General features: G+C 45.0%; 3 protein-coding genes across 3 annotated transcripts in view; 2 read left to right on the plus strand and 1 right to left on the minus strand.

The window, feature by feature from the left end:
- Tectb (tectorin beta) overlaps window positions 1-38 on the plus strand; it is a 15131-nt gene extending 15093 nt beyond the window's left edge. Inside the window, exon 10 of the mRNA XM_036176940.1 lies at window positions 1-38. This exon is cut by the window's left edge and continues 12 nt beyond it. Within this exon, the coding sequence (XP_036032833.1) occupies window positions 1-38 (38 nt within the window).
- Window positions 39-4282: 4244 nt separating this feature from the next.
- On the minus strand, window positions 4283-49246 carry LOC118575959 (guanylate cyclase 2G-like). The gene is made up of 21 exons (XM_036176317.1): window positions 48863-49246; window positions 46061-46409; window positions 43678-43787; window positions 38568-38753; window positions 37259-37400; window positions 35997-36132; window positions 34868-34980; window positions 34061-34230; window positions 32396-32533; window positions 30158-30241; window positions 29412-29516; window positions 28737-28808; window positions 21656-21824; window positions 19735-19890; window positions 15079-15256; window positions 12480-12620; window positions 10926-11118; window positions 8742-8916; window positions 7829-7927; window positions 5677-5768; window positions 4283-4455 (listed from the first exon to the last, which is right to left on the minus strand). The coding sequence occupies exons 1-21, from the start codon at window positions 49244-49246 to the stop codon at window positions 4348-4350; spliced, it is 3300 nt and encodes a 1099-aa protein (XP_036032210.1). The 3' UTR covers window positions 4283-4347.
- Window positions 49247-63963: 14717 nt separating this feature from the next.
- The window catches only part of Acsl5 (acyl-CoA synthetase long chain family member 5), a 45666-nt gene continuing 37724 nt past the window's right edge, over window positions 63964-71905 (plus strand). The window contains exon 1 of the mRNA XM_036189121.1: window positions 63964-64512. The gene's annotated coding sequence lies outside the window, so the exon portion shown is untranslated. The remainder of the gene's footprint in view (window positions 64513-71905) is intronic.

The raw sequence follows: 71905 nt of genomic DNA on the forward strand, positions 1-71905 counted from the left end.
ACCTCATCCTGATGTTGGGGATCTGCGCTGTGTTATAAGAGAGAGCTGGGCAGCTGCAGCAACTCTCTTCAAGGCCACCCTGAACTATGACACACTGCCAAAAAGAACAAATAGAAGACTTCACTGCCGGGGAGCAGAGAATAGCGCTTTGCCAAATATGTGTTCCCCATGATTATTTTGTGTGTGAATTTGGTGATCCACTGCCGTCAGAGTCACACTTCCCCTTATTCTTTCCTCTGGTCATAAGGTCCTGCCAATCCCCCTCTATGAAGGTGGGGAGGAGTCTTCTCTCCTCTACTCAAATTAGGGTAGCATTTAAAAGCTACTTTCATCATAAAAGGATTCACACATTCATCATATACAGCTTAGCATTTGGAAGCAAAGACAGACCATAACCACAAAAAAAAAAAAAAAAAAAAACAATGCCAAATACAGAATCCACAGGGATAGAAAACTTTACCCAGCAGGTACTGTCATTGAGACAGTACAATTCTAAGGACCAGAATTGAGCTCATAGGCAGGAGATTCCAATCTTCAAGTGACAATGTGGAAATCCAAGTTAAATAAAATATATTTGTTCAACTTTTTGTAATAGACAAGAAGTGGGTTTCTGAGAGCCTCTAGTACTAATTTTTTTATTATAGGGTTTCTTAAATAGATATAAACATTAGGTAGGTATCATAATGCCTTACCCTTATAACTGATTATATTTCTCTGTAATCAAAAGTAAATAGGAAATAGACTATGGAAGGAGTAAAATTCATCCTAATTTCACATAATAATGTGGCATTGCCTACATGGAATGCATTTTCACGACAATGGAAAGAATGTACCTGGGTCCAGGTTCTCTGAGATTCGAGAGCCAATCCTCCCACAGAGATCATGATGCTCAATGGACTTATGAGCCTCATTTGCTCTAGGAAGTGTTTCTGTCTGGAATGGCCTAATGCATTCCACCTTCCCTGAAAACACTCAAGCCTGTGTCTGCTTCCAGCTTGTTCACATAGGATTGTGAGAACTGAACCAATAAAACATCAGAAACATAATGCAAATATAGCCAATGACAGCACACTCTCAAAACTGGAAACCCCTGTGGTCTAGAACATGCCAATGTCAGTGATTCACACTTGTCAACAAGGAACAAACTGAGCAAACCAAACCTGCCAGAGCCTCAGCTGTGGGGTGACAGGATAGGCCAAGTTCACATTTTTTTCTTTGTCAAGTACAAACATTTGAGATCATGTGACAGTTTGTCCTCTGTATTTAATGCCCTTAAGAGGTTTTGAGGTCTGCAGTTTGCTGATCTTTTTACAACTTGCATAAATGAACTTAGAAATTAAACCAGTTAATCTTGTTTGTTTAGCCATAGGCTGGGGTACAATGGTTCCATGCAGTCTAAGCGTGGTATCTAGCTGGTGCTCCAATCAGTTTGGAATCTCTTCCTAAAGTTAGAGTTAATTGTAATCCAGAAATATAAAAAACATGATTTATTTGGTTCTAGTCAGAAACTCTTATATAGCACATATATAGCCAAGTTTATGTAATTGGCTGTCAGGATAAAACAATGTTTAATTTTCTCACCATGATTTATGATCTTGTATCTCTACCTGGTGCTATGGACTAAATAAAATGCCTGGAATAGATAACCTATGACTACAGTTTACATGTTCATGTATTATGATAGAAGCCAATCCCACAACCTTTCCAAGGGCTTCTAGACTTCATAGAATCCAAATATTCCACAAACTTTTGATTACTTGTACTTCAAACACTCCTGGAGTTTAAAGATCAAGAGGAAAGGAGGTAAAACCATCTTGCATGACTAACATTAGAGAGTGGGAGGATCACCTGGGTCATCCCTGCCTGTGAAACTCTAGTTCTCTTAGCTTTAACTGGTAGCCCCAACACGTGTTTGGTTACCCTTCCTGCCTTAGGACTTCTTTATGAGGGATTAAGAGAAAGGGCCTTCATTGTAATGTCTGCCGTAAATTCTAACTCATACTAAACACAAAACAGATATCCAGAGGGAAAAAAAATACAAATTCCCTTAGGTATTCTTAGTACACAACACACACACACACACACACACACACACACACACACACACACACACACCACTAGATACAGATTTGTGAAAACTGCTCTTATAAAAGTTCCTAACTATGATATCTATATTCATTCCCTTTCTGTCTCGCTCCCTCCCTCTCTTCTCTCCCCATGTGTATATACACACATATATCTAGTATGTGGGTGTGTGCATATGAATATAGGTATGCATGTGGGTGTCTGTGTTTGTATATGTATGTGTGTTTTGTGTGCGTGCACAGGTCTGGATATCAAATGTTTGTGTAATAATATTAAAGGAAGACAGATTTAACAAAGTATTCTATGAATATGACTAGGTAAGTAGATGGACTAGAAGCAAATGTACATCACTGATACAAAAGCAAAGATGGAACAAGAGACAATTACCTTATTCAACCCCATCTCTGGAACTGAATAGCATTTCTAATGCCCTTTTACTATAACAATATTAGATTATTTGGTTACTTCATTTTTTGTTTATAGCTCTACTAGTCTCTACTGTTGCATTACCTGTGTTAAAATTGTCTCCTTCCAACTAAACTGTAAGATAAAGATGAAAGTTTCATAAACTCTTATATTCCCAGCATGACAGCTAACAGAATAAAAACTTAACAGATGGTCCTTGAGTTCGTGAAATTCTCAGATGGATGGATGGGGAATGGGCAGGTGGATAGATATCAGATGGGTAGACAGATAGATAGTTTAGTAGGTGGATGGATGGACGGATATATGGAAAGATGCATAGATGGATGGATGGATGGATGGATGGATGGATGGATGGATGGATGGATGATTGAAAAGGGCATGGCCTATCAATCTAAGAACTACACAAGGGATTTTGGTTTGTTTTCTTTCATGATGGAGCAAAGTGTTTAGGATCCATGCTACTCACAGGGAAGAAGGTAGGAAGCCTGAGAAGATGCACTCTGGTCCATTGTCTGCATGCTGGATGAGAAGGGAAAACTCCCTAGCGTAAATGCCTTCTGCCTCCCCTCCTCCTAAGTAGCAGTCTAAGACATCAGCCCTTGATGCCAAGGGCTTTGGGGGTAGCAGAGCCTCTCGTCAGAACTCTACCCAGGAGAGGGCATCTCTGAAGGGTCAGAGAAATCAGCCATGAACCTCTGAGAAGAAACCAAGTTGAGCAGATGGGAATGCTGGAGCGGAGTGGGGAGGTGGGGGAGTGAAATGGGCTGATACCAGGAAGGCTTTTCTTGGTTATGAAGAAAGGCAAGCATTTTTGTAAATATGGGCATGAAAGCGCCCCAATAAATCAAAAAGTAGTTTGTTTCCTAATACAGTACTCAAAAACATAGCCACAGAACACACCAGCAACAGAGAAAATATAACTGCTCTCACTTCTTCATTCTTGGGAACTTTAACAGAAAAAAGTTCTCAAAAGTAGCATTTCATCTGAACATTCCTGTACTACCTAGCAACCACGTGGGCTAGGGAGATACAAGGTGCCAAGAAATAAGTGTCGTAAGAAACAGTAGGTCCAGAGATCCATTAAAATAATCCCCAAACAATTCAACACAGAACTTAATTTTTTGTGCAAAAGGGAAAATAGTTAGCACAGGATCAGATAGACTCATCTTCCTCAGCTGGATTTGTTAAACTATACTCTTTGTGCATAAATGAGTGGAAAATTCCAGTTAAAATTCACGTCTTGGTTTCCAGAGATGTTGCTTGGTCCAGAGATGTTGTTTGGTGTGTAGGAAAAACAGGCAATAACAGGATATTATCCATTGCACTCACAGAGTTGAGAACCAGGCCATTTAGTTCGCAGTGAGTCTTCCTCTGTAACCACCTGGCACAAGCTTCAGGACCTAGGTGCTCATGTGGAATTGTTTCTGTCTTGAGCTCATGCTGAGGGGGAGGAGGGACTCCTAGTTCCTTCTAAGCTGCTTAGCTGCCTTGCGAGAGAAAGGTCGAGTGCATTTTTTGCCCAGGCTTTATCTTTCTCTTTCCCTCTTCTAGGAGGAAACAGATTTTAGGCAGATTCATGAGTCTCTGTGGCCGGCCATCCCAGGAAGTGAGTACTCTCTACCCACCTCTTCCAAGTGCACACTAGGCGGCAGTCTGGGAGCAAAGTTAGAAGCAGGAAGGGCTTCCAGTCAGACAGTGCCCCCTAGTGGGAGATGGATTCAGTGCCCAGAACTACACCTCTTCAGAGGGATGGATAATGAATGGATGCATTTCCCCCAAAAGGATCCCACGGACATTCGTGGGGCTCTACAAATATCTTGAAAGAACATACCCACCTCACAAGATCTCTGGACCTTTAGCTTCTTCCTCCTCAGTAAACTCGGGGAGCGGGATAGTGAAGCCATCTTTGCCTTTCAACCAGAAGGTCGTCTGTTCTCCCTTGCCCTGTGGGAAGCAAGAAGGGTCTGGTGAGCAGCTGGCATGGAGGATGCCTGGCTGGGTCTGCCTCGCTGGGCTAGAGAACAGGAACCACCCCTTTGAAAGAAATAACCTCTTTGTATATAAAATCCTGGTGGCTACATGGACAGTCAGTCATGTTCTTCTGTGGAAAGGCCTGCAAAGAATAAACTCCAGTGCCCTCCTCCCCAATCTTAAAAATATAATTTGAATTCTTAGTGTGACTTGGGTGCCAAGGAAAGCACCTCACATACGTGTGTACATAAAATCCTCATGCTCAGCATTACCACCATGCCGGTTTTCCACATGTACAACCAAGTCCTCCAATCACCAATCAGGAGGGGACAACATCCCAAGAAGGCACTACAGAACTGCTGGCAGAAGGTCTCCTGTCTACCTGCTGGAGGGATACAGTGCCCTGGCAGAGGGAGCTGATGTTGCTCACTTCTCTCTCACTTCCCAATGCCCCTACCTCTGGCAGTACTGGGGAATGAACCTAGGTCCTCAGACATGCTAGGCAGCTACAGCCCATGCATGCCCTTACCTTTTCACTTCCTTTTCTTGGTTTCCATCCCTACTCAAACAGCCAGTGTCATGGTGACCACCACTGCTGCTATGTGCACATCTCCAAGATGATAGTGAGAACATCTCCAGAGGAGCAGCTGTTCTCCTCCCCTCCCTCACCCCAGGAAAGGGAAATCTGAAGGAGGTGATGAGGATGTGTCATCCAATCATTTGGAAACAGGCCGCAATGAAGAAGACAGAAAAAACAGTAAGAGCGTTTTGTATTGCATAGAGAAGAGGTCCTAGTATCTCTGAGGCCAACCAATAGATTTCTGTCTCCTCTGTCTGGACATGTTGGTCCCAGGGGAAGGGACACAGAAGGAAAGAGGGTTGTGTTCACTTTGTGTGATTTTGTGTGAGGGACTTCACTGGAGTGTTCAAGTGTAAGCTGAAAGACTATTTGGTAGCAGAAAAGGCATCCCTCAGAAGTGACAACTAAGGTATTTTCTATCGGAAATCTATATATGACCACTCAGGGGTCTGAGTCATCTCCTCAGGAGACAGATCCAGCAGTTACCAAAGCCTTCTGAGAGCCCTCGCAAATCTCTTTGCATCTCTCCATAGAGATTCCCTCATCTCCCCCAATTCTTTGACATGTCCATCAAGGGCACAAACTGGGAAAATGAAACACAGTCATGGCCTTACCTTGACTGCAATGGTGCCTCTCTTTTGCAGATGATACCCTCCTGCTGCTAGAAGAGCCCCTGCGGTGCTCTGAGAAACATGGATCCGGAGAGCTGCCAGAAACCACCATTGCCTGGTTAACATCGAGTCAACAGAGGAATCGGTGCGTGAAGGCTTCTGGAGAGGGACCAGCCTTACTCTCGTTCTTTGTTCTCCAGAGCTCCCCATGAAACAAAACATGCAGCTGAGCATCATAATCCCAGTCCATGGGAAGCAGAGACAGGGGATCTGGAGTTCAAGACCAGTCTTGACTACATCATGAGCCTGGGATGAAATAAGACACTTTACGAATTGATAGGTAAGTTAGGAAGGTAGGTAGGTAGGTGTAGGTAGATGATAGATAGATAGATACATAGATAGATACATAGATACATAGATAGATCATATGATCATACATACATACATACATACATACATACATACATACATACATACATACGCAGATAGATGAATGTAAAGCACAAATAATACCCAGTGTCTGGGACACATAGGTTGGGATGTGTCCCCACCCATGCATTGGATACTGATGGATGCTTGTCAGCATTTAGTTTAGGAACACAGAACTAACTCGTTCTGCAAGTTGACCGTCCCCATGAATGGAGGATCCCTGGGTTTCTCAAACTCCTGGGATGAACTGAAGACATACTACTGAATATGTTACCGTAACCGAAGGTGCACACAGAAACAGTTTGGGAGCCTGCCTAAGTAGCCGGCTTCTGCCTTTACTCCAGCCCTTTCCTCACAAGCTGATGGGTTTAATCTGTGTTTTCACGTGGGTTGATTAACTTGGACAATGAAATAACTGTGTGTGTTTATACATTGTGAGAAATCAGTACTTTCAAAATAATGGAGACCTAAATTCTTTGAAACTTTAACCACTGAGGAATTTTTTCCATGTTTCAACAGAAAAATAGCACACACACACACACACACACACACACACACACACACACACCATGTATCTCAAGTAATTGCTGATTCAATAAAGTTACTAAAAAACACACATGAAAACACACATGAATATGGTGCTTCATGGAGTTCTGGTCATAGATTTCCTCCACACCACCAGGAACATACTCTACCCCAAAGATGGAACCACACTACTCACAGGCCAGTCTGCCCACTATTCGTGTTTGCAAATAAAGTTTTCTGGAACAGGGTCTTGGTATACATTTACATTTTCTAAAGCTACTTTTGAACTACTGCACAGAGTTAAGTAGCTACAACTGAGCCAGCGCTGGTGCTGCACACCTTTAATCCAGCACTCAGGAGGCAGAGACAGGTGGATCTCTGTGAGTTCGAGGCCAGCCTGGTCTACAGAATGAGTTCCAGGACAGCCTCCAAAGCTACAGAGAAACCCTATCTTGAAACCACACCCCCCCCAAAAAAAGTAGTTGCAACAGACACTGATGGCCCCTAAAATAAAATATTTACTGTTTAGCCCTACAAAAAAAACCTTGTAATTTGTGCTTTGTTCTTATACGCTTTCACTGTGTGTAGTTTGCTAAGAACGGCAGAAGAGGCTGAAGGGATAGCTTAGAGGGTAAAGTGCTCACTATGCAAGCAGAAGGACCTGAGTTTGGATCCCCAGCACCCATGGAAGAGTTGGGCATGGTTCATGTCTATAACTCCAATGTTGGGGGATAGAGACCAGTGAATTCCAAGAGCTCACTGACCACCCAGCCTAGTCAATGAGTGAACTTCAGCCTCAGTAAGAAACCCTGTCCCAAAAGGTAAGGTGGACAGTAGAGAAAATACCTGATATCTGTCCTCACATGCGCACACACACACACACACACACACACACACACACACACACACACACACAGAGAGAGAGAGAGAGAGAGAGAGAAAGAGAGAGAGAGAGAGAGAGACAGGGAGAGATTTAAAAGGAGGAAGGCATATGTGTTTATGTAGCTCCACTGGGCACACGGGAAAATGTTGTCTACACAGCTGGTGGCTCAGGTTGTCTCCTGGGAATAATGATCTTCTCTTCCAGATGGAAAACAAGAGACGAAATGCAAATGAATTTCTAAAAATACCCACTGGTTAAAGATAGAGGACTTGGGGGACAGGGATAGCATGCTTGCAGAGCTTGGCAAATGATACCCACGTAAACTGCTGCTTTCCATTCTAGATGCCATGTTCACAGTGTCTCCAAACAGACAGTATCTGGGCATGGTGATTCCCACCACACCGGCTACCACAGGACCTAAGGAGGGAACAATAGAAGGGTCTAATTGCCTGCATTTCCCAAGGCTGGGCTCCACACAGGCCATCAAGTCCATAGAGGAAATTAATGCAATAAATATTTATCTGAGTACCCTTTTGTAGCAATGCTTGACAACATATATTGTAGAGTGCCTTAAAGCCTGTACAGGTTGCTTACACTTCTTGTAGAAATCAACAGTCGAACCTTAACCACATTATTTATGAACTGCAGATGTAAACGAAGTCCACAGCAGTATGAACTTGAGGAAATAATTCTGACTGGAAATCAGGCTTGTTTTTAGTTGGATAGTGGGACCATGGCTGCATAATTCGGGGGAGGACTCATGCAGAAGGAAAATGTGAAGCATTTGCTCAAAGGGGTATCAAGACATGTGTCTGCCTGTATCTTCAGGGAGGTTGAGGCAGAAAGATCACAAATTTGAGGCCAACTGCAACTGTGACTCCCAACTACAAGACTCCCTCAATTTTTTTAAGTAATAAAAGAATATTAAACCAAGTAGGGGTCACTCATCTGCAAGTCACAAACCCATGAGTTTGACAAAAAGAGAAGGTACCAAAGGGATGTGGAAGGGAAGCATAAGGGAAATGGAGTCCCGCATGGCTCCCTTGCTCTGCCTGCCCATTTTTTAAACATCTCAGACTTTCTGCATATTCTTATTCTCATAAATCAGTTCAACTAATTGGAAATATATGTGCATTCTGTGGTCCCCTGGTACATTTAATGACGGTGTTTCTAAAAGCCTCAGGCATGGACATGGTCTTTCAGGGACTGTCTGCCACCTGCCATAGTCTACCTGTGTGGAGGCCTATCCGGAGCTTGAGTCTCTCCTCAGGCATGTGCCCAATCTGAAAGTGGGCGGTGGCACTGAGCAAATGCAAGGACATGGTGGCAATCTCAGCTGCATGTTGAGCTCCATTGCGGATGGGAAGCCCGCTGGCCACCATGTACGCATCTCCGATTGTCTCAACCTGGAAATGACACGAAGAAATGCTCTTAGTTTTCCACGAGGGAGGCCCTAGATAATGAGCTGACGGGTTTAGACAAGACCACCATGTTCCCAGCCCCTCTCCTGAGGCCCCACACTCCAAAGCTCCACTCTTTCATTGGTCTCCACTCCACCTGGGTCCAGCTTTTCTTCTGGTGTGTGTTCTTGCCCTGGCTCCTCCACAGACCGTTTCTTCTCCTCATAGACTCTGCTTGCATCTCTAGACCTGATGACCTGGTGCCATATTTCCCTAGCTCAATGTCAGAACCAATCAGACAAGCATCCACGTACAAATTGGGTAAATCCTCAAGGGTCAAGTGCATCTCTCAAGTAGAGTTCATTATTAGCCAACCCGAAATGTCCTCGCACCACACAAGGACTTAGAAACACTTACATACCATTCAAAATGCACTCACTTATACACACATTTGGATCACTAATCTATGCTCCTCTCCACCAGACCTAATAAAACCAGAGTCCAGAGTCTTCATTGGCATGGAAGTAACTGAAGACTAGAAGCTCAGGGCTTCAGCCTTTTGCAGACATAGTTGTATCCAGTAGAACCCAAAGAAGGTGTGGAAGGCCACTATATTAGTCAGATAGTAGAAAAACTTCTGCCTGTGGGAACACTTCTCTCCTTGTGACCCCAAAATTATAAAAATCAACATGTCTAACCCTGTTGTAGGCCACTTTCTCCCTCCTGAGAACAACCTTCACAAACACAAACCAGATGTTATAGCCATCCATGCCAAGTGCTCTGGTAGAGAGGGAGCTAGGAGGAAAATTCCAGGGGATACCACCCTAGGCAGAGCAGGAGTGAGGATCAGCTCTCAAGGGCTCTCTGTTCCATCGTCATTTGTGGGGAATACTAGGGGATGCCCAGTTGGTATTTGTCACTTCGGGATATGGCCACAGTGTCCCCCAAACCTTGTCTGTCCCAGGACATGGGTAGATGTAGAGGAGGAGTTCTGGAGTCATGGGCAGGGTGGTACTGGTGTGGCTGCCTAGCGGGTACATAGAGGCATAGACACAGAGCACTCTTCTAAACCGTGATCTGACCCTCCCCAGAAAGAGGTCTAATAACCCACAGAGCAGCATCAGCACCACTATGCACACAAAGTCACACCACTGCTGCTTTGCTGTCCTCCTCCATCTCTTTCTGGGGAACCATGTTTAGATGCCCCCTTGAGTGGCACCATGCAGGTCATAGCTACCATCTGCCCTTTAGCTGCAGCCTGGCAGACTAAATTTGAAGAGTCTGTCTTCACCCTGGATTTCTAAGGATTATACCAACAGAAGGAAGATTCGTAGAGGATCTAAAGGTAGTGGCTATAAGATCCCCAGGAACTGAAGGACACATGTTCAGTACTGGCCAATGCCTCTTTACAAACATGTTTACTGTGAAATTAAAATAATGGGTGAAGATACAGAGTATTGGTAGCAATGGTGTGTGTTTGTGTGTGTGTGTGTGTGTGTGTGTGTGTGTGTGTGTGTGTGAGTGAGAGAGAGAGAGAGAGAGAGAGAGAGAGAGAGAGAGAGAGAGTTATTTCATGTAGATAGAAGCAAGAGGAAATCTCAACTATCATTTTTTAGGTACTGCCCACCTTGGATTTTGAGACACCAAGGTCTTTCATTGGCCTGGAACTCACCAATTAAGATGGTTGGCCAGTGATTCAGCAATCTACCTGACTCAGTCTCCCCAGTGCTGAATACTTTGTACCATGAAGCCCTGCTTATTTTTATGTGGGTCCTGGGGATCAAATTCAAGTCTTCCAGATTGCAAGACACCCACTTTAGTGACTGAATCATCTGCTGGCCCCACACAGTGACTCTGGACAAGCATGTACAACTGGGACTGATCAAGCCCCTTCCCAAGAAGACAACAGAAACAAAATGTCGAGTCTCTGCCATGAATTAAGATGAACTGAGATGTGGTCTGTCCTCAGTCAGCCCGAGACAATAGATAAGGAGTCTGCACAGGTCACAGCTCACCTTGTACACATCATGTGTTTGTATTGTGTGGTCAAACAAACTGTACAGGTCATTGAGGAGTTTCACCACTTGCAAGGGGGAGCTGAGAGAGCACAGTTTTGTGAATCCCACAATGTCAGAGAAAAATATGGTGACAGACTCAAAATGTTCTGGTTCCACAGACTTTCCAGCCATGAGCTGCTCGCCAACGAAGCTGCAGAGAAAGAACAGTGCTTAGCAAACTCATGCGTGTTTGCACTCCCATGGCTCTGGGCAAAGCCAACCTTCTACAGACCTTTTAGCTCTGGTGGGCCAGCTTTTCACTTATTAAATTCACCATCTAGAGGGAGTCTTGTGACATGCATTTATTCACTTGCATTTTCTCTAGAGAGATATTTTAAGTGGTGGTTATAAATTGTAAGAGAGAGTGGAGGTCAGGGACAAGGCACATACATGGCTTCATTAAAAACATTTTCTCACTGAAAATATCTATTTCTGTCTATTGAATACGGAGTTTGATGGTAGAGACTTAGTGTCTGCATGTGGAAGTGAATGTAATCACCCACCAATCCACAAACCAATACTTTTACTTCAACCAACTATTCTCTTATTATGAGTGCATTCAAATCCCCTATGCTCTAGACCAGTAGTTCTCAACCTTCCTAATGCTGCAACCCTTGAATACAGCTACTTATGTTGTGGTAACCCCAACCATACAATTATTTTCTTTGCTACTTCGTAACCACAATTTTGTTACTGTTATGAATAATAACGTAAATATTTTTGGAGATAGCAGTTTGCCAAGAGGGTCACAACTCACAGGTTGAAAACCACTGCTCTAGACAGATATGATGGACCATGCCTTTAATCCCAGCACTTGGGAGGCAGAGGCAGGTGGATCTCTGTGAGTTCAAAAACAGCCTTATCTACACAGTTCCAAGGCAGCCAGAGCTACATATTGGGACCCTATCTCAAAATAAATATTCCCCACTCCCACCTTTTGCCTGACATTCAAGTGTACAAGAATTTTGACAGCAAATGATTTTCCCAGTGTTCAGAGAATGCACAGACGAAAACAGAACAAAGTCAAAGTAATTAATGAATTTGATGCTCCAGGCACTTATTGAACTAAGCAAAGATTTCACAGGCACGTGCGAGCAGGTGTGTTGCATTAGTGGTTAGACATGAAGCTAGACTGCCATCTAGTGACTGTGTCCTACTGCCTTCCACATAGACCACACAGTAGCTTCCATTCCTGTGGACTGGGGAGGTTTGCCTATACTTTCATTAATAAGAAGGGCTAACTTGCCAACTTTTGCATGCATACACAACTCTCTCTCTCTCTCTCTCTCTCTCTCTCTCTCTCTCTCTCTCTCTCTCTCTCTCTCTCTCCCTCCCTCCCTCCCTCCCTCCCTCCTTCCCTGCCCACCCCACTACCCAGAACTTCTTCCCCTGCTTGGTCCCCTTTTACAAAGCTTAATATTCTCTTAGAAAAAGAACAGAGGAACTGCTAAGACAGCGAATTTCTTCTTCCTCGGGCTGTTTTTGGCCTGCCCCACCACTGCTCCTGAATACCTTGGCAACATGGTGGACAGGAGTTTCTCAACCTTCCTCTTCTCTGTCACCAGCTGGCAGGTCCGTTCTTCCACCACTTCCTCCAGATGATTGGCATACATTTCCAGCTTGCCCATCATGCTATCCAAGATGCTCACACGGCTTTGAAAGGATGCAGGTGTTAGCACCCTTTTCCAGGAGCCCTAGGACCACAGTGGAGACACAACTCCCAGACGCATATATCCCGGGAAATACTTCCTGCCCTTCTTGCTCTGGAAGGACTGCCCGTGGCAGCAGTGAATTGACAATGTTGGCAAAGCCTCACAGGAAGACTGTACTGTGCCCGGCCCTGAGCCTCAGTTTACTCATCTGAAAAATGTACCTGGAATGTGGTTTTCTGGGGATTCCAGGAGCTAATGTTTATAAAATGCCTAGGAGGTGAATCTGACAGCCAGCAGACATTCCAGGAGTAAATGTGTGTGAAATGCCTAGAGGAGAATCTTGTGGCCAGCTGACAATCAGCAGCCTTTGATGGCTCTTCCTCACTTCCCAGCATGTCCCATGCCACAGTTACAACAAAGTGAAAAAGTACAGATTGCAGAATGTGGCAGTTCTCAGATTGCTCAACATGGATCGTGTCTAGACTCCCTTTCAGCATGCCCCTAAGAGATCACCTAACTCTCTCGCCTTTCAGATGAGAAGACTAAGACTCAGGTAGGAAATAAGTTTGTCTTACTGTTGGGACCATAAGACAAATAATACATATTTTGAAACATCATATTTTATACAATTAATATCAATATTTCATATAGCAATTAAAATAATATAAAAATTAGAAACTAAAAATCCCATTGTAACCTGAAAAAGAACACAGGCTGTTATGTTAAAGATGCCAAGTTAAATGGGAAAATTAGAAGTAGACACTTTCAGGCCAGAGCTCTTTCTGCCTCCTCAAGCTACCTCTGGGGAATTAAACTTTCAACATATTAAAAATTATACCATCAAGCCTGGGGTGGGGTGGTGATATTTTATTTGTGCTCTAATAAATAAAGCTTGCATGGAGATCAGAGGAAAAAGCTAGCCACTATATTTAACATAGACATCAGGCACACACCCTTAACTCCAGCATTCAGGAGGCAGAGATTCATCTGGATCTCTGAGTTCAAGGCCACACTGGGAACAAAGCTAAGCATAGTGGCATACGCCTTTAATCCCACCAGTAGTTAACCATAGAGGTCTGGAGGTCTGTACAGACAGACAGGAAGTGATAGAGCTGGGCACAAAGAGCAAAATGATGTAGCTGGGTGGAAAGAGGATGTAAGACGGCAGGGCACAGAAAGGGATATAGGCGTGGGTATACAGGAAGTAGCTCTCTCTGGAGACTGACAAGTTGGTGAGGTGAGGTGAGGTTGGCTATGGCTTGTTCTGTTTCTCTGATCTTTCATCATTCATCCCAATATCTAGCTCCAGGTTTTTTATTAATAAAATTGTTTATCAATTTGTCTTACAGGGTGGTGGCATATACCTTTAATCTCAGAACTGGGGAGGCAAATACAGGCAAGCTTCTGTGAGTCCAAGACCAGCTTGGTCTATGTGGCGAGTTCCAAGACAGGCAGGACTACACAGTAAGAACTTAATCTCAAAATAAAATTTTTAAAAAAGAGAGAAAGAGAGAGGGGGGGGGGAGAAAGAAAGGAAGGAAGGAAGAAGGAGGGAGGGAGGGAGGGAGGGAGGGAGGGAGGGAGGGAGGGAGAAAGGATACTATCATGGTGCTGAAGAGGTGGCTCAGTGGTTAATAGCACTTTCTGCTCTTGCAGAGGACCCAGGTTCCCAGTACCCAAAAGGCAGCTTACAACTGCCTCTAACTCCAGTTCCAGGAAATTGAACACCAATCTCTGGCATCCACTGATGCTTACAGTCACTTGGTTCACATAAATTAAGAACACACACACACAAACACATAAATAAATACTTTTTTAGAAGTGATACCATCAGCCTAATATTTAGGAAGCTGCTATTGAAAAACGGATTTGAGAGGCAAGCTTAACCCAAAGTCAATTGCCAATTATAAGACTGGCAGTTAGCTCATTGGCATCCCCTTGCCTAGACACACAAGGCCCGGGATTTGATCCTTGGCTCTGTGGAATAACACAAATGAGTGATAATCTAAAGTTGGGGAATGATTTTTATCCTGTAGTCCAACCACAAATATTAGTTATGATCCTTGGAAAACAGTTGAAAAGGATACTAAGACAGTGTCCAAACTCCCTGGGAAAGAGAGCCTTAACTGATTAGAGATGTCTGAAAAGGTCCAGTGGGCAGTGACATTATTCATGTCTGATTCATGTTCACAAAGCAAGTGAAGACTCTGTTACTGCACTTTAACCAGCATGTAGAACATACTTTGTGTACTGTGGACATGAAATGGATACATGAAGAGGGGTCAAGGGGGATGAGTAAGAGGCAGGAAAGGAGGGGGAAGGAGGAGGGGGGAGGGAAGGAAAGGAAGAGAAGGGAAGGACAAACAGAAGATCTACCTGGAAGTTATCAAAGCTGTGGATATTTTTCAGTTCCCATTGGCTGAAAGACTAGAAGGAAGAACCTATTGCAGTTGACTCACCCACTGGGACTGGCTTCTTGTAACGTCTTCTTGATGGAAGGGAAGGTGGGCCTTTGCTCGGGAGACTCATCCCAGCAGGCCCTCACCAGGGCGACAATCTTTTCATCACCTTTATCCCCCAACAGAGATGGTCGAAGTGGAACTGGTGCTCTGGGGTCTTTGATGCGGCTGATGATTTCTGAAATCAGTTGAGGCTTGGATAAACATAAGCTACAAAGCTTTGCCACTCAACATAGGCCTGTCTAAATGGTGATGGGACCCACCAATTTGAAAACAAAGTTTAAAATAAACAACATATTTGAATTCCAGGACAATCTAGATATGTGCATAAGAGTTCTAGATTCTTCTAGAAAATTAAACAGTCGAATGGAAATGTAGGCCACCCTGACACATCAGTTTCCAAACCAAGGCTTTTGAAAGTAGCACTTCTCTGGCTGACCTCCCAAGTGGAGAGGCACTTGACGCCCAGCTCTCCAAAGTGTGCTCCATACAATTTTATATCCTCTGCTTCATGTAAGCGATTGTAATGAATAAATGCTACTGTCTTCCTGACAGTCCAGTGTTGCAAATCTGCTTCCTTTCTCTTCTCCATTGGCTCCCACCAACACTTGCCAAGGATTCCATCCCCGCCTCTTAAGAAGGAAATATTTTGAGAACAATGCATACATATTTTAATATAAGAATTATTTACCCAGCAGCAGCAGAAGTGAACACTGAGTGCATGCTGCTCAGCAGAAGGAGCTGGTAGGAAAAGGGTGTGTATGCATGTGATCTGTTAATCAAGTCTAGAAAAGCAAAATCATAGTCTGGAGGCAACTGTGAGTTTTGGAGGGGGTTGCAGAAGTTGTAGGGAGGTAAATGAGGAGGGGGTTCCATATCCTCTTTGACATTGTAATGGTGGCCACATGGGCATTGAATATCTGGTAACACCTAGGGAAGTTCAGAGTATAGTTAAGTTTAAGGAATGAAAACACTGCTTTTTAAAATTATCAGCCAGGATATGAGAAACGCTGGGGGTAGGCCCAGGCCATAAGAACAGGATTTAACTGCTGTGTGTGTGATTTTGCTGAAGTAGGGTGGGGAAAGGTGTGGACCCACATGATGTCTGAAATTAAAAGCAAAAGGAGCTATTCACAATTCTTCCACCCATAGCTATGCTCTAGTTGCTTCTTATGAGGTCCAGTTAACAAGTTTAAAACACTGAACAATAAGTAGACAGACAGCAGATGGCAGAAGCCAGGTTCACACTGTTGGAGATGGAGGTCCCAGATAAGCAATGGAGACTGGAGCGAAGAGCAGTGGTGATGAGATCAAGGTGGCCATATCATTATGAATTCACGCTTAGCTTATATAGATGCAGATTGTGTATTGTGTCTTGTATGTGTACCTATGGGTTTCTGCACACATCTACACTCCCACCTCCTGAAGAGGGCTGGAAGTCACAATGCTCCAGGAGTAAACAGCATCCTTACTGCCCAGGTAACACCATCTAAAGAAAGAAGCCAGGGCTGCTTGGAGAAGGATCTGTTTCTCATACTGAGAAGGGAATGTGTAGTACAGAATGGGGAGGGGGGAGAGGCGGGGGAGTGCAGCACTGAGCAGGGGGTGTAGTGCTGAACAGGGAGGTATGTATTACTATGCAGAGGGTATGTAACATTGAGTAGGGGTGTATGTAGCATTGAGCAGGGGTATATAGCATTGAGCAGGGGTGTGTGGCATTGAGCAGGGGTGTGTGTAGCATTGAGCAGGGGTGTGTGTAGCATTGAGCAGGGGCTGTTTAACACTGAGCAGGAGGGCATAGTGATGAACAGGGAGGTATGTATTACTGAGCAGGGGGTGTGTAGTACTGAACAGGGGTGTAAGACTGAGCAGGGGGTGTGTGGTACTGAGCAGGGGTGTGTGGTACTGAGCAGGGGTGTGTAGTACTGAGCAGGGGTGTGTAGTACTGAGTAGGGGGTGTAGCACTGAGCAGGAGGTGTGTAGTACTGAGCAGGAGGTGTGTAATACTGAGCAGGGGTGTAGGGGTGTGTAGTACTGAGCAGCGGTGTGTAGTACTGAGCAGGAGGTGTGTAGTACTGAGCAGGGGTATGTAGTACTGAGTAGGGGGTGTAGTACTGAGCAGGAGGTGTGTAGTACTGAGCTGGGGTGTGTGGTACTGAGCTGGGGTGTGAAGACAAACCTAGAGAATCTTTAGTTCTGGGAAGCAGGAAAGCCCTGAAAAGTGAAATAAAGCACAAAGTGGCTGTGTATCCAAGAGACCATGCCACTGACTGAAACTGGACAGCCAGAAATGGAACCATTTGAGCCACAATAAGCAGAAAATTTCCATGAGTCTGTACTGACAGATATTAACAACTGAAGGAACAAATAAACGGAATCAAGTAGATCGATCCATTACAGAGAATTCTATACAACAGCTATAGTAATTCTGGATTTCATACAGCCTATACGTACTGACTTCTTTCCAGTATGGAAGGATGAAATCAAGAAGAGCTCTATCAACAGTCAGGTAGTCAAAGTCAACATCAGCTTTGACAGCTGTGTTCATAATTACATCATTGAGAATTTGCAATGTCACAAAAATGACAATTTATTTTAAAAAATGACATTCGGCAAGCTTCCCCCCAACACATATAACCCCAGAATAACCATGGGAAAAAGAAAATGTCAGATGTTCCAAATGTGAACTGATCCATACAATATCGTCCAGGGCTGGGGAGCAGGGGATGGCTCCCTGGGAAAGCATTTGCCATACAAGAAGATGGACCAGAGTTGGAATCCCAGAATCTGTGCAAATGCCTGGTGGGTGTGGTGGCCTGCCTAGAGTCCCTGTACTTGCAAAGTAGTGACAGGGGCTTTTCCAAGCAAGATAGCTGGCCTGGATAGCCAGAAAGGCAAGCTCTGGGTTCAATGAGAGATCCTGCCCTGATATGTAAGTTGGAGAGCTACAGACGGCAACCTTGGGCTTCCACACAGGAATACACATGCATGTGCATCTGAACACATGTACACTGCCACACAGACAAGCACACAGAGGTATGCACACAGATCATACACCCATCAAAAATATCTGATTAGTACTTTCCAAAAACTTCAAGGTAATAAAGGGGGTGGTGCTGGCCATGCATAAGAAGGTATCTGAACACAGTGTGGTACCTGAAACAGAACGTTGAGACAGGAGAAGCTGGGGCACTCTGAATAAAGCATGGCCTAATACAGCACAAACTGCTGGTTACAAACAATGTGTAGCTGGGTTGGTGGTGTCCTCTTGAAATCCCAGCACTGAGGAGACTGAAGCAAGATAATCACTTCAAGTTGGAGGCCAGCCTAGTCTACACAGTAAGTTCCAGGCCAGCCGGAGGGGCATAATGAGACCCTGTCTCTAACACCAAACAAAACAAAATTGTATATGAGCTATGCCTTTAAGTCTACATTTTAATACCTAAAATATATTCCCTTAAAAATGTACTTTAAGCAATTATGTTTTATAGCCCGAAGTAAAACTCAAACCTGAGGGACAGCAACGGCCTCGGGAGCCGAGATGGAGACAGTGCTGGGCTATCCACTGCCCTGGATTTAGAGTCCATCAGGCAATAAGAAAGCCTGAGAGGATGTGGGCTTGTTACCTGGCAACACACAGCCTGCTGTTTCCATTCCCATCATTTCTACAGTGTATTAACTGCTTTGAAGCAGTCGTCTTTGTCTTTGGCAAATAGGCAGGACACTGGCCTGGGATGGAGAGGTGGAGTAAATACTCTGGGCCTGTTTCCATATTTCCACAACAGATCTAGAGATTGGCTCAAAACAGAGCTTCTTAAGTTTCCAGATACTACTCTCTCTGCTGGTCCAAAGACAAGGAGGACCAAGACTGGTTTTCAAATGTGCCATAGCAGAGATGTTGATGCAAGTGCATAGTCGCAGGCATCACTGCAGACCTACTGAGCCAGAAACCTGGGCCAGAGTAGGGGAGAGCAGCAAGTCAGTGTTTTAGAAAGCTTCTAGGCTATCTCAGTACCGGGTAGAACATGAGAACCACTGGGTTGCTATGCAAATGGAACCTGGCTTATTTGTAGGGAAGCATGAGAAGCAAATAGATAGCCATTTGTCTATAATCCAATTACACAATTGTGAAGACACGGGCCCATGTGACTAGCCTGCAGTTGTTACTGTGAGGAGCATATTGACTGCCACAGAGATTTCTCCTGGTACACTCAGACCCCTGTGGCCAAGAACAGATGGGAGTGGAGTTCCAGGACTGAAGGGGGCCTCCACTTGGACTCAGCCAGTGGTGTGTACGCATTTGGCTTGGTTCCAAATTCAGGAATGCCTGGCTGACTCTTGAGCTACTACTACTCTTGGGACTGCCCTCATTTTGAGACCCTTTCATTGAGCTGGTAATTAGAAACAGGAGTCTGGTTTAAAAGAAACTGCCTACATTCACAGAAACTTCAGGCTTTGAAAGTCACTGGATAGGGTGATAGTCTAAAGACCAATCTTTTTTGTTGTTGTTCTTTCAATAATTTTGCATGCATGAGTGTGTGTGCAAAGACCTTCCAATTATTGTCACCCTTATCATCTCTTACTTCCCTCCCTCCACCCACTCCCCACACACAAGCTCCTATTCCCTTTCCCGTGAGCAGCACACTCCAGCTTTACCCTCAGGAGCCTCCTCAAGGTCATCAAAGGGTCCATGGGCTTGCTGGTGGATCAAGTCCCTCATCAGAATGGCAAAACTGTAAACATCTCCTTGTGGGGTGCCAGACCAGGGCAGCTCCTGAAGCCGCAACAGCTCTGGGGCTGTCCAGTAGAGTTCTGCAAGACAATGGGGTGCCATTTTGATGGAAGGCTACTCCCAATTCCTTCCATCCTGCAGGAGCTATAGGATGGCAGACCCTATGAGTATCTGCCTGGGAAAGCTCACACTATCCATATGAAGGACCATGGAGAAAATAACCAAGGAGGACGCTCCCAAATAAGTTCACCATAGTTTACCCAGTACCATGATACAATAGATGGTTTCCATCTACTAAATGATAAATTCATATGTAAATCAAGTAATTGGTTAAAATAAATTTCATGTAATTTTCTAAATCAGTGTATGTTTCATTTGTGTGCCTACTGCATATAGCTATACACCTGGAGTCACATAAAAATCTGAATGAAAAGGGGTCATGAAAGAAAAAATTCAAGCATGTCTGGCCAAAGAGACAGTGTATTCCTGGACTTAAGTTATCTGTAAACAGCCTGTGTGCTGACTAGTTTTATCTCACCTTGACACAGGCTAGAGTCATCTGAAAGGATTGAATCTCAATTGAGAAAATGCCTCCATAAGATTTGGCTGCAGGGCATTTTCTTCATTAGTGATTGATGATGGAGGGCCCAGTCCATTGTGGGTGAGGTCATCCCTGGGCTGATTGTCCTGGGTTTATAAGAAGGAAGGCTGAGCAAGTCATGAGGAGCAAGCCAGTAAGCAGCACTTCTCCATGGCTTCAGTATCAGCTCCTGCCTTCACGTTCCTGCCCTGTTTGAGTTCCTGTGCTGACTCCCTTTGATGATGAACAGCACTGTGGAAGTGGAAGTTGAATAAACCCTTCCCTCCCCAAGTTGCTTCCAGTTACGGTGTTTCCTCACAGCAATGGTAACCCTGACTAGGACAACCTTGCAGACTTTATCATCGACACTGAACATGGAATGAAAATGGGAAAATACAGATGACAATGGAGAAGAGCAGTGGTGGCTCCAGTGGCCCAGTTAAGGCAAGATGAAAACCCGTCTACGAACCCAGGCCTTGCACTGTAGAGTCATCCCACCCCTACGATGATTTCTTTTCTCACTCTCCATGGATGGACTGAACAACTTCACTCCATCACCTAGAAAGGAAAAACTACCCATGGGTCCCCTTCAAGGCAGCATCATGAAGCAAAGATGGACAAAACCCCTTTGACTATTTAACCTACAGCAAGTGGGTCTTGTAGCATGAATCTCAAAGAGTTCTTACTAATAAGAACAAACCTGAGGCCAGTTATTGGGGTGATTGCTGGAAGATCAGAGAAGCAGAACAAGCCACAGCTATCTCACCTTGCTAGTTCCTCAGGTGATCCTGTTTCCTCAGGCTGGAAGCTTCTAAGTCCTCATCCACATGAATCTCAGCTGAATTGTGTTGCTCCAAAGCCTGAACGCTTAATCAACCAGATGCTTAACTAACTACATGCTTTACTTTACTAGTTCCTGGTTCTCACGCCTTATATACCTTTCTCTTTCTGCCCCCCACTCCCTGGGATTAAAGGTTGGGTTTCTGGGATTAAAGGCGTGGTCACCATGCTTAGCTGTTTCTAAAGTGGCCTTGAACACACAGAGATCCACCTGGCTCTGCCTCCCCAGTGCTGGGATTAAAGGCATGCATCACCACTGTCTAACTTCTGTTATGGCTTGCTCTGACCCATTTTCTAGCCACCATTTTTGGCTTTGTTCTAGTGGCTATCTGTTCTCTGACCCCAGATATGTTTATTTTGGGGAACACACAATATTTCAGGGAACACAATACCCACCACAGGGTCTAAAATCTGCCAGTGGCTACCTGAATGGTCAGTGGTCTTCTGGTTGTAGATCCTGTGTGTGCAGCCATACTTGAACTCCCGCAACCCAAATCCCGATAGCTTCACTTGCATGCGACCATCAACCAGGCAGTTGGAAGGTTTCAAGTTGCCATGAGACCTCAGTGGGCTCCCGTGGAGGAAGAGCATGCCCTGCAAGAGTGATGGGGAGACAGGGCCAGAGGGTGCTTGCTGCTCAAAGCAGCATACAGACACACCATCTCCACGCTTGTTTTAGAACAGCCACCAGCTTTTTGACTATGAAGCCAATCCAGGCAGAAAAGGGAGAAAACTGCTTATGACTCTTCAATAAGAGACCAAGAAGGCAAATGTGGCTTAAAATTAGAATATCCTCGTGGTCAGGAAGCTGAGTTCAAATCTCAGCTCTCTCACTAGGCAGAGGGGGAAGTTACTAGTTACAAAACAAACACAATGCTTGGGCCTCAGATCTAAAAGCCTGTGTTAGCAGCAGAGTATCTATTCCTCAAGCTGAGTCTGAGTATTTAGGGCCCAGAAGCAAAAGAGTATTCAACTGGGGGAGACAGTGCTTGATGTGGAAGATACTTGTGACTCATCAAGGCAGGAAAAACATCCAGCCAGCCAGGGGAGGGAAGAGTGTTTTTCCAGAGTACTGGGGCCTTTCCATAGGCAGGGAAGGGCTCAAAAGAGCATCTGGGATTGAGACAGGAAGTATTTTAGGAAGATAGGTGGGAGGAAGGAAGAACGTTTTAAAGGAAAAAACTATCATATGTGAGACATGGTTGGTTAAATGGATCTTCGCATTTGTCTGTGATTTCCCAAGGCAGACTTGGAGCTGTGAGATGAAGGTCAAAGGGGAAGGGTCAAATGTCTTTGTCCTGTTTTCCTTACCACTGGGGAGGCACTGAAAGAGAATGTATTCAGCATTTCCAATTTCTTGTTTATGTGTTTGTGTGTTTGTTTGTTTGGTACTACTGTGAAAGCTCTGGGTATTTTCAGCCAGGATTTCTGAATTGTCCATTTTTAGAATTTTAATAGAAGCTGTCAGAAAAGTAACAACCTCAGTATGTCCAGGTACAAGGTCAGCACACAGCATGTGAACCTGTGGTGCCTGGGGTGTCCCGGGCCCCTCCCACCTGCCTCAGGAAACAGGTGTCAAAGTGAGAATAACAAAGGGCCCTATAGGATTCTGGTTTTCCTCCTAATGGTAACTGTCAGGTGTGAATACTGTGTCAGGTGTGAGTACTGTCAGGTGTGACTACAAGTCCTTTATGTAAATTAACTCACACAACACTCCTGACCGATCCTAGAGAGGAGGGTGGCGTCATCATGTCGGGCCTCTTCTTCCGGGTGAGTGAATGGAGGCAGAGAAGTTGTTACCATACCAGGCAATGCAGCAGCAGTAATGGAGGAGGCTGGACACTGAGGTCAGATTCCAACCACGACCTTGACCAGCTCCAACTCCCTCCAGCGAGGGACAACGGCTACTAGCCACAGGCTTCTGTGGAACCTCACACTGTGGGATTGATTTGTGATGGGCAACCAGACAGCAGTGAACACTCATGAGCACCTCATACTAAGCGTGCATCACACATGTCGTCATATTTAGCCTTTTCTGCGGCAGGTTACTCATTCTTTGCTCCACAATAAGAACAAAGCAGTTTTAGTGCTCACATGAGGCGGGTACAGAGCTGGTACCACCCAGGTTCCACAGCCTTCCCAGCCTAGCCACTCAGCACCACTCTGTTTCCAGTGCTCTGGTTGGTTGTTAAGGTCAGTGGGGGAAAGAGGAGGAGGGACCACATTCCTCTAACACCCTTGCACATGAGCAAACTAGATCCCATTAGGCTCAGAGCCAGCTAGGAAGGAGGGGGTGATGAGGCAGGCTGGCTCAGAGGCACTGGGTGGCATGGTAAGGAGGATCTGAAGGAGCCATTCTTAAAGGCTGGGACCCGTGAGCCTTGAGCCTCTTAGATACCATCGCAAGCGATGCTGACAGGCTGTGCGCCCCTCTTGCTCCTGCCAGAACCCTAGGGCCAATATTGCATTGGAAATGTGGCCTAACACAGACAGCAGTAGGGAAATAGCCAAGAGAGTGGATATATCACTAGCCCCACCCCACATCAGGAGATGGGGTTGCTTTACCCAGGAAGTACACTTGTTGAGATGGCGAAACTGAAGCCCTGTTCACATCAGCAGGCTAAGATCCAAGTGTGCAATCCTCTGAAAGCTGAGCCCAGTCCAGACACACAAGGCTTTCCTTTTGCCCTCGCTGGTCCAGCCCCAGGCAGTCATTTTCACGGAGGTTCTCATTCTTTGCCCCACAATAAGGAAACAGCAGTTTAAGTGCTCAGCAGAAGGCAAGGACTCTAATGGAGCCCATTACATGAGTAAAATCAACATGCTTAGGGATGGCGGGGTTCTGGGAACACAGTCCTCTTCACAGGTGGCATGCATGCTTTTGTTTTTATTTTTCTGCCTAATGAAGCAGTATGGCAATGCGTAGTGTCAGAGAACAAACAGAACTACAAGTGTGTCCATGATTCACAAGATAGATATTATGCACTTAGGCACTACCACCTGACCGTGACTAGTACTACTTGCTCTACTGGAAATTTCTGGAAGGTCCCCCAGGGCTCTTATGCCTGACTCTCGTGTTTGTGTTCACTGGTGCTTAGCAGGAAGTGTGAGAGAAAGCGCAGCTTTAAAGACAAACTATGCTCACTGTGGTATTGTGTTCCCCCAAAATATTGCATGTTCCCTGAAATAAATTTATCTGGGGTCAGAGAACAGACAGCCACTAGAACAGAGCCAGAAATGGTGCCTAGAAAACGGGTCAGAGCAAGCCATAGCAGAAGTTGGGCGGTGGTGGTGCATGCCTTTAATCCCAGCACTTGGGAGGCAGAGCCAGGTGGATCTCTGTGTGTTCAAGGCCACTTTAGAGACAGCTAAGCATGGTGACTCATGTCTTTAATCCCAGAAACCCAGCCTTTAATCCCAGGGAGTAATGCAGAAAGTAGAAAGATATATAAGACGTGAAAACCAGGCACCAGAGTTAGTTAAGCATTTAGTTAGTTAAGCATTTGGCTGGTTTAGCATTCAGGCTTTGGAGCAGCACAGTTCAGCTGAGAGCCATTGGGATGAGGATTCAGAAGCTTGCAGTCTGAGGAAACAGACCAGCTGAGAAACTGGCGAGGTGAGTAAACTGGCTTGTTCTGCTTCTCTGATCTTCCAGCGTTCACCCCAATAACTGGCCTCAGGTTTGATTTCATTAATAAGAACTTTTAAGATTCATGCTACAGCTCACTCCCAATCTGACGCTTACCAGTTGAGCTGGTGACTTCACCTGACTCGGCCTCATTCTATTTCCTATTGAAAATGGAGTAATTACTACTATGAATGGGTAATTGGAAAGATCACCATCTGACCAAAACATGATGCTAGTTACACATGTATCTTTAATTTCTCAGCAGCCATCTTAAAGAAAGCTAAATGAGTGAGAAAAATTTTAACAATACTGTGAATTTAATTTGATATTTTTTACCAAAATACAACCAACATAAAAACATCTGTGGGATTTTTTTGTTCACTAAGACCTCAAATTGCATGAGAATTTCTTTCATATTTGAGACATATCTCAAGTTGGACTACCAGTATTCACTGTTAGCACATGTACCTTGGGGTGCCATATTCAGACAGAGCAGAATTATTACACAGTATTCTTGGGAGATTTCAATAAGAGTGTATAGTTTTTAATACCCATACTAGAGTTATTAATGAGAGTACTAATAATTATGTTAGTACTAAAGATTAATATTTATTACATGTCTGTTATGGGGGAGCTGCAGAGCTAAGCACTTTATATACTTCAGCTCTCAAATCAATTTCAGAGATGGCTTTTGATATTGTCTTTATTTCTGAGTCTCAAGGTGGTGACGGTCATGTGACCAGTATGTGATAGAGTCTCTAAGCCAATTTCTTTGTCAAACAGTCCCTTGTCCTCAGACTTCATCGATGCTGCTTCTAGCTAGAAATGAAGGACCAGCTTTAAGTCTCGCCGACTTTGTTGTGTTTCCAAAGCCTTTTGCCAAGATCACCCACTGATCCTGGCTGTGGGCAGGAAATGAGCCTTGTTCCCCTATGCCTTCCATGCTCAGACTACAATCAGATCCAGAGCAAACACTCAGCCCTTTAGTTCTGCTCGTCTCTCTCCCTGCTCCCCAATATAGAGGAAATGCTGGCAAATACACACCTGGAGAAGACTTGTCTTTTATGATTGGTATGTCTTTTATGATTGGCAAATACACACCCGGAGAAGACTTGTCTTTTATGATTGGTATGTGACAGTCAAAAGTGCCCGACTGTCTGAGATTTCCTAGAGGTAGGAAGTCTCTCCAGTGGCTGCTGCTCTGCTTCTCTGACCTTTAAGGCAAGCTTTATTTGTCAGAACACAAACAAAATATCCAACGACATTGTAAAATAAACCTTTAACAGACACTTATTCAAGGTTTATGGCCATAATAACAGTAGTTTTACGGGATTGTCCTTGGAGACATAATCATGGAGAAGACTATGTTTGTCTACCTTGCTTGGCAACAAGATACCAGCTTTCCACCAGAGCCTGGGAGCCAGAGTCTCACCAGACCAACCTGGTTCCTTTGGAACAAAGGGCAGTGAAATCTTTGAGAAAGGGAAGGTCTGGAAGCCAATCAGACCAACAAGCAGTCCCCTTACAAGAAAGCATGGAGAGGAATAGATTAGCAAGGTCATTCAGTGAGTCAGTGTACCGAGCTTCAGGAAGGACAGGGCTTAGCTTCGATGCTTGGGCCCTTCCAATGCCCAGCAGGGTGTCCTCCAAGGAGCTTGTTTATTAATGAAAGCTGACTGGAGGTTGTTCTGACAGTTTCTACCATGGGTAAGTTGAAATACCTTCCTCTCTAGAATCTACTTCTATGGTGATATTTTATTTGTACTGAAATGTGATTTTATTTGTATGTTAATAAATAAAAGTGCCTGGAGGTCAGAGCTAATAGGAAGTCATTTAGCAGAAGTCTGGCAGTGGTAGCATACGCCCTTAATCCCAATCACATGACAAGCAGATCTCTGTGTGTTCAAGGATACAGCTAGCATGGACACACATGCTTTTAATCTCAATACCAACCATAGAAGACCTGGAGGGCTGTACAGACAGGCAGTGATGAGGAGGTCATGTGGTTGGGTTTACAACCAATGAGAAGGCAGAACAGAAAGTCAATAAAAAGACAGACACACAGGAAGTGGGTCTTTCTGAGGAGAAGGATGGCAGCAGCAGTGAGGGGTAAGAAGGCAGTCTTAGTCTCAGCTCTTAGCTACTGCTCTCTGACCTCTTGGGCTTTTAACTCTGCATTTGGCTCTGTGTTTCTTATTTAATAAGATCGTTACATCTACATACTTCTAGGTGCTTTTCTTTTCTTTTTTTTACACCTTATTTTATTTAAATTTTTTTTCGTTTTACATCCAACCACAGTTCCCACTCCCTCCCCTTCTGCTCCTCCTTACCCCCACTCCATCCCTCATCCACTCCTCATAGGGGCTAAGGCCTCCCTTGGGTAGGCAACACAGGCTGGCATACCAAGTTGGAGCAGGACCAAGCCCCTCCTCGCTGAATCAAGGCTGACCAAGGCATCCCACCAAAGAGAATGGACTCTAAAAAGCCTGTTCTTATACCTGGGATAAGTCCTGGTCTCTCTGCAAGGGGTCCCACAAACAGATCAAGCCACACAACTGTCACCCACATTCAGAGGGCCTAGTTTAGTCCTATGTAGGCTCCCCGGCTGTCAATCCAAATATAGCTATATCTATAGCCATGCACAAAACTCAAGTCTATATGAATCAAAGACCTCAACATAAATCCGTTACACTGAACCTGATAGAAGAGAAAGTGGAAAGTAGTCTTGAACACATGGCACAGGCTACCTCCTAAATATAACACCAGTAGCACAGACACTGAGTACAGCAATCAATAAATAGAACCTCCTGAAACTGAGAAGCTTCTGTAAGGCAAAGGACATGGTCAATAAGATAAAATGGCAACCTACAGAATGGGAAAAGATCTTTACCAAACCCCACATCTGACAGAGGGCTGATCTCCAAAATATATAAAGAACTCAAAAAACTAGACATCAAAATTCCAGGTGCTTTTCTTGGTTCTTTTAAATGGCAGAAGTGTACACAGCAAACCAAGGACAGCTACATGCTAGTCCTGCTTAAGGAGGCAGCCTCAAGTTGCTGGATCATGTCTACTGGATGTGGCACACTCTATAGCTCATCTTTTCAACTACACAACTGCCTTCCTCATCTCTCATCACCATCTGTACACCTACTATGAGTTATCTGGGCTTTTGGATCTAGCCACTCACTCTCTGTAGACTCCCCACCTCCATGGAAGAAATGGATCTCTCTCTCTCCCCTCCTCTGAATGGTCCTTGCCAGACCCTGGTGGGAACCTATATGGGAGACTGGTTCTTCCCTGATATAAAGCATAGCAGAAATCTCTAGTTCTTCATGCTACATCATGTGGTATGGGAAATGTGTGTGTGCTGTTACAGTTATTATCATTCTCCTTTCAACTACAGCCATCATAGCCCCTTGTGCCCCAAATAAAAGCTATGCTTTTCACACCCTCTCATATTTACACCTTTAGCCCACATTTTTACCTTTGTAGTGCTGATCCCCAGGTTCCTGGGAAGGACTCAAGGCTAGAGAGAAGACAGGCATATCTTTCTCAGCTCAACTTGTGGTCTGGTGATTGAATTCTCTCTGGAACCAGAAGTTCTTAGCAAAGTCTAAATGCCCTGCTCTGTCCTGTTTGGGCAAGCCTGGAATTCATTCCATCTTTGGTTTAAAGCTCTTTTCTCCCTCCATATTGACATGTGATTATAGAATGAAAAAAATCACAGAACATCTGATTGAAGTGATCAAATTTAAACCTGTAGTCATTCCATTTAAGGAGATTTAAAGAGAGCCAGCAAAGATTTAACTCAACATAGAGGAAAACTCAAAAATACTATGATATGTATTTTTTAAGTTAGTTTCTGTTGTACTCACATTGACTATGTCATATGCAAATGAGAGCTTGAATATCCAGTCCATCTCATGATTGGAGTTTCTCAAAACATCCTAGAAAACACAGTTATTCCAATATCACCCAGACTTAAGCTGACACACACTGATCATTGCTTCTGACATGGAGCAGGACAGAAGATAATGTAGTTCATGCCCTTTTGGCTGGAGCTAATGTAAGGAGGAACATGTGACATGTAAATGGAAATCTTCACAGAAGATCACATAGTCACACTCAGTGTGGAGAAAGGATACAGTCTTGAATTCTACAAACACGTCTTTTCCCTGACAGAAAACTGATGGCCATGTGCCAGAGAAGGGGTAGGATTCAAGAAGAGGGGTGACATTATAGAACGAATCAAGTTCATGCATTTTTCACCCAGAGCAAAGGAAACCAATAGTTGACGAATTCACACTACTTTGATCCTAAGAAGAAGGCTAAGATAATTCAGGACTTTCAATGAGACCAAAAAGAAACCATGCATGGATGAATGGGAGGGAGATGGATAAGGTTTCCCATTCACCATCTAATGAAGCCCAACATAAGACTTAATTTTTTTTTTTTGAGCTGAGGATCGAACCCAGGGCCTTGTGCTTGCTAGGCAAGTGCTCTACCACTGAGCTAAATCCCCAACCCCTAGACTTAATATTTTTGCCTACCTTGAGACTTCCTTTTTTGCAATACTGGGTGACAATGCAGATGTTAGGTGGTTCTGTGCAAACGCCAAAGAAGGGGACAATGTTTTCATGCTTTAATTCACACATCTGGAAATAATAGTGGTAATATCGTTATGTATGGAGAGTGCCTTGCATAGTGATCATACTGTGTGCTTTGTCCACTTTCAGTTAACTGCCAAGGCGCTAGGAGAGAAGAACTCCTTCCATTTTACAGGCGGAGGAACAGATGCCCAAAAGGAGAAGCAGCTTGATGAAGGGGATACAACCGACAAATGGCACAGCTAGGAAGTAAACCCAGGGAGTCCGGCAAACAAACCAGGGGGTTATCAAAGGCCAATCCAAGCCATGGCTAGTAATTATACCTCATCATCCCAGGCGGACCCTGCACTACTTCCCTGGTGTGGCTATTAATGCCAGCATGTGACACTGGGTCATTGGCAAAGTGTCAAACCCTCCCCATGATCCAAGTTCAAAGGGAAGCAGATGATCATCACAGACAGAGGATGAAGGGCCAAATCAAGGCCAGGAAAAGTTAAGGGGACAGGTAGAGGTAGGAGGGAGCCAGACTTCAGGTTCCTGTCTAAGGCCGAGAGTCTGAGGTCCAAGCCCCCGCCGCAGAGGAGTAGTACATCAAGCTGGAGAAACACCCTTTCGGCATTGAACCTTTGGGAGGGAGGCCACTTCTCACAGTGGGAACAGAGGGCTAGCTGGGCAGAGAGAAGCCTCACCAGCCAAACTTCCTGCAGCACAGGTGGCTTCTTCAGCCATGCTTCTGCTTCATCATCAATATAGCAGAGAGCCACGTGACTTCCCTGGAATCAGAGACAAAGTAGAAAGTTCTTTTTTTCTTTTAGTATTTTAAATGCATAGGTATTTTGCCTGCATGCATGTTGGTGCACCACATGTGTGCAGTGTCTGAGGAAAATAGAAGAGGGCATTAGATCCCCTGGGATGGGAGTTACAGGGGATTGTGAGCTGTCATGTGTGTGCTAGGAATCAAACGCAGGTTCTCTGGAAGAGCGACCAGTGTTCTTAACCACTGGTCATTTCTCTAGCCCCAAAGTGGAATGTTCTTAACTTAGGATGAGCCAGAAACATTACCACTCAGAAAAGGTTAGAAGGGGAAATGGGAAAACTGAGAAGAAAGCCCTGTATGGGAGAGAGCTCCTCATCGACCAGTCAACCCCCTTGGTAACATTGTGGTAGGTCTAGGACTCTAACTTTTCAGCAGTAAGGTCTCCTTCAACTGTCAACACAGCCCTGCAAGGTAGCTGTGGTTAGCCACGTTCTGGATAGGATTACTGATTGCTTGTCCAGGGTGGTACGTATGTAGTGATGCAGCCAGATCTGAATATCTGATTCCAAGACAACTGTCTCTTCTATGTCTCATTATCATTCAAGGAAATAGTGAGTTGACACCCTAAATCTAGAGTCAGGTGCCTAGTTCAAGCCCATTGTAACAGTTCAATTTAATTTCTCCCAGCCTCTCTTTCTTCCCCTACATGTCAGGGGACACCACCACCAAACTTTTATGTTTTGGGGAAGGATGGGATCGGTTAAAGCAACACTTGGCACATGAAGTTTCTGTGAAATGGTATATCTTACTTTTGTTACCTACTGGGTCTGCCTTTACAGTCACTCAATCTCCAAGCACAAAACCAGGCAATAATGAGGTAGGAGCTGATTAGAAGGAAGGATGTAGTCTGCAAACATGAGCGAGGGCCAGGCTCAGTCAGATCAGCTAAATATCATCCCAGGTCTGCCACATTTAAGCAACTGTGAAGGATTTCGATGGAGACAGGATTAGGAGGCAGAGGAGGGGGGACACCTGTGGGACTGAGGAAAAGGTTCTTGGAAGAAGTGAGGCCCATACTGAAACCTGAAGGATGAGAAGGTTCCAGCTGGAGTGGGGAAGACAGAGTGGACAGGACACTGCCAGAAACTGAAACCACACTTTAGAGCAATGGTCAGGGATTGCTTTGCTTGGCACTTTCTGCCTCCATTTCCCAGGACCTACTTAACTTTCCCCAAAGGGAGCTGAGCTTCCAGAGGGTGACTAAGCTTGTGCTCTGGGGCATTCCAGGCCAGCTGAGAAAGGATGAGGGAAATGATGTCTGCGCTTTAATAGCTGCCAGTTTTCCCAGCACAGTCATTAAAGTCCCGGGATAAAGAAATCCACACTCTGAGACTGTGCTACCTACTAAGTGTGCCACTAGCCACAAGGGACTATTCAAATGGTGTGTGTGTGGCTGGGCACACATATGTTATCAGAGTCAATGTTGGGTGTTCTCATCTGATGGTGTCCACCTTACTTTTGAGCTGGGTCTCTTGCTGAACCTGGAGTTCCTGGGTTCAGCTAGACTGGCTGGTTAATAAGCCTGTCTCTACCTCTCCAGCGCTGGGGTCACAGGCACATGCTGCCACTCGGTTGCTGTTTGATTTGGGTGCTGGAGATTGAAACTCAGGTCCACATGCTTACACAGTGAGAGCTTTCCTGGCTGAGTCACCTCCACAGCTCCTTAATTATTTAAATTTAATTACCTTTAACACCCAGTTCCCCTGGAGACACCAGTATTCCGTAGCTAGTGGCTACAGAAGCATTGGATATTGCCATTGCCACAGAAGGTTCTACTGGGAGTTCTAGGTCTGATTGAGTCTCTTGTGTAGCAATCACAGGGGAGCCTGTGGCAAATGCCGAATCTCAGCCTCTGTCCTGCTGACCCAAAATCTTCACTTTAGAAACATGTCTTAAGTTCTTTTTAAAGTAAGACATAGTATTGATGCATACTTTTCAATATTTTTAAAAAATTTACTGTGTTTCAGTTCTCAAAGTTAGAGAAACACCAATCTAGAAACCACTCAGGATTGCTTGGAGAATGTCCTTGTAGTCATAAAGCCTGGCCTGACCAAATTCAACTGGAGAATGGGACAGAAATCTACATTGACACTCATATGTACAGGAGTACCTGGTAAAGCCCCACGGGGGCATAAAACATCTCTTCACCCCGTTGGTTCTTGGCAAAGGAGCTACAATCTGCAGAAATATTCACAGTAGACGCATTACTAACGTTGTATCTCGACACAGGCATGCCTCGTTGGGACAACTGGAAAACAAGACACAGCCTGGTTGCTCTCAGCAGCATGGCCTAGTACCACAGGATGCTATATTTTGTAGATAAAGAGGATGAATAACAAGGTTACATAGTAATACCAGGGAAAGCCAGGCCTGAACTCTGATCTTTCTGATCCAAAATGTATCTACTTGCTGCATGCCTCACTCTTGGCCTCAGCACTACCAGGGGTAGCGTGGGCTCTAAGGCCAGACTGCCTATATTCATGCTCTAGCTGTGGTACTTAAGTAGAAGTAGGGATGGAGCTGTTTTCCTGCGTGAGGCTGGGTTACCTCTATGTTTAATGTTTCCAGCACTTCTTGACATCTTCAGAGCATAAGAGCCTAGTCCTGTTTAAAGTGAATATTAATGACACCCTAATATACAAAACCGAGCAAATCAGATTACAGCTCTGTGCGTGGAGAGGGAAGAGGAGATGCCAATACTAGGAACATCTGACTAATAGAAGCTCATCTCTTGGTTTCAGGACACCAAAATCTCCCAGACCTGGTACCGATCTTGGTACCGATCTTCCCTGCCTTCAGCATGACATGTTCTAGTATTCTGATATCCTGACACATTCTGTGTGACTTCTCTCCTTGTCACTGTTGGCAATTCATTCTTCCTAAATGGCACTTCCTCTCAGAAGCCTTCAAGTTACTCTCCATTTTGAGGCTTCCACCTCACCATGGAGACATCCTTCTGCCTTCCTCGGGGCATCCTGAAGGCATGAACTGTGCCTGACTACCCTGGATGGTAGATTGCTATGATTGTTTATGCAAATGAACTGATTGTAGCACTCATGGGCAGTTAAAGGGGTTACTGTTTTGGATAGGACCAGATGCTCCACAGGAACCCCCACAGAAGAGTTGAGCTTTAGAGGACTGCCAGTCATTTCCAAAGAGTCCAAAGCTGAGACTCAGTCACAAACGGAAGCATACATCAACCTCCCATCCCAAGGCTCAGGGAGCATTGTGGAAGAGGGGGCTGAAAGAATGTAAGGGCTGGATGAGTGGAAGGCTGACCTTGGTGAACTCACAGACACCATGGTCACAAGCCCAACACAAATTCAAGCCAGTTAAAAAATCCAACATGGAGCACAGAGGAGCTCTTGGAAGCTTTGGCTGCTGAGGAAGAAAGAGAAAGTCATTCTTGGAGTGGAGAAGGTGGCCGGCCACCTGTAGGCTCCCCATGACCCCCACACACTTTTGCATATGGACTTAGTGTTGGGGCGGCATGATGAAGTTGGGAGAGAAATGTAGATATTTTGGGAGACAGAGGGAGGGAATGGAGGCATGGATATACTGTATAGATGTATGATCTAAACAAAAATGTTTAATGTTAAAAAATTTTTGAGTTTTTGGGAGGCAGGATAGTGTCATCAGATAAATGTAGCCTAGAGACTTAACTCAGGTCTTAAGACTCTTCTGAGTACTCACTTCATCAGTGAGTCGCCCCTTGCTCTCATGAGTTCCTAGGAACAGTCCCTTTGCAAGACCTCAGGAGAGTGTGTGGCCTCACCTTGTGCTGGGGCAGAACAGTGATGCTGTCATAATGTATCTGCCACAAGGTGTTTCCATGATGGCTCTGCACTTTTCCTGTCAGCATCCATAACACCAGACCTATAATGGCAGCTACTGTGGCAAGAGCCAGAAATGTGGCTGTGAGAATCACAACAGACATGGTCATACCTGGAGGTAGAGACAATCGTTACTCAGGCCCACCTATGAACAGAGGTAAGCATGTCCCTGCCAAGCAGGTGTCTCAAAGGTTGTCCAAATGTGGCATAGGTTTGTGACATGCTGAAGCCATTCAGACTTGGCTCTGCTGGAATCCTAGCCCCACCCCCACCCTACCCCACCCCAGCTACGGTGGCAAGAATTTCATAGGTATTTTAAAGATAATCTCATAGATATAGTCACCTCATTTTTGGTGACAGAAACTTCTATAGTGAGAACACAGCAATGACTTCTGACACTTCTGTTGAACATTCTCATAGTGTTGTTCTCCAGGCACAGCCTATATAACTCAAAACCAGGCTCCTAACCAGTTATTTGGCCACATCCTCCTGCCCAGACTACTTGAAGAGAGTTCTAAGACTCAAATCTCCAGAGGTTCCTTATAGTGCTGGCTCTAATCAGGGAAGGTGGATAGTGGTGCCCCTGGGTGATACTCACGGTGTCTGAAAACACTCAGTTCCAACTAGAGGGATGCTACTTCTCACTGTCTGCAAGCACAGGACCGTCTCACACAGAAAGGCTTTCTGGCCCTAACGACACAGCTGTTGAGAGGCTGTCCCTATTACCTTCTCTGAGCTGCCATGCTCACCTGCTACAGGAGAAGGCTCAGTTTTGCAAAGTTTGTTATGAAATCCACAGCTGGTTCTGTCTTCAAAAAGGGAGCCATGGAGCCAAGAGGCATTAGTGATGTTCCTCCAGGGTCTTTAAAGCAGAAAAGACAAAGGTTCATGTTCAGTGCACTTGTTCTACTTGCCTTCACCTCATATACAACAAGAGCAACGGAGACATACATTACAAAAAAAAAAAAAAAAAAAAAACCAGAGGCTAGAGAGAGGTCTCAATGAGAGTGAAGGCCCTTGGCTGTGAAGCCTAATGATCCAGTTGAATCCCTGGAACTCTCACAATGAAAGGACAGAACCAACTCCCCCAAAGCTGTCCTTATAGCTACACATTCATGCCATGGCATGAACATGTCCCTCATGCATGCGTGCATATGAACATGTCCCTCATGCATGAATGCCCAGAGAGGAGTAAATGTAAACAAACAACAACAACGAGGCAAACAGGATCTGGTCACTAATTCAGTCCTCTGGTAGCCTGATGCATATTCATAACTAATAGGTTTTCTGTATCATGACAATAGGCATCTCAGCTGACACAGTAAGCCAGATTAAGCTGAATTAAAAAGTAAAAGAACAGATTTATTTGAGCAAAGCAACTCCTGGGTGAGCTCTCCAGCCCCAGAGATGGAGGCAGGAGAATTCACATGCCGGAACTAAAGCAGGGAGCTTATATAGCCTGTAGGCAAGGGGTGATGATTTGTCTGCCACATGCTGGCTTTGTGCCCAAGTATGGTCAAAGGCTGAGCACTTTAGGCAGCGACTTGGGCTGCTGGCAACTTCAGGGGAGGAGCTGCCATAGATACCAACAATGGGTATCTGGACTTTTTGGTGCCTTTTCTTTCTCAGAAATTCTCTGAGAGGGCCCAGTTTGAGAGAGAGGAATGGAGATTTCCAGATCAAGCAAGAGGGAGCTGGAGTTTCCAGCCGAACAATAACTATCCTGAAACACATGCATCCCACAGGCCACTGGTTGGACGTACCTTAGTGAACAGACTGTTTAGTGGGATATTCTAGACTGGATCCCAAAGCTCTGGTCCCCCCCACCCCAGCTTCTTCTTACAGCATGATCAATCTTACAGAAGTGACCACCAATACCTGATAACTTTCTGAAAACTGTCATAAAGAAGAAAAGGAAGAAAAATGGATCTGTTTCCAGATTTCTGTAGAGCATAGACTGAGTAATCCAGGTGCCTTTTCCCCTGGGAGTCCAAAAGCACAGGGCCGGTGACTCCTAGAAAGAGAGATTACTCCAGGTAAGGACAGAGTGGCACTCATGGCCAAAAACAGCAGCCTGTAGCAGCTCTGACTGGCATACCCACTCCCCACCAGACATGGACGGCAGGTTCTGCCATTTGACAGAATCTGAGCTAGGGTCAGCATGTACACTGAGGGGCAGAAGGTGGCTCAGAAGTAGAGTCACACTGGGAAGGCAGACTATCTCTTTACCTCCAAATGGGGAGGCTCATCAAGTGCTGAGGAACAAAATGAAGCATCTTGCATGCATTCAATATAAAACCACTTCCTATGAAATCAGAACATATGGTGACTGGAAGCTGAATGTCCCTAGGGCAGTAGCTGGTTGAGGATGAAAGACAGACAGCAGCCTCTCTGGTACCTGCCCATGCTGGTTACTCCCTGTAAGCATCTCCAAGACACGGCTTCCTTCTCTCTGGGCCCTTCCTTCTGACTCTGGCGGATGCCGAAGCTTTGGCAGGGTGCTCAGTTCTACCCAGCAGTTTTGCGGTCCTTGCTTGGGACATGCTAAACTCCATTTATCAAGGAGAGACTTCAGAAAAGGGAACGCCTATCCTATGCCCCAAACCAGCAGCCATGCCCTGATGTTAGGTTCCACTGCAGACAGGACACAATATTGTCATTTATGAAGTACCTACTATGTGCCTTGGTGACCACACACATCAGGTCTCAGAAAAAGAGAATCTCAGTCCTGTCACAGGGTCCCAATTCTGCCTTTCAGAGCCACGGAAGGCCGAGTTGGCATGCAACTCAGAGCTATGGGTCCTGGTGCCCCTTTCTTCCTGGAATGTTACACTGCCTTGCTGTTTAGACATGTTCTACAGGCAAGTCTCCTTGGGAGGGTATTATTAGAAGAGGCTGTGAGAAAGAGTGCCCAGGAGAAGAGGGAAAAATGCTCAGAGGCCTCTTCCCCTAGTTGGGGAAACTCAGAGCAGTCAGGAGGCTTTCAGCCTGTGTATCCTGTGAAAGACTGGAATCTTGTTGAGACAATAAAGATTCAGTAGCAGAGCAAGGTGGTACTTTCAGGAAGCCAATGATGCACAGCAGCATCTCCAAGTCCACAGGGATGAGGCTAAGAAGCCTGAACTTAGAGACCATCTTACCCTGCAGTGTGATCTGGCCAGCCCTTAGCGTGCTAATCAGCTGCCGCCCATCCCAGAAGTCTTTCTCAGCCTTGATCATCTCCTCCACAGTCTGAGCATAGAGTAAGAGGGCATCATGGAGGTAGGCAGAGAAAGGGCTCACCTTCAACAAGAGAAGCAAACATGGTGTTCATACACCTGGCTTCTACCACCTGACTAGAAGAAATCATTCTCTATCCCCTGAGCACAGGGCCAGCCTAACTGAGAGGAGCAGGGATACCTCACACCTATGCCCGGTGGATATCAAGCCTAGCTATCCAAGTCTTTGCCTTTACTTGTGCCCCAGTTGTCCAATTGGATCACATGCTCAAACCAAGACCAGCTTCAGATGCTATCAGCTATTCTTTAGGAGGGGTGTGTGCTTTAAGTGAAATATTCAGAAGCTAGAATGTCTGCCATTTTCTGGCTGTAAGTAGAGGCAAGATCTGTATCCTCTCTGGACCTCAGCTCACTTATTTATAATACGGAGATAAAATGACTCATGAAACATTTGTGGCACTAGATGAGGGAGAATAGGTAAACTATTACAAGATAGATGTCCCTAGTAGGTCTTCAATACCTGCTCATTAAATCAACAAACACGTAAGTGCCTGTTCAGTGCTAGGTGTCTTTCCCCTACAGCAGCTGGAACAGAACAATGCCTAGAAATAAGCATCTTCTCACCCTGGTAGGGTCCACAGTCTAACGCTCGTTCCTCATCAAGCCCTGTCTTCAGTTTCTCAGCATGGCCCCAGAGTGGAAGTAGCTTCCTCTCTTGCCAACATTTCCCATGTTGTTCTTCTTCTATATAGACTCATATTCCTGCTGGCTGACGCTCCTCTCATGACTGTCCTGACAGAGCCTATCTGAACTGTGCTGACTCCATGTTTGACTGTTCCATCCTGGCTATTAGTCCTGTTGTCCTCCTGACAAAGGCAATCAGAATAGCCTGAGGGCACACTGGTGTTTCTTCTGCTACATCGACAGAGTGTATTGTTGGACACTCAGGGCCAGCCTGGAAGGTAGATGCCATTAATGATTCTAGTTCAAGTTTGAGGAAAGCCAGCTGTGGGAAAATTAGGTAATTCACTCCAAGACTCCACAGATCGCAAATAGCAAAGGCCATTAGCTTTCCATCTGATAACTCTGACTCCTCTGCGGTCATGGGTACAGACTTCACAAAGAACACCAAACCACTGTTTACTTTAAGCTGTGGGAGACAACGGTGTGTGTGATGAGGGGTCTGGGGTTGGGGCAGGCAGAAATAAGAAAGATAAAACCACCACCAGACCTGCTCCTCCGAGGCAATGGAGCTTTGGAAGGGTGGCCTCCTCAGCCTTTGGTAGACTTGTTTCCGGAAGTCATCATCGCCAGTGCCTTCGTCATAGGAGCTGGGGGCGATGAGAAACACTGACTCATAGATTTTGGGGAAGCCTGCCACCATGCCATTTGTTAGTACTTCTTTCCAAAAACTGTCCTAAAAAGTAACAAAGTAAATTTTACCATGTTGTAGGAAATGACCCATGGAGTCCAACTACATTCACAACAGAGCAGAACTTTAATTGTTGTAGGCTAATTCTTGGAAATACAGTAATTCCAAAAGGTTCTGCAATACTGAGTCCACATTTGCTAGCTAGCACACAAGCAGCAGAAAGGAATCCAAAGGGTAAAGAAAGAAGAACATGGTGGGGCACCAAGTAGCTAAGGCTCAAAAGCTTATGGAACAGCAAAGATTGCCAAGCTGAACACATTTAGGATCGTCTGGTCTCCATTTGCCTTGTGGTTTCAGTGTTGATTATCATTGCTGCCATCTATATTATTATCCCTACTTTGACAAATGCATACCACTCACTGCACGTATCCCAAATTCCCTAGTGTAAGCAAGGACAGAAGCACACATGCTTGTGTATGTGTGTGTATACATGCACAGTATATATATTTTATATAACTGATATTACACTATACTGTTCATCTACAGATTGATTTTTTTGCAATATAAACCTAACTGTTTCTATCAAATGGATTTGTGCATTGTTTTAAGAAGCAGAATGAACTCAATTATATAGATACTTCATGGTATATTTTACCTTCTGTTCTTCCTATACTCTAAAGCAGTTGGAATTGACCATCAGAGTTTTACGTGGAAGAAAGAAGGGTTGGAAGGGATTCTCTGAAAATCCTAAGAGTTGCCCCATCCTCTCCTTTCATCATCTTTTTGCAAGTAGAGATGAGGGGAAAGTAAATAAAGGGGGTAGTAATGACAAGGAGTCAGGAGGATACCCAGGAAAGTAGAAAGAGATAGATTTCCAGCTGCCAAGCAACAAAATCAGATGCAATTTTGCCATCCAATACTTCCTGACAAAGGAAGAGAAATACGGTCATTATTATCCCTCTCTATCCCCTACACTTTGCCCCTTTAGTTCCTTCTGATTACATAAAACAAGCTCATTTTAGAAAGCAAAACCTACTGGAAACTACACTGTGAACACACAGCCAAAGAAAGGCAAGTGATCCTTCTAGATGTCTTTAGTGTAGCATGTGCAGACGCTGAGGGCTAGAATACTCTCGTGGTAGCTGTGCAGCACTGGGGAAGCTATTTTTACTTCTCTGGGCCTCCACTTCTTATTCTGTCAAAGAAGCTAACAAACAAAGACTCAGTCTGAAGCAGCAGCAGTACCATTGAGAGCACTGAGATCACGCATGAGGCATCCCACTCGCCTTACCTAAGTCTTGGTTTTAAAAGTTGGAGGATAATCACATCTACCTTGCAGCATCACAAGTCAAATATCTAACAGTACTGTGGCAAGTGTGTGGTTCTTTAGCTCCATCCACCACAATCAAGAACCAAACCACGTGAGAACTGCCTCACTGGCCTGCGCAATGGCCTCTACAGGCCTTTCCTAGGTTGCACAGGGACATGGGGAAATCTATGGAAGAAGAGAAGGAGAGCTACCTGCAATCCTTCAGGCAGGCTCATGTACCTGGCAGAAATGAGAGTTTAGCTGGTGTGTGCTCACCTGGAGGGCAGAGGCTAGACTCTGGAGCCAGCTAACTTTATTCCAGCCCATGTCTAGTCCCTCATTAACTGTGCAGAGGAACTCTGGGTAAATGCTTTCAGTTCAGTCTTGGTCTACTTGAGAGAGAGAGAGAGAGAGAGAGAGCAAGTGCATGTACATGTCTGTATGTGCAGAGGCCAAAGGTCAACCTTGAGTGTTGTTTTCAATGCCATCCTCTTGTTTTTTTGAGCAGGGTCTTTCACAGGCCTGAAGCCCACCAACCAGGCTAGGTTAGGTAGCAACAAAGTCCTAGGAAGCAAACTACTCCTCACCTCCCCAGAACAGGGATTACAAATGTGGGCCACCAAGCCTTTTAAAGTGGGTTCTGTATAAACAAACTCAAAGAAAAAAACCACATGATCATCTCACTAGATGCACAAAAGGCATTTGACAAAATCCAACACCCCTTCATGATAAAGGTCTTGGAGCGATCAGGAATACAGGGAACATACCTAAACTTAATAAAGGCAATCTACAGCAAGCCAACAGCCAACATCAAATTAAATGGAGAGAAACTCAAAGCAATACCACTAAAATCAGGAACAAGGCAAGGCTGTCCCCTCTCCCCCTACTTATTCAATATAGTACTTGAAGTTCTAGTCAGAGCTATAAGACAACATAAAGAGATTAAGGGGATACAAATTGGAAAGGAAGAAGTCAAGCTCTCCCTATTTGCAGATGACATGTTAGTATGCATGAGTAACCCCAAAAATTCAACCAAGGAACTGATACAGCTAATAAAAACCTTCAGCAACATTGCAGGATACAAGATCAACTCAAAAAAATTGGTAGCCCTCCTATATACAGTAGACAAACAGGCTGAGAAGGAAATCAGAGATACATCACCCTTTACAATAGCCACAAATGATATAAAATACTTTGGGGTTATGCTAACTAAGCATGTGAAGGACCTATATGACAAGAACTTTAAATCCCTTAAAAAAGAAATTGAAGATGTCAGAAAATGGAAAGATCTCCCATGCTAATGGATAGGCAGGATTAACATAGTAAAAATGGCGATCTTACCAAAAGCAATCTACAGATTAAACACAATTCCCATCAAATTACCAACACAATTCTTCACAGATCTGGAAAGAATAATACTCAACTTCATATGGAAAAACAAAAAACCCAGGATAGCCAAAAGAATCCTGTACAATAAAACAACCTCTGGAGGCATCACAATCCCCGACCTCAAGTTCCACTATAGAGCTACTGTAATAAAAACAGCTTGGTACTGGCATAAAAACTGACATGTGGACCAATGTAATCAAATTGAAGACCCTGACATTAACCTGCACACCTATGAACATATAATTTTTGACAAAGAAGCCAAAAATGTACAATGGAAAAAAGAAAGGATCTTCAACAAATGGTGCTGGGATAACTGGATGTCAATGTGTAGAAGGCTGCAAATAGATCCATATCTGTCACCATGCACAAAACTTAAGTCCAAGTGGATCGAAGACCTCAACATAAATCCAGCTACTCTGAACCTGATAGTAGAGAAAGTAGGAAGTACTCTTGAACGCATTGGCACTGGAGATCACTTTCTAAGTATAACACCAGTAGCACAGACACTGACAGACACAATCAATCAATGGTACCTGTTGAAACTGAGAAGCTTTTGTAGAGCAAATGACACAGTCAACAAGACAAAGCAACAGCCTACAGAATGGGAAAAGGTCTTCACCAACCCCACATCTGACAGAGGGCTGATATCCAGAATATATAAAGAACTCAAGAAATCAGACATCAAAATGCCCAACAGTCCAATTAAGAAATGGGCTATAGAACTAAACAGAGAATTCTCCACAGAGGAAGTTCAAATGGCTGAAAGACATTTAAGGAATTGCTCAACATCCCTAATTATCCGGGAAATGCAAATCAAAACGACACTGAGATACCACCTTACACCTGTCAGAATGGCTAACATCAAAAGCACAGAAGACAGCTTATGCTGGAGAGGATGTGGAGCAAGGGGAACTCTCCTCCACTGCTGGTGGGAATGCAAGCTTGTACAGCCACTTTGGAAATCAATATGGCAAATGGATGGATCTAGAAAAAATCATCCTGAGTGAGGTAACTCAGACTCAGAAGGACAAACATGGTATGGACTCACTTATAGGAGGATACTAGATGTAAAACAAAGATGACTAGACTGCTACACAACTCCAGGGAGGCTACCTAGAAAACGGGACCCTAGGAAAGACCCAAGGATCACCCAGTGACAAAGAAATGGATGACATCTACATGAACAACCTGGACGACAGTGGGAGTAATGAAGGGCAAGATTTGGGGGAAAGAAAGCTTAGGGGAGCAGGAGATCCCAGCTGGATCAAGAACAGAAAGGGAGAATGAGGAATAACAGACCATGATAAATGAAGACCACATGAGAACAGGAATAGGCAGAGTGCTGGAGAGGTCCCCAGAAATCCACAATGATACATCCTCTGTAGACTGCTGGCAATGGTCGAGAGAAAGCCTGATCTGACCTAGTCTGGTGATCAGATGGCCAAACACCCTAACTGTCATGCTGGAACTCTCATCCAATAACTGATGGAAGTGGCTGCAGAGATCCTCAGCCAAGCCCCAGGTGGAGCTCCAGGTGTCCAACTGTCAAGAAAGAGGAGGGTCTGCAAGAGCGTGAATTGTTGAATCCAAGATTGCAAAAAGCACAGGGACAAATAGCCAAACGAATGGAAGCACATGAATTATGAACCAAAGGCTGTGGAGCCCCCAGCTGGATCAGGCCCTCTGGATAAGTGAGACAATTGAATAGCTTGATCTGTTTGGGAGGCACCCAGTCTATGGGACCAGGATCTGTCCTTAGTGCATGAGCTGGCTGTTTGAAACCTTGGGCTTACACAGGGACACTTTGCTCAGCCTGGAAGGAGGTGACAGGACCTGCCTGTACTGAATCCACCAGGTTTAAATGAATCCCCAGGGGTGTCTTGGTCCTGGAGGACATGGGAATGGAGGGTAGGGGCTGGGGGGAAGGTGGGGTTGGGGGCGGGAGGGGGGAGGACAGGGGAACCCATGGCTTATGTATAAAATTAAAACACATAATAACAATAATAATAATAATAATAATAATAATAATAATAATGAAATAAATAAAAAATAAAGTGGGTTCTGAGGACTAAGGTGACACTCACATCTGTGTGTCAAGCACTGCTAACTAAGCTGTATCCCCAGGCCCTCAGCCATGGTGTTAAGATAAAACCTTCAAGAGTACTGAGCTGCTAGAACTGTACTGAGCATCTGGTTCCCATACACATCCTATCCCTGACCCTCCTCATCACCTCCCACTACAGAGCCACTGACCAGTAGATAGACCCCTACCTCCAGCTGCTGCAAAAGGATGAAAGTGAATTCTCCAGTGTTGAGTTCCAGGTTCTCTGCAGCTTGCAGAATGCCTTTTGCATCCTCTGAACTGCAGATTAGGATTATAACTAAAAGAAGGGAAAGTAGTCAGACAGTTGTTCATGCTCACACATGCATGTGTGTGTATGTCACACACACACATACACAGACATATATTCTTATTTATGTCTAAAATTAAAACACTCCAAACAAGATACAGTCTTTTGTTTTTTCCTTAGAACATACTTCAGGAACTCGGAATGCCTATGCCATTGTAGGACAGTGTATTTAAACTAAACCTGTGGCATACAAGCTGCCAGGCTCTGCCCTTCAGAAGCTAATCTTTGCTTCAGTCTTCTGCCACCAATGTACAAGTCCAGGAAGTTTGAGATAATTTTTCTTCCCTTATTTTATTTGACTGACCCCAAAATCAGTGACTCCTCAGCTGTGCATCAATCAGGAGGAAGCCAAGATGGACCTGGAATCAAGGACATTTGGAGCTTCTGGGTTGGGGTGGGAGGAGTGGCCAAGGTGCCTTGCTTCTTTCTATTCGTGACACCATCATTCATTTTGAAGTCACACAATTGACAGCTTATCATTCAGATGAGCTGTTGTCTTCCTCTATGATCTTCAAGTGTGTGACAGGCACTGTGTTCTGCACAGGGAACTATGGGCAGGACAGACTGGGCTGCACAGTTGGGGAGAGCATCAGCTCTTGTTTCCCACCACTCTCACAGAGCTACCACGGAGAATGACTTGAAAGAAGAAAGGCTCGTGTGGGCCCTGAGGTGGAACGTCATGGTGGTGGGAAGGAGAGGGTGAGGAGGGACAGAACTAGGTGTAACCTCCAAACATACTCCCAGTGACCTATTTTCTGAAGCCAGGCCCCATCTCCTAAAGAAGTGGCTCTTAACCTGTAGGTCTCAACCCCTTTGGGGGGGGTGTCAGACAACCCTTTCACAGGGGTCACCTAAGACCATCAGAAAACACAGAGACTTACGTTACAATTCATAACAGTAGCAAAATTACAGTTATGAAGTAGCAACGAAAACAATGTTATGCTTGGGGTCACCACAGCATGAGTGACTGCTTTAAAGGGTCGTAGCATTAGGAAGGTTGGGAAGTACTGCCCTGAAGATTCCAGAACCTCCTAAAATAGTCACCAGTTGGAGTCTAAGCATCAGACACATGAGCCTATAGAGGACATTTTTGGAGTCCCAGACAAAGTGGAAAGTGGAGAGCTTAGGGGAAGACTGAACACTCTCACCAGAGAGAGGCAAGGATCTAGTCCCAGTCTAGGAGAGAGAATTTAGAGAAGGCCTTCCTGAGGAGGGAGACTTGGGGCCGAGCCTGCAAGGCTGAGAGCAAGCTCCAAGGTGTGGCCATAAGTGTCACTCTGAGGACAAGGATTTGGCAAGTCCCAGTGTCCCACAGCCATGAAGAATGAATTCACTGAGAGCTCGGAGGAGCCGGTGACTAGTGAAGGCATTCTCAGCAGCACCACCACAGTGACTGCTGCCATACGTTGGTCAACTACCCGCCTGGACATGGCACTAAGCCCTTCTCACACATAACCCTGTTTAGTCCCCACCTCCCGGGAGAGAAGTATGATGGTCATCTTTATTTAATGGAGAAGGTGTCTAGGGCACAGAGAGGTTAGGATTCTCACCCATGGACACACAGCCAGAAAATGGAAAGATTGGAATAAAAATTAAGTGTGTCTGTCTCCAAAGCCCATGTTCTCAGTAACAAATAAAGTCCAAGACCCAGATTACCAGAAATATGCTTCTAGAACTTACCCTGTGCATCACAACACTATAACAGCCAGAATTTCCTATCACACAAAACCATATTTATTATTATTATGTATATATAAGAAATTACTTTAATGTATCATTAATTTTGTACCTTGTTTTTTATACTACTTGCTTTTTATACTTATAGAAAAATAAGTATAAAGACAAAGAGCCCAAAGCTGTTTCTAAACAATCTTCAAACTCAAGCAAAGGAAGATTCTTGCCTACCGATATGGATTCACTTCCGACTAACCATTTCCGGGTCAAAATATCTCACATGACCACGACCCGTGGCTTTGCATGGTTGCATAAAGCTCACAGCACAACCATGTGATCTATGCGCACGTATGGAATAGCCACATGGGCCTGTGTGCGCAGGCGTGGCCCAGCCTTTATAAACCGGCGACATGGTTCCCAGCTTCATCTTTACTCATGTTTCTCTCCGCAGGCCTGTGCACCTTGTCTCTTTATCTTATCTTAAAAAAACTCCTGTTCGTGGATTCTGTCATGTTTCGTAACATTTCCTCGCAGGGTAAGAGCACCACGAATAACCAACACCTACTTACCCCTGGCAACAGATGACATGCTTCTGAGGTTTTCCTGCAGAATGCCTGGGCTGCTGTTGCTGTACCTCATGCTGGCAGTGATGGTGACATGCAACTGGAGTCCATCCTCAACGGCCCTCCACAACTCATCTACTCCTTCACTGGAGGAAGCCCCAGGGGAGCCTCCAAACAGCCCGATGTCTTCCCAGCCCAGGTACCATAGGCTTTCCCGAAGCACAGCCCCAATTTCCTGCTTGGGTGGCACGAGGGTCACGCAGGTACCACACCAGAAGTGGTCCTCCAGTGCTGCTGTTTGTCCAACAAAGTCGAACATGGGGATGTTCCACTCAGAGGCCAGCAAACCAATAACCTTGAAAGTGAGCAAGGGAGTGCCTTCCATAACAGAGCTATGCCACCCCACACTTCATGTCTGCAGAGAACTCAGATGCAGGGAACCTCTAGGTCATTTCTGCAACTTCTCTATTGGAATGTCAGTGATAATGTCTTCCATACAATCTGCACTTCAGGGACCTCAGGGGCAGGAATAATAAATGTAAGGATTTATCTAAGCCCTCCACTAAGAACTTTCATGTTCACGTCAATCTTTTTTTAAAAGCTCTCTTAAAAACAACAACAACACTGTGATCAAACTTGATTGATTGCAATAGTTTTCAAGTTGGATTTTTATTGTTTGGAAGGTTTGTACATGAATACAGTGTGTTTTAACCAACTCCAACCCCATTCCCTCTCCTCCAGTTCCTCCTTGTTCCCCAAAACTATCCCTTCCCAACTTTCCTTTTCTTTTCTTCTTTCTTGTCTTTTAACCCACTGAGTCCACTCAGTGTTGGTAGTATGTGCATGGATATGGGGCCATCTACTGGAATACAGGTAGCCTCGCAGGAGTTGCATCCTTGAAGAAAACTAACTCCCTCTCTTGGGAAAAAAAAAAAAACAACAATTGCCAATAGTTTCTCAGCTGGGAAATCCTGAGCGCTTCCCCACTGTGTGCTTAGACGTTGCTTGGCTTGATCTTACACAAGTCTTCCTCCGAATGCTGTGACAGTTAAAGTGAGCTCTTCCCTGTGTCCAGCTTCCCTGCTGTGTCCTGATGGCACTGTTTGCTTGTGGTCACCCACTGCCTTTGGCTCCTGTATTTTATCCTCCTCCTCCTCTTCCTTGATGATCCCTGAGCTTTGAGAGGAGTATGATGTAGACATCTCACTTAGGGCTGAGCCCTCATTTAAACTTCTAGGGTTTCCATAGGATTTGCATGCCATCCCTCCCATCTTAAAGATGAAAACGTGGAGAGGCAGGCATGTGAGTTACATAGCTAACTACCAGAGTAGGATTAGAACTCAAGCCCATGTACATGCTTCCTGAACTCATCCATTATTTGTTTCTATGTATTTTCTTTAAGATCCTACATTTTGCAAAGAATTTTGAAGAACTTTACCTTAAAGAAGTTTATGGTCCCTTATAGGAGCTGAGATATAAAAAATATCCCTAGAAAGCAATGTGCCCTATAGGATTTATAGAAATATATTTATAGCCATTTAGGAAAGCAATCAATTATCTCTTTTTTAACTTTCAAAACATTTAATTTAGAAGAAATTACCAAATTTATGTGGGTTTTCAATCTCACCACAGTAAAACAAAATTTATAAATGAACTTAAATTATAGTAGAATCCAATGCCTAGGGGAAAAATAAAGAGAATTTGGTAGTCTGTTTTATAGACTTCCTGCAAAGAAGGAGACAAATTCACATATGCAGAGAAACATACCCATACAAATTAATGATAAATTATTTCAAACTGTGGGATTTTGGACAGGTAAAAATGAAAGAGGAGGGCAACACTTGGAATTGATCTTGAAACCAGAGAGATATCAAATGCAGAGAGCTGGATATTTCAAATTCAAAGGTCAACTGAATCTTATAACAACAATTCCAGAGAGTTCTGCCGCATTAGGGAGTGAGATCTGCAATGATCTCCTTAGTCACCCTCCCCATCCTCTCTCAGATGGTGTGACACCAGAGGACATTGACTAAGCAACTCCCATTAACCACAAATAGCATGTCTCCCTCATTTGCTGTAGCTTAAAGCAACCTGTCATACTGTATTCTCTCCAGCTGACTGTCAGCATTCCTGAATAATTTATTATGCACACCAAAGGAAGCCTCCTTTAACAATCAATACTGTTACATTTAAAAACAAGCATTGTTGTCAATCTCAAATTCTCCAAACCATGTGGCTGACAACATAAAAGAGTAGTGATATGAGTCTACATGTAACACCAAAGTCAAACAAGCAGGAGGAATAGGGTTCATGAACTAATCATTTTTCCTGAAAAGTCTTAGGAGACTTCTAACTCTTCTCCTTACATGATCTCGAAAAACAGAAACTAAGACTTAGACAGCAATTGTGATGATTTTTTTCCTCAGAGACTGAGATTAGATGTATAGCACATTCTTGTCTGAAAGATGGCCTTATAGTACCATATACAATGAATATATACAAGCAACCTTTTAATCAAAAATGTAAAAAATCAATAAGAAGAGATGGAGATGAATGAGATCAGTATCTTCAACTGTACACTTACCCCTTTCAGTAGAAACTCTAACAACATTTTTTTGTTTGTTTGTTAGTTTTTCGAGACAGGGTTTCTCTGTGTAGCATTGCACCTCTCCTGATCTCGCTCTGTAGACCAGGCTGTCCTCAAACTCACAGAGATCCACCTGGCTCTGCCTCCCAAATGCTGGGATTAAAGGCGTGCGCCACCACCTCCCAGCTCAGACAACATTTTTAGAACACTGCATACTCTACCTCTGCTGCTTCTGGGCATGCTGGTCCAAACAGAGCAGGAATGTGTTCTCTCTGGACCTGGTCGATGAAAACTGCAAGGGACTCCTTGGCACTGCATGCTGAGTTGGTGTAAGTGAATTCCCAGCTCAGGTTCCCAAGGCCCACAGGCTTTGAGTTGAGCTTGTCCACAGCTATCTGGAGGCCTGCCCCCAGTCTTTGCACACTAAATGGATAAGAGATGTTCCAGGGGGCATGGAATCCCACAGTGAGCTTAGCAGCTTCAGGACAAGTCACTAGCACAATGACAAAGAGCATCAGAACCAAACATGAGTGACCAGTATGGCTTTCAGCTCTAACACAGAGCCTAGACTTCAGTAGAGCCTCAGAGCCTATTCTGGAAGCCATGGATAGAATGTAACAAAGTATCGTTATACAGCTCTGGTAGGCTCAGCCTTCTGACCACCCTTGCCCAGAACTTATAAGAGAGTGAAGAGTCCCCAGAGACCACAGCTTGCTTTCTAGTCAGTCACACTAATTAACAGAAGCTGTCCCTTTCTGAGTCGCACAGAAAACAAGCAGAAGTGATGAGTCAAAAAAAAAAAACCCCTGCATGTTGATCTAATGATATCACAGCCTTCATGTTACTGAACAAGTCACATGACCCTATGGGAAGACTGGGGCCCACTCACGAAAGCCTGCACTATAATTTTAAATGCACTTCATGTTATTTGTATGACCTTGGACCTAAATGGTACAGGTCTTCTCTAAAGTGGTATTGGGAGGAGAGGTGGGGGGGGGCGGGGAGATTACAGGAGAGCTTGTAAATCTAGTTCTCCATACAAAGCTCGCACAAAGAACCATTCCATCAACGGTCTTACGGCCTGGGGCGATAGCTCATTTGGCAAAATGCTCATTATGCAAGCATGAAGACCCGAGCTTCAGCTCTCAGAACACATTTTAACAGCTGAGCATGAGGAAGTGAGCCCTGCAATCCCAACACAACAGCAATAGAGACAGGAGAGTCCCTGAGGCCAGCAGGCCAGCTAGTCTAGTGGAATCAGTGAGACATCTTGTCTCAGAACTAAGGTGAGGAGCAGTCTCTCCAATGACCACCACATGTGTGCACACACATACACAGACAACACACAAGAAGTTAGATTTCAGCCGGGCGATGGTGGCGCACACCTTTTAATCCCAGCACTCAGGAGGCAGAGCCAGGTGGATCTCTGTGAGTTCGAGGCCAGCCTGGGCTACCAAGTGAGTTCCAGGAAAGGCACAAAGCTACACAGAGAAACCCTGTCTCGAAAAACTAAAAAGACAAACAAACAAAAGTTAGATTTCATATGAGTATCATAGTAACAATGGTAGTTACCATCTGCTCAATCAATTTTACAGAAAAATCTTAGAAAAAGTAAACTAATGTTTATGAAAAGATTCACTGCCAACCAGGCCTATCCTATCTCCCTTTCCTGGGCTTGGAGGACCAGGAGCTGATTAGTACTGGATAAATATTGGCCTTCTTTCTGCATAGATAAGGGCAAGATTTTAGATGGGGCATGTCACCTCTTCACTGCTTGACACATCACAGGGACATCAGGACTTTGGGAAGGCCACAGCCATCCCAGGTATGATGGGCCCCCCATTTCCCAGGCCCATCCACACTAATCTAAATGGTCAACTTCCCACCTCCCATGGCTTTCATCTGGGGAAAGTCTGCCCTTTCACACTCATCCAATACTTAGATGTTATAGTACAATAGACTTGTTAGGATTCTCAAAGCTTCCTCTTTCAAACCACCAGTCTCTCCCAAAGGCTAGGACAGTGATTCTAGGTCCCCACTCCAGACGTTCTAAGCCTGAATGTGCTCCAGAAAACCTGCATTTGAGATTGTCACTTATCTTAGATGCACTAAGTCTTGAGAAGCCCTGACAGTCTGAAGTAAGGGGAAGGAAAGAACTCAGTTACTGCTTCTCTTCCTTCAGATACAATCCTTTAAATGTCCTTAGCTCACTCAAGCCTGACTCAGAAGGAAACCACGCTACAGAGACTATTTCTCTCCTTTTAGAGTTAACGTGTGAAGTCTTGAATCAACACCTCCTCCCTTACAAACTCCACCAATCTTTGGCTTTGGGCAAGTCAACTAGTGCTGTGAATTGGTTTCCTCCATTTCACAATGAGGCTAACACCAGGCCTCTCAGATTGACTTGTGTGGATGCCATGAGCCTACATATGCAACCTAAGACCTCCAATTCAGTAGGAACTCAGTAAGATTTAATGGGGGAAGGTTTGGAATAAGTCTACTCAACCTTTGCCTCCAGGGGGACAAGAAGCAAAAACAGTGAATTAGCTTACCTGGAATGAAGCAGGTCCAAGATGGCATGTGGGAGAAGTGAAGACAACCAATGGGATGGGTGTAAGTCCATCTCCTGGCCTATTTTATGGGGAAAAGTATTGACTCTATGCCTGCTCCTCTGTGAAGTGGGGATAGAGGAGAGAGACCTATGAGCTTGCCAGTTTCTTGCCCTAAGATCCCAGGTGGATCCTGAACTGAGTACTATAGGATGGCTGAGTGACAGGTGCATGCTCTCTTTCAGATATGGCTCCCAGGTTCCTCTCGGGCATGCCTTGTGCTATCCTGGGAGCAAAGGAAAGCAGCTATTACCTGTCTGAGTGCAGACCTCCAACCTTCCACTACATCCTTAGGCCCTTGTCCACAGCCAATGGGATCCAGTGTCTAAGATGAGGCTTCTAATAAGCAAGGGTTTGGGGAGCCAAAAGAGTTAAGACCAAACTGGGGGATCCTGTATCTTAGGTCTGCAACAGAATAATTTGCTCAGGATTCAAAGACCACTGCTTTAGAAACAATGTGCATTGCTCCTGGAAGATGGAGCTCAATCGTTGGCTCTGAGTGACTGCTAATGACAGAACAGTGGTGTTCCTGAAAGGCCCAACACAAGGGGAAGAGAATCCTTCCCTCCTTCCCAAAGGCTCTGTCACCCGGGTATTCAGTCCCTCTATTATCTACCATACCTCTTTCCACAAGGAATGAATCTTTGACACCCGAGCATGCGCTTTTGAAGATCTGGATCTTCAATAGTTACGTTTTCCCCCAGCCATCATCAGAATCCAAGCTTAGCTGGTTGGGCTGACCTGAAGTCCAGAGTTCTAAATATTTATTTCATAGTCTTTGATTCTACTTCCAGGGTTACTGACCCTAAAACCATGGCATGAAGAATAAAATCTGTCAGAAGTTAGCAGCAGGAAGAGGAAGCTGACTGCTCTAGTGGTGTGTGGTATTCAAACAAACTCATTGATCAACAGTGAGGTAATTAATTGCAAACTGTTTTCTTGTGATTTTAGATTTTCTAAGATCTTTTTAAAAATTGTCTTTTTATTCAAGCATATGTTGTACATTGAAGATATTATTGCCCACCTTCAAATCTGTTTTCTTCTTTTTTAAAGTTTTTATTTATTCTTTGTGTCTTTCACATCATGCGTCTTGATCCCATTCATCTCCCTGCCTCTTTGTATCCACCCTCTGCCCTTGCAACCTCCCCCACAAAAAATAAACAATAAAATTTGTTTGAAAAGAAACAGAAAACAGGAAAAGAAAAATCTCATCGTAGACACTGTAGTGTGACACAGTGAGTCACACAGTGTACCCTTTAGACCACATATCTTTACTTGCACATGCTTGTTACAAATACTCATTGGTCTGGCTCCAGGCCTCTGGCTTTGGCTAAACTGTCACTACTGGGCCCTCACTGGGACTCCTTTGGGATATCCTGTTGTTGTCCTATGTCATGGAGATCCTGCAACTTTGGATCTGCAGGACTGGCCACTTCACATGCTCCAGCAGTTCATAGATGGGGTGGGTGTTGGAGTGGGTCAATGCTTAGTCCTGGTCCTAGACCTGGGTAGTTGCAAGGTTGGTCAGCCTGCCAGCTTTCCCTCATCCTCACCACCAGGGTGAGCTCTCCAGTGTTACCCTGGCTAGTTCACCCTATGCAGCAAGGAGCAAGGGGTGGCAGCGGTTGTCCTGCTTTCACACCCTCAAAGCCAGCTCATCCACACCTACACCCATAGGCGACACCAGTTCCCAGGCAAGGTGCAGGGGCCACTCTCCAGAGCACTGCAGCTGGTGAAGGATGGAGACAACTCTCCCACTCTCACGGCCTCAGGGCCAGCTCTCCCACCTGCCATAGGCAGTAAGGGAATGGGGGAGGGCATCTCTCCCTCATCCACACCATTGTATGGCAGATGAGGGGTGCTCATGTTCTCAGGGCAGCTCACCCATGTTTCCTGCTTTTTCTTGGCTAATGGAAATTGAACCTAGTGCTGCTTGTGTGATAAGCAAGTGCTCTATCATCAATCTACATCCCAGGCTAGGCCTCCAAGACCTGTGTGTGTGTGTGTGTGTGTGTGTGTGTGTGTGTGTGTGTGTGTGTGTTCATGTGGTATGTGCATGTGTATGGTGTATGCAGACATGTTTGTGTGTTCATGTTGTGCACACAGTATGCAGAGGTGAGAGGAGGCTAGAACAGGATATTAGGTGCATTTGTCTGTCACTCTTCACCTTACAGCCCTGAGAAATGGTTTCCCACTGACCCAGAAGTTCTGTTTCAGCGAGGTTTGTTGGCTAGTGAGCTCTAAGAATCTGCCTGTCTCTGTCACCTAACATTAGGATTACAAACACATATGGCCATTTCCAGCTTTTTTAGATGGGTGACTGGGATTTTGAACTCAGATTGTCATGCTTACACATTCAGCACTCCTACCTACGGGGCCATCCATTTCCTTATCCCCCATGAACTTCTTTATTTTCACACATCCCAAACACTGGGCCAGTCTACTATACCCCAGTTCATCACTCTGTGGTGATAAAATGCTTTTGACTCAGGAGAAAATGTTTCCCATCTGTGCCAATTGACAGAAGTGTGTGTCCTGCATTCAGCATCTGGCCCTTAGCTCTCTGCTGGACAGTTGTAGAGAACTAGGCAGGATGTCCCTTCTGACTCCCCCACCCTCCTCAGCCTCTTGTCTGTAGACAACAGAGGCCCTCCCACTTCCTGGCATTTCCTCTCAATTCCAGTTAAAGGCCCTGGATTAGCCAATCAAGCCCTCAGGGTGGCTCATACCATGCTGTAAATTCTGCTATGAAGCAGAAGGTATCCTTTAAAGACCCAGGAGGAGGGAGGTGCAAAAAAATGTTCTCTAAGTATCAGTGCTCTCCCTGCCTGTGACACACAAGAGTGGTGCTCCTCAGTTCCTGTCTCCTGTAGTGCAGGCTGTGGGATGAGACACAAGCTGGCTTGGACAAGTTAAGGCTGCCTAAACCCTCAATTTTCTTATCTATAATTAGCCAGGATGACTTTATGTGACCAGTAAAAGGAATAAGAGACATAAAACACCCAGAATAGTGGCTGACACAGAACAATAGCTAATAAACAACACAGTTCAACAAAGGACTGTAGCTACAGTTCAGATCATAAACTCTATTGAATGGAGACTGTGTTATCCTGTGAAGAAAAGTGCCCACTTCTGCAGAAGCCAGAGGAGCAGGTAAAGGATGTTTCTGGCATAGCTTGTAATGTATGTGCATATATAGTGGTGATGCATCAAATGGAATGACAAAGCTTGGGCAGGGTACCAGGAAGAAAAAAGAAAGCCCAGGCAGGCAAGTTTCCATGTGTGACTAACATCAGCCTGTGTTCTGTACGTATTGAGTCAAAGAACCTTTGGCTTCTAGTAATCAGCATGATCCCAGAACTATGCAATGCAGGACACATTTGCCATTGACATCTTTCCCACTGATGTATTTAAAAAGTGAAAGCAGAATGGAGAGGCGGCTCAGCTGGCCGCATAGGCATGAGACTCCAGTTTGATCCCTAGCACTCAGTGCAGAGAGACACCTGTTTTGATAGGTGTTTATCATCGTAGTAGGGGGAGGCTGAGATAGATGAACCCTGGACCTTGCTGCCTATCCACCCAGGGAGCCTGAAGTCTCCCTGAGGAACCACACCTAAGAAAGACCTCTGGCCTCTGCATGTATACACACATATACAGACACACATGCACCCCAACACACACACAAAGAGTGAGAGCAGTGGAAATCTAACTTATATCCCAAATATTATCACTTCAACATGTAATTGGAATTTGAAAACTTGTTATATTTTCATACCAGATCCCCAAAATTCAGTATCTATTTTGTCCTTACATCTCAGTTTAGACTCAGGTCATTCAAGTGCCTGGGAGCCATCTGTAGTTTGGGGCCATAGTCCTAGACAGTGAAGGTGTAAATCTTCTTTATGAACTGTCTTTCCTGGCCCCTGGGTGGTGGCCACACTTTGTGAGCGTTGGAGTTCCTGGAATTTAGGCCTTGACATCTTGATCAGGGACATTTATCATTTCCATCTGAATCTTTTTTTTTTTTAAATTCACAGAATTAAATGCATTTGGGGTGAGGAGATGGAGTGGTGGGTGAAGTGCTTTCTGTGAGAGCAGAAGAACTGAATTTAATTCCCAGAGAACCCACATAGAAAGCCGTGTTTATGTACTTCTGGTCCCATTGTAGAGGAGGCTGAAACAGGAGGATTCCTGGACTGGCTAATTAGAGAGTTACAGGCCAGTGACAGACTCTGTCTCAAAGTGAAAACCCTGAGAAAAACCCCTGAGGCTGATCTCTGACTTCCACACAGATGCACACACAGGTGAATGTGCACCTGTACACACTCATGCACCCACACCCACATGAACACACATAAATATAAATTGTATGCATTTATCCTGTTCAGTTGGATGCTGTGAAGCATTTAAACATTGAAAAGTAGTCAAATCCAGCTATTAATAATTAATAAACTCATTCTCACATAACATAGTTACTGTTTTGTGATGAGAACACATGTGTTCTCTTTGCATTTTTCGAGAATATGGTGTATCAGTCCAGTAAGATGTCAGTGTGCAAAAGCATTTGCCATGTAAACCTGATGACCTAAGTTTGATCCCTAGAGCTCATAGTACAAGGAGAGAACCAATATCCAAAAGTTTTCCTTGTACTTCTGTACAGGCACTTGAGTGTTTGTGTATACACACACACACACACAAACACACACACACACACACAAATAAAGAAAAAATTTCAAGAGAATACAATATGTCACTGTGGTGATTTGAAGGTGATTTGAATGACAATGGCCCCCATAGGCTCACAGGAAGTGACACTATTTGAAAAGATCAGGATGTGCAGCCTTGTTGGAGGAAGTTTGTCACTGGAGGTGGGCTTTGAGGTTTCAGATGCTCAAACCAGGCCCAATGTCACTCTCTCCTCCTACTTTCTGCTGATCCGGATGTAGAATTCTCAGCTACCTCTCCAGCACCATGTCTGCCTACATGCTGATATGCATCCCATCATGATGATAATGGACTGACCTCCAAACATGTAAGCCAACCTCAATTAAATTTTTTCCTTTATAAGAGTTGCCATGATCCTGGTGTCTCTTCACAACAACAGAACCCTAACCAAGATGGTCACCATCATTTCTAGTCTCTATTATACAGCAGAACTGAACTTGGCGCCTCCTGTCTGTCATTACACCCCCTTTGACCATTGTCTCCCACCCTCCACTTCCCCTTTCACCACACACCTGTGTTAACCATTGTTTCATTTCCCTGGAGAAGTCCACTTTCATAGCTTGCACTTATGAATGAGATCAGGTGGCTTTACATTTTTTGTGCCTGCTCTTTTTATTTAACATGATGTCTTCCAGGTCCATCTGTGGTGTCACAAATGACAGGATTTTTTTTTTTGTGTGTGTGTGTGTGTGTGTGTGTGTGTGTGTGTGTGTGTGTGTGTGACTTTATTTATCTGGGACTTTTTAATATAGCCCAAGCTGGTCTTAATCTTCTCATGAAGCAAAGGAAGAGTTTGACTTCTGATTCTCCTGCCTCCACCTCCTGAAGGCTAAGATTGTAACATGTGTTATACAGTTTTATGCAGTGCTGGGGATTGGACACCCAAGGCTGCACTCGGGCTAGTTAAAAACTCAATTCTCCCAACTGGGTTATGGCCTTAGCCCCTCTACTTTAGTTATACATTAGACTTCCTTTGTTCATTTGTTGACACTTCAGTTAATTTTATATCTTGTCTCTTGTAAATAATGCCACAATGCATATAGGAGTACAGATGTTTTTGCAACATACTGATTTAATTTTCCTTGTATATATACCCAGAAGTGGGATTGCTAGATCTCAGTCTAGATGTTTATTCCTTGCTGATAAAGGAGCAGGTAGCTCATATCTCCATGTTCTGATTTGTTCACTCCATGACACTGATAATTATGGTATTTTTATGGTATAATAGAACCCCCAGAATACAGCTGTCTGTCAGCACAACAGCCACCCTCAATAAAGAGTTAGTTGGTGTATCTTGACCTACTAGTGTATCATGGATCACCAACGAGGAGGCTCAGTTCCAAGGCTGTAAGTTTGTTTTCTATGGTTTTGGGAAGGAGGGATGAAGAGCTAGAAATTGGGGAGATTTCTTTTTTATATTTTTATTAATTGGTTGGTAATTTCATGCAATGTATTTTGATCTTATCTATATCCCATTTCTACCCCTAACTTCTCTCCAGACCTACTCCATCTCCATACACCCCCAACTTTGTCCTATTTTTTAATAACCCACCAAGTCCAATTTGTGCTTCCCATATATTCCTGGGTATGAAGCCACGCACTGGAGAGTGGTCACCCCACCAGGGGCTACACCCTTAGAGAAAACTGACTGTCCCTCCCCTAGAAGCAATTAATTGTCCATAGCTCCCCATTTAAGGGGGTTGCTAATGAACCTTGTCTGGTGGGTGCTTCTTCTTCTTCTTGTTATTGTGCAAATAGCCTTCTTGTCAGCCAATTGCATATCTTTGGGTAACACTTCCTTCCCAGAAAGAATGAACAAGTGGCCTCAAGATAATGCATGCCCAAGCAATTGCTGTCAGTAGCTGGAACTGAGGGAAATTAGCAGCTGTAGACCTTAAGCTGTGGGTTCAGGTTTCCTTTTGTCCTCTGTGAAGCCCCCAATGATGCAGAGATGTCAGCCCCTAGAGTAGAGCCAAAGCATTTCGGAATTAACAGATTGCAGAGAAGGAAGGGCTGCTGGTGGAGAGAGAACCCGGCTAGAACATGTAGCTCATCAGCGCCTGCTGGTTCATAGAGTGAGGCTTTTGAAGGAAGTGAGCTCAGGAGCAAAAAGACTGTCCACCCCGTTGAAGGAGGGAAAGGTGGTGATGAGTTTGACTTCTAGTTTCAAGGGCTTATTGGATCCTTCTGACTTAGAGCAAGGGTTCTTAATGCTTATCAAGAGATCACTGACTATCCTCAAGAGAAACGTGTGTATGAACACAAGAGAATAAGTTAGTTGTAGAGTTGATGACATTGAACTACAGAGATAAGTTTACACTCTGGACCAAGACTACCTGAGCTCAAAGTTTAACTATGAGGTTATTCCGACTGCTAACCATGTACTTTGAACATGTTCATTGGCCTCCTACTCCAAGACAAACCTTTCATTTTCCTACAAAGGGCAATAAGATCTTTCTAGGGTTGCTGTGAGATTAGATGAGATGCTGCAAAACTCTTAGTGCAGGGTGGCCACTTGGCAAGTGTTCATAATGCTTGCCACTGTGGGCCTTGATTATAGAAGGCCTCTGCAAGGATCTGAACTAAGGATGAGGAGCTCCCTGAGGACCTTTGATTGCTGCCTTGGAAATGTACTTTGAGCATCATTAGCCTTTTGAAATAGCAGATAAGCAGAATGGCATGGAATTCCAACAGCCAGTTAGGAGAGCCCTTCTAGGAAAGAGTTTTCGGGTACTTTGCCCCTTCCTTTCCATATCTCACTTGATGACAAACTTCAGTGTCACCTCTGCCATGTGGGAAGCTAAAGTTCAGCCCTCACAGCCCTCACTCTATGACACTTCAACCTGCTAGTCACTGAACTCTGGGACATGCCATCTCAGCTCCTCTCTTTCTGGTCCATCACTGCTTAACTGTCCTGAGTTGTTTCACCCTCAGCTCTGACACTGCTTCTGTTTGCTCTGGGGCCATTCTGCCTGCCTTTGACAAGCAGTCAGACAGCCTAATAGCCTTCCCATCTACATGTTCACATCTCCACATCTCCAGCCATTGTAGGCATCTTGTGCAGCCATTGTCCTCCTCCTCCTCTCCTTCCTCTTTCTTCTCCTTGACCTCCTGTGCTGGTCAGGGCCTTGCACATGCCCAATGAGCTCTTGCTCTTGCACTTCCTCCCCAACCCACATCTTTCCTTTTTCATATCCACCTTTCAATTTTACTCTTGCCCAAACTTCTTGAGGAAAGCATTATTTTGTGTACATTCTACAATCTGAACCAAAAAAAAAAAAAAATCTAAAACAGACACTCTAGAAGCTTAAGAAGACTCTTCTAGATTCTAAGATCAGAATATTATTAAAAGAAGAAATTTCAGTTTTCCTTTATGACTTATTAGAGTCAATATTGTATAGAATCTTGAAATAACCTATGTTATATTTTTTTTGTTATAGTGCTAGAAGTGAATAAAATTTTAAAATAACACTTTATGCCATGCCAGACTCTTAAAGGACAATAGGGAAATCACCAGATGCTACAAATATCCTAAAATTGTTTCAGAAATAAGTGTGCTCTCCTTTCCCACATCATCATAGCCTCATCTCCAAGGTATAGGACCTCAGGAAGTGACATGTCCTATCTGAGGTCTCATTTTCTCATTCAGGCAGATTGTAAGCTCCATCCAGCTGATTTAAAGAACCAAATGAAGTATTCATCTTGGGGTCTGACTCCCGTCCCTCACTATTGGCTTGGATGTGTGAAGGCCTCATTGACACTCACACCTCACAGATATGAAGTGGCAGCTTGGAAGAGTTACAAACTAGGAAGTGTGGTATAAACATGTCTGCCTTCCCCTGCTTTCAGTCCCCTGGACAAGCTGATTTCTTTCTGTGAAGTACTCCCAACCCTGAGCCTAAGAGGCGGCATAGCTGTTCTGAGGCTGTGTTATAGAGTTCTGGAATGTCAGTGTCTGGGATTCCAGAACTATGGTGGATTGGATGTACTGTTCCTTTGTCCCTAAGAAAAGGGAAAGAAGGTCTATGAAGCCTATCCTGGGTCACGTGGAAGAGTGTTTCAGGCTATTGGTCAGGCACTACACATCTCAAGAACCTCGCCTGTCAGTGGCCTAAAAAAATGAAGGTTTGTACATTTTAGAGGCTTCTGGATGCCCAAGTTGAAAGGGATTTAAAAACAATTACTGTATTCTAAAGTATAAGGTTGTGGGTACTATAAAGAAGCCTGGTCTAACACACCAGAGACAGTGGTTCATCAGGGGGGAAATCACTTGCTCTTGCAGATACACAACAGACACATACATGCCAGGTGGAATGGAGACCTGCCTGCAATCCCAGCTCTTGGAAGACTGAAAGCTGAGTAGGTGGACTGGCCAGAGAGTTCTGGGTTCAAGTGAGAGCCTGTCTCAACATATAAAGTGGAGAGCAACCAAGAAAAACACTCAGTATCAGTATGTACTCACACACTTGCAGACACACTCAACAGAGACACCTATCACATAAACATGTGCAAAATATTTTATTTATTTTTTAGGAGAGAAAAAGATGGAATGGCCTGCTAGAGTGTTAGAGACCTGGACTCTGGGCTTTTCACTCCCTTTTGGAGTCTCCATTGTCCCTGAGAATGAAGCCAAGGTTGCTATGTCAGCGATGGCTCATTCATACAAGGCTACCCACTTGTTTTGTCCACTCTGACTCTACATGACTTTGAGTTAGATTTGTGGAAAGGTGGTGTTAACAGTCAGTGTAAGGACTCCTGTTCAGCTAAAGTCTCCCTTCTGGGACTCAGTCAGCTGTCCAGGTTCTCCAAAAGCATCAATTCAAGTCTGGGTCAATCTTGGTCATAACCAAGTCTATCCCTAATGCAACCTCTATTTTAGTATCTGGTCCTATTGAAGGTAGGGTAGATGTTTGATGCAAACACTCATCTCAAGTGGCACTCATATTACCTGACACTGATATAAATGCAGAATCAAAATTGTGGCACGGACCCAGACAATGTGTTGTAACATTCCCTCTGGGGAACTGTGACATTTACTAAAGTTTGGAAACCACAGCTTGGCTTGGCATATCTTGCTCTCTGGAGAGTGTAGTATCAGCAGGTGTTCAGTCAGTAGTTTACTGACCAACATACCTTGGCACTAGTCCAGTCTGGTGGCACTGAAACCCAAAGTTCTCATCAGTCTGCTCTCTTCAGAGCCTCTTAGAAGCCTTTTTCTTTCTGGTACTAAGGAAGTGTTAAGGTTCTTTAGGGAGAGATGACCTCTGAGGTCCATGCCTCTAAGACCTAAGTGAGAAGACCCTATGTCATGAACATGCTAACCACCCCACACAGGCTCGAGCAGGAAGTGATGCTGATGCCTGACTTTGAGTTTGGACACCTGACCAGGTACATTACAAAGTAAGCCTTTCTCTACATTTCTAAAGGGCTGGCACACAAAAAGCAGGCAAGCACTGAAGCTTCTAGGCATTGACTAGAGAGGTAGCATCACAGAGGGACCAAACATGGTGATGGGCATCCTTGGCCCTACCTTAGGCCTGGGTTGTTTACTACCTGGTTGCAAGATTTTAGCACCTTCTTGAAAAGGGTTCATTGGTCTGACTCTGAAGTAGAGGTTGTGAAAGGTCTGCAGATCCTCTTTTATCTCTGTCTATATTCCTTCTGATTAGTGATACCTTTGCAGCCTTAATGATTTAGCAACAATATGGGTAATGTGCATCTTCCACACAGATAGAAGGAAGAAAATAGACTATGCTGTGAGGCAACAGCCACACTACTTCTTCTTGCTAGGGGCGAGTAGGGCAGGCTGTACCCATGACTCTGCTCTCTCTGAAGACAGCCCACTTGGGTTTGTCTTTTCTTTCACATTCTATACCCCAGGCCAGCTCTGCTTGTTTGCTTGCCTTGGAATATCCTGGATTGTCCTGGCTTTCCTAGAAGGCTCATCTCCAAACACAAACTTCCACTTTGTCCAGATCTTAAAGCCCATAACCTGAGTCAGTGCAAGTGACTTCCCCATTTCCTGTGATCCTGAAATTAAGGTACACTTTCTCGGCCTTATTAGTCTAGTCTGGCCTCTTCCTATCTCAGTCCCAAAGATGGTGGCCAAGAAAAACCTCATATGCAAAGCCCTGTGTGTGCCTACCTCTTTCCCTGAAGTCTGGGTTTTATAAGTTTCACCCCACTGAACGGCAGCTTTCTGAGCCAATTGCTCTTTATTTTTCCTCTTAGTCCATTGCCTAACAATCTCTTGTTTAACCTTTTGCCAAATTCTTCCCTTCTGTCAGAGGTGACTGAGTGTTTGAGCAGGTAACTTGTACCTTTGCACTTCATTGCAACAGGTCCAAAGGTTCCAGGGGAGCTGGCAGGACACTCTCAGGACAGGATCCAGTGGCTTCAGGTGTGCCTAGTCCCCGAGCGTGGAGAGGCAGAGGCAGAGGCAGCTGAATGTGGTGCTGAACCAACAAGCTAGCTGCAAGAGGAGCCATTCCTCGACCCAGCTAGAACTGTGACTGTTCTCCCAAGGTGAGCTGCCTTCTCTGGTCTATGAGACAGCGGGAGTAGGGAGGTTGTGGGGGAAGGTGGGATGTATATTCATCCTCAACCTGCTTAAAGTTCTTTCATAACATGAGTGGTAATCTCAGCTGACTTGTGTGGGAGGCAAAGAAAGAAAGTGATTGGAAAGGGAAATATTTGAGCCATTTGAATTCTAGAAGAGAGGGGGGATTGAAAGAGAATTATCAATCTCATTTTTAGAAGGCATAAAGCTTTTGAAAGGTTAAAGACTGAGTCAGGATGTAGGTTCCCTTCATCTTACATTCAGAACTTCTTAGAATCGCTACTTAACCACTGCTGATGACAGACTCGTGAAGGACGGGATCACCAGTGATGCTATTAAGGGCTGGCAAGCATCCTAAAGGACAGGCCATGTGTTGGCTCAGGGGGACATCTTCTGTAAGGGATGCAGCACTAGCCTCATTTTTTGGATACACCTCTGAGTTGCTGAGCAGTGTGGCCTGGCTTTAGATGGGATGTGATGGTCAGTCTCTGCTGACCAGACTGTAAAAATCTCGAGTGATGTCAGAATTTTTCATAGAAATCTTTGGGGCTCATAGAGGCTGCATAGAAAGGTAACCCAGTGAGATTCTAGAATGACCCGGACCTGGCTGAACTTGGCATTCAGTTCTAGAGGAGATCAATGACAACAATATTAGTTGGTATCCTCTGAACCTGCCACAGACTAAGACAGGCCTTAGAGAAAAGCCAGGGCATCCCAGGCACTGAGGCTTGGCACCCACTCTGCCATATAATGTTCTCCTCAGAGAAAATTGTTTCCGGGGAAGCTGAGCTCTGAAACTAAACAAAAGCTGGAGGCACCTCCTTCTATCCTTCTATCCTTCCAAAGGGAACAGACTTGCTGTTCTTTGAGATATGGCTCCATTTTCTTGGCCTTTCCAGCAGGAGGGGTGCTCTCTGCAGAGAGAAGGAATCCTAAGGTAGCTAGCACGCTAGTGAAGAGCCAGACTCACCTTGAACTTCCTCTCCATCCTTCTTGGAGGGATCGAGGCTGGGAAAGTGCTGTGTAATTCTGTCTGTCTGTGAGTTTGCTGCTGGGGGTGGGGTTGGGGGTGCAGGACCTGTCTTCTATCTTCCAAACCGAGAATGAGGTCTCCTTGTGCCCCGGGAGATCAGAGCTTTAAAGGGTGATTAATACGGCAACCAGGAACCCGGGTTGTAAGGTATAAGTGGAGGAGGCGCAGAACACAATTTTACATTAAACTTGGCTGAGTGAGAGGCCGATCTGGTGTGTCAGAGGGAAAGGAGCCACGTCAATTTAATGGCTGGCTGCCCCAGTGGTTCCTGGCTTATTTTGTTTATTCTGTTGTCTCTGTGAGGTCCTTATGTGTCCCTGAGCCGGGCAGCTCTGGGGACGGGAAAGCGGCTACGTGGAGAAGACAGTTGTGTTGAGACTGCCCCAAGGGCGGAGGTCCCTCTCGCTGGACTTTCCTGTCCTGCGAACGCAGCAGGGGACAACGTCACCTCCGTCTCCCTGGCGGTGAACCCAGGGGCACTTCAACTCGGTTTCATTTGGATTTTCGTCTTGGAGGAGACCTAGTGGGACCAGCGGGAGCAGGTGGACTGGGTGGATGCTAGGTGGCTTTTGTTTCAGCCCTTAGGGGCTGGGGCTAAAGGCTTTGAAAACCGGCCGGGGTAGCTTAAGCTGCCTGTCTGCCTGTCTCCTCCTGGTCAGAAGCGCTTCCACTTTCAGTTGTGAAAGAGGAAAAAAAAAAAAAAAACCAGGAAGTGAAGTCCCCACACCAGCATGTCAGAAAGCCGGGCTATGGCCTGGCTGGGACAGCTCAGGGCAGGGCAGGAGTGCAGACACTAGCCGGCTGCCTGCCTGCATGGACGCTCTGAAGGCACCCTGCCCCTGGAGAAGCCCGGGGTGAGGAAGGAAGGATAGGGGCTCTCCAGCCTGCAAGGAGCCGGAGCCAGGAAGCCCCACTCAAGCTCCAAGACATTCGGCCCCTCACAGGGTAAGGGATCTGTAGTGGGGTGTGATCCAAGGACGGGCCCCTGGGCGTGCGACAGAGGCATCCGACCCCCCTCCTCCCTGCCCAGCTTCAGGAAGCTGCTTGTAATTCGCGGCTCGCTGTGGCCCACGTGGGCGCCATGCTCTTTATGCCCCGGGGGTGGGTGGGGGGGGGGGCTCCTAGGTCTACCCGTGCTCTCTGGATCAGGAGAGGTGAGGGAAAGGAGGAAGGGACAATGGGAGAGGACTTTCTCCCTCCCTTTTCCGGAGGTGGATTACAGAGACCGTTTTTTTTTTTTTTTCTTTTGCGGACCTGAGCACGTGGCGTAGCTCCCTGGGGTGGGCTGGGGGTTTAACCTTGATTTTCACTGGACTTTGACTCTGATGGTAGGAGCTAAGGAATGAGACTAAGGAGATGGAGAAACAGACTGAATGGCTCCCGGATGAAGTCCGGTCTCTTTTCAGGGCTATCAGCACAGGTTAGTTCTAAGATGCTCTGGAAGGGCTTTGAGTAAGTGAGCATTGAGAAGGGGCTCCATGGCTGGGTTTTGATATCCCGTGTGGTATCACACCCCAACCCCCTTTGACCGTCTGAATGGCAGGATTAAATCTAAACTTTCTACTTGTAGGTGACTGGTGCCCTGTAAGAGGCAGGGTCTAAAATAAAGAGTCGATCAGGTTTCAAAACTGGAGATAGAAGCCATAGATTATGATCTTGTCCTCTGTATCCATGTGGCAGCTGTTTCAAGTCACTTTAGAACGCACCTTAGAAGAAACACAGTATAAAAGCTTATGAGCATCACTCATGTGCCTGTGTCGGCCAACGAAAGGCACAAAAGCCTAAATAAAGCAACAGCTGTAAATGCAGGCAGGCAGGCAGGCAGGAAGTTTGAGGGAAGCGGGAGACACAGGCAGGTGAAGTAATGGTGTATAATGGGATCCTAGGGAGGGGAACACTAGAAAAAAATCGCAGCACATAGAACCCAGAGAAACACATTAAATTTAATTTAAAAAAAAATACCGTCCAGATCAAACAGAGTTTCAGCCCAGCATTCTGACTTAAGGCTATGTTACAACTTGGTTTGCTCTGCTTTTTGAAATAGAGGATCACTGTAGTCCAGGCTGAGCTGGAACTCCTTACGTCGATGAGGCTGGTGATCTGCCTGCCTCAGCTGTCCAGGTGCTGGGATTATAGGTGTATGCCACTATGCCGAGCTATGTGACAGTTCTTCAGGGAAAAGACACATACCACAATATCAATGTGTCTCTGCACCTCAGTGCTCCATCATGGTGAGGCCGCAAGTTCAAGGAGGGTGGACACTGCAGAAGGACAGAGAACCCAGTCAAGTACCAACACAAATCAGATATCATATTTGGTCAAGACAATCTTTTGAAGTGGATGGTTTCACTGTTTGATGGTTAAGAGAGTAGCAACAGAGAGGCGAAGCTACTTCCCCAAGGTCACAGAGCAAGTAGGCTGTCAATTGTATTGGAACTGTAGGCAGTCTGATGCTTTCAAAAATAAAATATTTACAATTTTATTTTAAAAACTTGTTCTTCGTTCACTTGTAGGGTTAGCCTTCCTTGGAATAGCCTAAACTTTTAGCTTGTAAAAAGATTTTTGTATGTGGCAGTTGGATACCAGATATTGAGTTTATATGGTCATCCCCTATTTGAGATTTTCCTGGAACCCTGAATCTTACCACTGCTTTCATTGGGGAAATACTATGCTTAGGGTCCTATGGGTCCTTTTCTTTGATTCATAGTAGAAGCCCATGGAGTAGGGTTAAAAGTGTGACTTAGAAACACACTCAACACATCATGGAGGGTTGGACCTGGAATCTGAATATTTAGTTCCAAGGGTGATCTGTACTTAACGCTGATGAGTCTGGCTGGCTTAATGCATAGGCCAAGGAATAAGAACCTGTAAGGTAGTTAATCTTTAGCCAATCCTCCCATTTCAATCCATAGAGAGTGAATGTAGACAGACTAGTTGTCGGGCCTGGAGAAGGAGTAAGGGGTGAATGCTTCACAGGTGCAGGGTTCCTTTTGAGGTGATGAAAATGTTTTGGAATTAAATGGAAGATAAGTGGCATAGCATTGTGAATGTACGTTTTAAAAAGTTTAAAAAGTGAATTCACCTTAAAAAAAGAAAGAGTAGAAGAAGAAGTTTTTTCTCCCCTCTTCCAGGGAGATGAGCTCCGAGTCCCAGGTTTGACATCATTTTACAAAGCGGGAGTGTATTGCCTGCTCGCTATGCCTCATGCTCCTGCCTAGCAGATGCAGTGACTCTGGGTGCAGCCAAAGGTGACTTCTGCGTCTGCCAGCGCTGCAAGTGTGTTGTGGTCCCATCAGTGACCTCAGCCTTCACAGCTCACACCCACGTTCTGTGGCCAGTGCCTCTGGGTCTGTCACAGTATTAGATCCAGGCTCTCCGTAGCCCTTCCCACTGGCACAGGGCTGGATTCTTCCTAGCTTCCCCAGTCCTGGTATGTGAATAAATAAATGAGTTCATAGGGTATGGAAGGTCAGCCAGTCCATGAACTGCCATTACAGACCTCTCCGTCTTCCTGGGTCATTCTTTTCTAAGACTGGGGTTGTGAGAGGCTTGTAGGAGGATATGAGGAAGGGAATAGGGCTGGGACGTGACAGCCCTGTCTCCTCCAATAAGAAGTGCTGTGTTTAAATAAAAACAAAGACTTGTGAAGACATTTGTCTGTAAGAGGAACCAAGATGACAGTTGTATCTTGGGACATCTCCTAACAGATCATGAGATAGGAGTAAGGATGTGAAAATGGAGGTAAATAGAAGAGAGGAAAGAGAGACCCTTTGTGTCAGCGTGTGTGCAGGAACACGTGTGTGTAGGTGTGTGTAGGCATGTGTAAATGTATCTGGATGCCAGAGGACAACCTTTGGAGCTCTTCCTCAGGCTCTTACCATCTTTGTCATGAGACAGAGGTTCTCATCGGCCTGGAACTCATGATCAGACTGAGTTAGCCCTAGACATTTACTGTCTCCCCGTTCCCAGCTGGGATTACAAACATGTGCCACCACACCTGACTTCTGTTTTTCCAGACTTGGGTTCTGGGAACTTAACTTAGGACCTCAAGCTTGTGCGGCATTGTACTGTACTGACTGAGCCATATCTCCAGCCCTGACAAGAGCGGCTCTTTCCTCAGGACTTGTACCAAGTACCACAGCATTTTTGCTGTGTGCAGTTGAAAGAGCAGACTTGCAGTGATGTTGAGTAACTGTCCCTGGGTCCTCTCGTCTCATAAATGACAGCTCTGCTGCTCTGAAGTCACAAAAGCAATGGCCTTGGAGGTTTGTTTCTGGACAGGGGAGTCCTGGCAGTCAAGTTCACTGCTTACACTTCAGATCTGGTGATGCTTGACCATTGGTCTAGCCAGGTAGTGTGAGACCTGATTCTGAACCCAGGCAGGAAGGTCTCTTTCACAACCTCTTGCATCATCCACTCTTTATCAGGAAGGAATGATGAGGACTGAGCACTTTGTTCATTCTATCTTTTTACAGACCCTCTTATCAAATCTAGGGGACTTGTGGTACTGGCTTCGCTTAACTTGTTCTCTCAAAATTCACTTGGTCAGCAAGAAGTTGTGGCTGCCCTTTGGGGGTGTTTACCTTGACAAGTTTTTCTGTAGGGTGGGGCCATTGGACCGGTTAGTTGGAAGCATAATAGTAGATCAAGGTTAGTTTTATCAACCTGAGTGCCCTCGGGATTTGTCACTTCCTGTCACCACCCTGTGGGTGGCTCCACAAATATCTTAAGGGACCCGAGTTAATAGGCTGTCGGGATTTGAATTAACAAGGGTGTCCTATTAAGTACTGCTTGACTCAACTGGCCAAGGGCTGTCACCACCTTACCCCCAGTGACTGTGTCTGAGAACCAAGTCTGACTCCAGTGGCGGTGTTCTCACTGAGCACTCTCACTGATTCCTCTTGGAGCCTTTTTCTTCACTCTCTTTAACTAAAAGTGAACCTTCCACCTCCATTAGAAATACCATTTCCCAGGGGTCAGAGGGAGTGGGAGGAGAAATGGTATTGGAAGTGAATGTGAGCAAAACTGCATTAGACGTGCATGAAAATGTCCTAATGAACCTGTTGTTATGTACAATCAATATTACTACAAAGAAGAAAAAACTTTCCCTCGTTCCTTCCTCTGAGTTCCCTCCTACTTAGGTCCATCCAACCCACGGTGATGGGATTTGTTTAGGTAGATGGTTGATAAGACACAGACAAGAGTTGAGAAAGATGGTTTGCTGAGTTTGATGGCAGCAACCTTGGTTGACAACAGAGTGTGTCGGAGTGTCTTCCTGTCCATGGGCTTCACTGGTTGGGTCACTGTCTTTGACTGGCCTGGGCTCGAGGATCATAGTCTGGGCCTGTAGTGATCCAAAGGGCTGTCTACTCTACTCCTGTCTCCAAGGGCCTATTCTCCCTCATCCTCATATGCTCATTCCACATCTTTGTTTCTCATGTTGCAGAGACCTGCAAGAGGTAGGAGTTATATTCCAATGTTCATCGATCCAACACTGGATGTACTACTGCGTGCACAGGCCCAAGGTCTTTGTTTACCTTCTCTTTTCTTTCCTCTTTTCTTCTGTTCTGCTCTTCCTTTCTTTTTTCATCTTCCTCTTGTTCTTTTCTGTTTTCTTGGGCCTTTTATTTTTATTTTTATTTTATTTTGGCATTTTGTTTTTGAGATAAGCTGTCTGTATCAAAGACTGGTCCCAAACTCACTGTATAGCAGAGGATGTCCTTGAATCTGACCTTTAGATTCTCCTGCTTCCACCTCCAGAATGCTGGGGTAACAGGGTGTTGGGGATCAAACCCAGGGCTCTATGCATGCTGACTCAGTACTCTGCTAACTAGCTACACCCCCAGCTCCATTTGCCTTTTTAAAAGTGAGCATAGAAATAAAAGTATCACAGGGTAAATAAACATATACTTTTCTCTACCCCAAACAGCCAACACTTGGATACACCCCAACAGAGCACATTAGCTCCCTGAGAAAATGGCTTTATCCCCTACTAGCTAAAGAATTCCAAGTGCACCTTCTCCATTCTGAACATTGTAGCTACCTGGATATAGTGGGTTTGAATATCCGAGTGCACACATGATATGCTTGGGACTCTGCCTTGGCCTCATTTACACTGTGTGTAAGTGTGAAGTGTGTAAGTGTGAAGTCCCAGCAGTGGTACTCCCAAGAAAGGTCAAGCAGATTCCAGTCCAGGCAAACATTGTGTTTCTTCTTTGAATTCTTCAGTGAGTGTCCTTTAACAGACTCCTCCCCTGGCTGTCTTTCTCTGAGCATGTGCCAGTAGTGAGCAACAGAAAGGTGAAGAAGTCTTGATGGGTTGGTGGGTTCCCACTTGACCTTGAAGTGTGTGCTGGGTGTGCTGGACTCCAAAGGCTAGGATGACCTTCACATGGAGTGCTCCTAGCACATCACAGAAATGTTCCCTGAGTTCCAGAAGCCTTGGTGAGAACCAAACCAGAGGAAGATGCTATGGCAGCTCTCCCGAGTTCCTGGCCCTGTGTGTGCAGTGAATCTTTCTTGACAGGTCTTATGATTCATTTACAGTGTGCTTGCCTATGGCAGGTGTCTTACATCTTCCAACTGTGGGACTCATCCTAGCAGTTGGGCTAAGAAGGGAGAGGGCAGTGGGAGGTAGTTCTTATTTGGTTCTTGTTCTTACCCCTCCCTCCCAATCATTTAAACAATAGAAGTCAATCTTCCCTTGCTATGGAAAGCACTACCTGTCCACCTCCTGGGGCTTTAAGGGAGCTCCCTCTTCTGACCTTGTTGTCCTGCTCTGCTCACAAATCTTTGTGAAGAGTCCAAGATGCCACTTTTCCTGACCTTCTGAGTACACATACGGGTGTGCCTGTACGAGTGTGTGTGTGTGTGTGTGTGTGTGTGTGTGTGTGTGTGTGTCTTTCAGAACACCCAGGAGCAGGTCTATACCTGATCACATGGCTAATGTGAGGTGGTGGCCTGAGAATGTGGGTGCTGCTAAGTGGCTGGGAAGTAGTTATCTACTGGCTCACAGGTCAGGATCTCACACCAGTCTTTCTTCTCAGCTATTTGGAATAAATGTTGAAAGTTGCATATTCATAGCTCTGGCACTGTGACTCAGGTTCCACCTTTGTTCTGGATTCTTATCTGCTCCAGAGATGAATGAAAAAAGTTTCCGCCCTCAGAGCTGCAGTTCAGGCTGGCTTGCTTAGTAGCTGAGACATCCTTTACACACTGCAAGCCCTGGAAAAGGCTCCTGTGGAATGTTGTTTTGGTGACAGGAGGGAGAGCAGCACTGATGGAAACAAGGCTGGGAGGCAGTGGTGTTCCCAGGTGTGTTCCCAGAGGCTGTACTGAGCAGGGGGTAGGACAGTCTATATTTGCTGCCTGAGTCAGAGGCAGGATAATAGGTGTATATATTATTTTGTAGATAAAACAAAATATGCATTTCAGATTAAGAAATATATGCCATCAAGCATTTCCTTCCCAGTTAGAGCTAGCTACTCAAGCCTCCCTGACCAAAACTCACCCCTTCCTTCAGAATCCAGTCCCTTTTGCTTACGTAGCTTCGCCGTCAGTGTTCCACCATGCTATAGTGATCTATGCAGGCTTGCTTTCATATTCTTCAATGGACAACAGTCCTACTTAGCTAGGTACAGTGGCCTGTGCTTTGTTGTTGTTGTTTGAGACATGGTTTGTAACAGCCTTGGTTGTCTTGGAACTGGCTCTATAGACCACGCTGGCCTTGAACTCACATAGATTTGCCTGCCTCTGCCTCCCAAGTGCTGCAATTAAAGGCATGTGCCACCACTGCCCTGCTGGCTTGAACTTGTAATCCTAGTTCTCAAGAAACTGAAGTGGAATTGTGAATTCAAGGCTCAATGATGAGACCTTGTCTCAACACCACCTCCTCCCCCTCCTCACACTCAAAATAACAATCCCATAAAGGTGGGATTTCATAACTGTACTCTCAGTATCAATAATAATTACCCGATTTGTTGTTGGGTCCTTTAAAAGCCTTTGACTGAATGATTAGAAACCTAAAAGTTTCTGGGGAAATCTACTTCTAATTATTCACCTTCCTTCTGTCTTTCCTATGAAGAGCATCCCTTCAGAAACATCAGCCCTATACAATCCATCGCGGTTGTCCACATGCCCTTTGTTTAGCAGTAGATGCTGGGGCTGCTTTCATATCAATACATTGGAATCTGTTTGCCTACTAAGACTTCCACTGTGTAGAAGTGCTATTGTTTGGCAACCTACCTAAGCAGGTAGAATTGTCTGGGCTTTTGTATTTGAAACAAGCCTTTTGCTTTAGTGATATTGACTATAATAGCAAAAACTGGATGGGCATAGC

Source organism: Onychomys torridus, chromosome 1 (genome assembly GCF_903995425.1).
Source record: "Onychomys torridus chromosome 1, mOncTor1.1, whole genome shotgun sequence".
NCBI classification, from domain to species: domain Eukaryota; kingdom Metazoa; phylum Chordata; class Mammalia; order Rodentia; family Cricetidae; genus Onychomys; species Onychomys torridus.

Excerpts from the sequence above, each read along its gene's own strand:
- LOC118575959 (XM_036176317.1), bottom strand. The coding sequence starts at position 49,246 with ATGGCTTCCAGAATAGGCTCTGAGGCTCTACTGAAGTCTAGGCTCTGT. Across the intron at positions 34,231-34,867 it reads TGAGCCTTCTCCTGTAGCAG|GTATGACCATGTCTGTTGTG; the intron begins GTGAGCATGGCA and ends CTCTACCTCCAG. Across the intron at positions 19,891-21,655 it reads GAAGACCACTGACCATTCAG|AACTCTACTGGACAGCCCCA; the intron begins GTAGCCACTGGC and ends ATTGTCTTGCAG.